The sequence below is a fragment of the Natator depressus genome, chromosome 1 (genome assembly GCF_965152275.1).
Source record: "Natator depressus isolate rNatDep1 chromosome 1, rNatDep2.hap1, whole genome shotgun sequence".
NCBI lineage: Eukaryota > Metazoa > Chordata > Testudines > Cheloniidae > Natator > Natator depressus.
In genome coordinates, this window is record NC_134234.1 from 38623354 (window position 1) to 38695120 (window position 71767).

General features: G+C 43.8%; 1 protein-coding gene and 2 long non-coding RNA genes across 8 annotated transcripts; 1 reads left to right on the forward strand and 2 right to left on the reverse strand.

The window, feature by feature from the left end:
* Positions 1–2186: 2186 nt before the first annotated feature.
* LOC141990519 (uncharacterized) lies at positions 2187–4046 on the reverse strand. Of its 4 annotated transcripts, none has more exons than XR_012640202.1 (3): positions 3555–4046; positions 3202–3272; positions 2187–3118 (listed from the first exon to the last, which is right to left on the reverse strand). It is a non-coding gene; the product is annotated as an uncharacterized LOC141990519 (long non-coding RNA). The 4 variants fall into 4 exon arrangements; XR_012640200.1 differs by having other exon boundaries at positions 2188–3118; positions 3757–4046; XR_012640201.1 differs by having other exon boundaries at positions 2188–3118; positions 3662–4046.
* FDX1 (ferredoxin 1) lies at positions 3118–48798 on the forward strand. Of its 3 annotated transcripts, XM_074957803.1 has the most exons (5): positions 3118–3427; positions 23872–23996; positions 35850–35979; positions 36323–36381; positions 46354–46487. In XM_074957803.1, exons 1-4 carry the CDS (start codon positions 3246–3248, stop codon positions 36330–36332), a joined length of 447 nt encoding a protein of 148 aa, XP_074813904.1. In that variant the 5' UTR covers positions 3118–3245; the 3' UTR covers positions 36333–36381; positions 46354–46487. The 3 variants fall into 3 exon arrangements, with proteins under 3 accessions (XP_074813904.1, XP_074813886.1, XP_074813894.1); XM_074957785.1 differs by lacking the exon at positions 36323–36381 and having other exon boundaries at positions 46354–48798; XM_074957793.1 differs by lacking the exons at positions 3118–3427; positions 36323–36381 and adding an exon at positions 3729–3973 and having other exon boundaries at positions 46354–48787.
* On the reverse strand, positions 31146–37709 carry LOC141990532 (uncharacterized). The gene is made up of 3 exons (XR_012640204.1): positions 37678–37709; positions 33975–34023; positions 31146–31211 (listed from the first exon to the last, which is right to left on the reverse strand). It is a non-coding gene; the product is annotated as an uncharacterized LOC141990532 (long non-coding RNA).
* Positions 48799–71767: the final 22969 nt, after the last annotated feature.

The window sequence follows — 71767 nt, forward strand, 5'->3', positions numbered from 1 at the left end:
CTCGCAAGCACAGAGTCTGAGTGTAGCAAAAGCCTTTTAATAAAGGAGCGAAACATTGCAGCATTATGTGGGGGAAACACCACAAACATGATTCATAACACCAACCATGAGCAAAAGACCCACCACAAGTAAGTTTGGCAGTGTCCTTTTCCCCTCAGGGTCTTAAGTCCAGCAACGCAACATTCATCCCCCCTCCCCCTCCAGTTTCTGTCCTTGATCAATTCAGCCCCCCCAGAGTTCAGAAGTTCATCTGCAGAGTTTACCTCCCAGCCTGGGTGGAAGTGGAAGGTGGTATGGGGGAAGCATCTTATATGCTCTGCTGCTTGACAGCCAAGTGCCATGCTTCTCCATGGGGTTCTGCTGCAGTCTTCACCACCAGCCACACCTCTCGATCAGCTGCCCTACTATCCACTCCACTCCGCTAGATGTCCTGCTGTCTGCTCACAAACTTGTCTTCAGGCCCCCCTGCCCTGCTTAACACAGCTCTCAGCAACTTCAGCTCTCAGTGATTTTTAGCTGGTAGTAGGAGGGAGCCTCAGTGCTGGTACACCACTAGCCCAAAGTAGGTCTAATGCTTAGACCTAGCTGTCACTGATTTCAGCTCTGCAGCAGGTAACAAGACTCCTAATGGAGCCAAAATTAGCTCTGTTATTACACCATGGAGAGAAGAGGGGTCAAAGTAGCATTTCAGGCCCTCAGAAGGGGCCCACATACACATAGATATCCCCAACCTCTCTTAATTCACTGGGTTTTGGAACCCATGTCCCTTGCCTAGCAAGTGCTACTTAGTTGAGGGCGAGTCCCTCCATCATAAAATGCCAAGTACAGTTCTACTGTCCTTGATTCACATAAGCAGGATAACAACCCTTTATTACTCCTGCCCCAACAACAGAGAGACTGGGGATCCCACAGCAGCCAAAGTGACTATTTGGACAAGCAGTCCACCAAGTTAGGCAGGCTGGGTGTGCCCATGCAAACAAGAGTGCCCATGGAAACGAGATCAGCCCCTGAAGTCCTTTTCCACAGCTTACCACCAGATGTCAGGGTAGAGCTCATTCTGACTCTGCTTACATCCACACAGGGTGGACTTTTAGAGGGGGAAAAAAAAACTACTTAAACTTACCCAAGTTGAAATTTAGAGCTCTCCTTAATGTCTAGGTAATTCAAATACTTTTTTAAATCACAGACTCAGGGTAAGCCAAAACTGGGAAGAAGATTCTCTTGATTTGTACAAAGCATGGAGATCTTTGGAAGGAAAGGAAAATAAGGAGGATCAACTTCAGAAGGGATAATAGGACACAGCCACCACTTCACTTACTCTTCTGAGTGCCAACTATTATGGGCACTGTGAAAGCTATGTTGACATAAACAATGACGAAGAGGTCCAAATGAAGTTTGACAGAGAAACTTTAGCACCAGATTCAGACTCTATTTGAGGTTATTGTCCCTATTTGAACTGTATAAAAGGATTCTGCCCAAAAGAAATGTAAGAAGGCTTACCCCCACTCTCCATTACTTCTAACTCCACATGTGAGAGCAGCAAAGGCACAGACCTGAATTCATAAGGCAGCCAGGGCCAAACGGTCACCAAATCAAACTTCTGGAAAATCCAAATTCAGGGATTCCTGACTGTTACCCATTCCTCTTCACTTTTGTTTAAATAAGGTATTTTGAAATAAATATTGCACTCTTTCCTCATTCACTGTCCAACCTGCATGCTGAAGGATGTAGGGAATCTGCAGATACAGTATTGTAGTGCATGATCATGTAACTAAAGACTGTGTACTAATGCATACGCACAAGGGGTCTGAGTTAAGATTGCATAGGCAATCTCAGCTTTGACTTTTTCTGACTTTTGAGTGCTTCATTGTGCACTTTCAACATTCTGTTATTATCATTGTTCATATGGCATGTATTGTTTCAGAGTAGCAGCCGTGTTAGTCTGTATTCGCAAAAAGAAAAGGAGTACTTGTGCCACCTTAGAGACTAACCAATTTATTTGAGCATAAGCTTTCGTGAGCTACAGTTCACTTCATCAGATGCATAAAAGTGGAAAATGCAGTGAGGATGCTTTTATACACACTGACCATGAAAAAATGGGTGTTTATCACTTCAAAAGGTTTTCTTCCCCCACCCCACTCTGCTGCTGATAATAGCTTAAGTCTAAAGTGATCACTCTCCTTACAATGTGTAAGATAATCAAGGTGGGCCATTTCCAGCACAAATCCAGGGTTTAACAAAAACGTCTGAGGAACAGGGGGGGCGGAAGGGGGTAGGAAAAAACAAGGGGAAATAGGTTACCTTGCATAATGACTTAGCCACTCCCAGTCTCTATTCAAGCCTAAGTTAATTGTATCCAATTTACAAATGAATTCCAATTCAGCAGTCTTTCGCTGGAGTCTGGTTTTGAAGTTTTTCTGTTGTAATAGCGCAACTTTCATGTCTGTAATCGCGTGACCAGAGAGATTGAAGTGTTCTCCAACTGGTTTATGAATGTTATAATTCTTGACATCTGATTGGTGTCCATTTATTCTTTTACATAGAGACTGTCCAGTTTGACCAATGTACATGGCAGAGGGACATTGCTTGCACATGATGGCATATATAACATTGGTAGATGTGCAGGTGAATGAGCATTTATTGTCATTCCTTTGCTGAGTGGAATCAGATATCGGGGGGTTTGCTGGTTCCCACCTGGGAGGAGAAAGAGTCTGAGAATATTCTTAGTGTAACTTGTTTTATTCACAAATATACGCCAATCCTGAAATAGAAGTGGTCACAAATGGCATACAGGCAATCCCCTCTTCCAGGTATTCAATTCCAACACCAAAGCCCATGGTGCAACTCTGCCTCAATAATTGACTCTAGCTGGAGATATTAAGGCAGACAGCAAGTTCCCTTGATGCTTGCCACAGATCTCCTATAGAAACTGCAAGAGATAAACAGCACCACAGCATTTTCTTCCAAGACTAAAAGTTTCCTCACAAGCAAAAATAAAGAACTATGTTTAACTGTGCTGATCCTTGCCATAATAAGATTACATGACAGTGTGAAAAGGTTTATCAGACTGGGTACAGGAGTCTGGCTTCCTGCCGCTGGGGCTTGCCTGGTGCCCTTCCTGTAAAAGACGGGGAACAGAGCTGAGGTCAGCTTGCTAGGATCCAGCCCCACTAGGGAAAGGGCGATAATGATCCTTCTTACCTGTTAGATCCAGGGGGAGGTAAGGGCCCTGCTGCATACTAGAAATGGGGCGATGGGTGAACCGGTCACCCCTGGAAGAATGGAGAGTAAAGAGGACTGTCAGTTTCCGCAAACCCTGTGACAGGGGAGCTGGGGCCAAGGGACTGAGAAGCCAGCTCCTGAGAGCTGGGGCTCATGGCGGCACTGTGCGGTGGCCAGAGACAAGCAGTGGGGGCTGCAACAGCAGGTAGGGGCATTGGAGGGGCTGCATGTGGGGGCACCCAGAGGGGTGACTGGAGGGCAGGGGGCTGGAGCATGAGACGGGGGAGAAGCCCCTCCACAGCTTCAAACAAGGAGCACGCTACGCAATTTACTTGTCCGCAGCTGTAGACTAGAGGACGGTTTCACGTACGTTGCGTATCTCCTGCACAGAAGGAGGAGCTTGCTCTGCGCCTTTTGCGTACCAACTATCACCACTCACTCGCAAGTGGAGCGAGGGCTACGCCCCGTAGAAGACGTAAGTGCCTTGGGGAATAGCCGTAGCTTGTGCCGGTTGTATAAGCGGGTGGACTTTACTCGCTGTGGACGGGTCCGGCTGTGCTCCTTTCCTGTTTACTCCTGCTATGGCTGCTCCGGGCACCGCCAGCCTCCTGCGGGCCGCCGCGGCCTCCTCCTGCCGCTGGCTCCTGGCCGCGTCCCGGGGAGCCGTGGGGAGGCCGGGCGGGGGCAGCGTCAGCGTCGCTGCCCGGACACCGGGCCGCTTCTTCGGCGTCTCTGCCCGGGCACGGCTCAGGTAAGGGGGAGGGGCGGTGGGAGACCCGGTGGATCCCAGCCCCCCGCCGCCCTCCCTGTGGGGCTTCCCTCCCGCGCTCCCTTCCTTGGTGCCCCGCCCCCCCCGGCGCGCTGCCCCCGCGCCCCGCCCCTTAGACCAGAGACATGTTCGATCTTGCCAAGGTGAAAGTGTGATAAATATTCGCAAAAAGAAAAGGAGTACTTGTGGCACCTTCGAGACTAACCAATTTATTTCAGCATAAGCTTTCGTGAGCTACAACTCACTTCATCGGATGCATCCGATGAAGTGAGCTGTAGCTCACGCTCAAATAAATTGGTTAGTCTCTAAGGTGCCACAAGTACTCCTTTTCTTTTTGCGAATACAGACTAACACGGCTGTTACTCCGAAACCTGTGATAAATATTGTTCACCTATTCGGTGTCCCAACCTGTATGAGCAAGTCAAGCAAAACCTGTTTTTATACTCCACTTTCTAGTTAAATTTTTATGGGTAAATAAAAATTGTAATCTCCTCTGTGTCTTCATTAAGGCAACCTGATGTTAGTTTTAGAAGTTCAACTCTTGAAGTCATGCAAACATGCTGGAGATTTGTCCTAAACAGGGCAGGCTTGATACCTAGCCAGCCAAGTAAAGCTCTAGTTAGGGGGCCGGCAACCTTTTAGAAGTGGTGTGCTGAATCTTCATTGATTCACTTTAATTTAAGGTTTTGCGTGCCAATAATACATTTTAAAGTTTTTTAGAAGGTCTCTCTCTATAAGCCTATATATTCTATAACTAAATTATTGTTGTATGTAAACAAGGTTTTCAAAATGTTTAAGAAGCTTCATTTAAAATTAAATTACACCGCTGGCCTGCTCAGCCTGCTGCCGGCCTGGGGTTCTGTTCACCTAGGCCAGCAGCAGGCTGAGCAGGGCCTGTGGCCGAGACCCCGGCTGGCAAGCGGCAGCAGCTAGAACCCCAGACCGGCAGTGGGCTGAGCAGGGCTGGCGGCAGGGACCCTACACCAGCAGTGGGCTGAGCAGCTCAGCCCGCTGCTGGTCTGAGGTTCCGTCCGCCAGCTCCTGTCAGGCAGGGTCCCAGCTGCCGGCCCCGCTCAGCCTGCTGCCAGTCTGGGGTCCTGACCCTGTCTACATACCTACCTTCTCCCTGGTTCTAGCCATTCTCTTCCTCTCTCTGCACTGAGATGAGGGTGGGAGTGCGCTGAGAACAGGACTGGGGGTGAAGGAGCAGGTTGGGGTGCAGGGTCTGGCCAGGAGCTAGAATGAGGAAGGGGGCTCAGGGTTGGGGCAGGAGGTTTGGGTGTGGAGCGCTTACCTGGGCAGCTCCCATTTGGTGCATGGGGTGCAGGTGGGAATGTGGGGAGTGTGTGTGTGTGCAGGAGCTCTGTCTGGTGCTCAGGATGGGGATGTGGGGGGTGCAAGAGTCTGGGTGTGGGGGATGCAGGGGTCAGGGCAGGGGGCTGGGGTTGTGGGCGGCTCACAGCCGGGGCCTGGAGGGTATATGCCAATTCCACCCCCTTCCCCAAGGTCCCCGGAGCAGAGAGCGTGCTGCTGCTCTGCTTTTCCACAGGGAGGGAGAGGAGGAGGGGCGGGAATCCAGCACACTGGGGGAAGAGGTGTGGGGAGGGGGAATCTTGCCTGCCCTGCAAGGAGAGAGCGGTGGGCTGGGCAGGATTTTTAATGGCACGCTGCTGTCTGCCAGGGTCCCAGACAGCAGCGTGCCATTAAAAATTGGCTCGCATGCCATCTGTGGCTCACGTGCCATAGGTTGCCAACCCCTGCTCTAGTTCTTGCCAAGTCTAGAAATAAAATAGCTGTACCATGGGGTGATCTTCTTGAGGTTTCATCTAGAAGTGCAAACAATGGCACTGAAATAAATACAATATTTGTTGCAATTTACCAAATGACAAGAAATTGTATTTCCACTGTTTAGATTAAAAAATCCTGTATTGACAGGACAAATATTCCTAATTGCTTTGCGTTTTAAAGTAGTACATTAAATCCACAACTTTCTTTGGAAGTAGATTTTGGAATCTTACTCTAATTAACCACAGGCCTCAACATAATACAGCCTCGTTGTCCAAAGAAACACTCTTTTGAAGCCTCCCAATGAATGGGAGAAATTGGCTTTCTCAACTTATTGTCTGTTTAGGCACAGTTCTGCAAACACTTATGCATGTCCTTAATGCCAAGCAATAGTCCCTTTGATTTAAAGGCATGTGTAAATGTTTGCAGGATTGGTGCCGAAGATTATAGTCTGATTAGAGTTTCCTGGCACTACCATTATACAGATCTCTCTTCTTTTTTCTGATTTAAAAACAAACAAAACTTTTAAGTAGAAGAGTAACAGCCGTGTTAGTCTGTATTCGCAAAAAGAAAAGGAGTACTTGTGGCACCTTAGAGACTAACCAATTTATTTGAGCATGAGCTTGCGTGAGCTACAGCTCACTGCATCCGATGAAGTGAGCTGTAGCTCACGAAAGCTCATGCTCAAATAAATTGGTTAGTCTTCTAAGGTGCCACAAGTACTCCCTTTCTTTTTAAGTAGAAGAGCATTTTGAACACTTGATTTCAGAAGACATGCTATTATAGCACCATCTACTATTTGGTCAGCTTTGTTACATCTAAATATTGTTAATTCCTAACTTCAAGTTGCAGAGTAGCAGCCGTGTTAGTCTGTATCCACAAAAAGAACAGGAGTACTTGTGGCACCTTAGAGACTAACAAATTTATTTGAGCATAAGCTTTCGTGGGCTAAAACCCACTTCATCGAATGCATGCAGTGGAAAATACAGTAGCAAGATAGATAGATATACGTACACACACAGAACATGAAACAATGGGTGTTATACACAGTATAATGAGAGTGATCAGTTAAGGTGAACTATTACCAGCAGGAGAGGAAAAAACCTTTTTTAGTGATAATCAAGATGGGCCATTTCCAGCAGTTGACAAGAACGTGTGAGGAACAGTAAGGGGGGAAAAATAAACATAGGGAAATAGTTTTATTTTGTGTAATGACACATCAACTCCTGAGTCTTTATTCAAGCCTAATTTAATGGTGTCCAGTTTGCAAATTAATTCCAATTCAGTAGTCTCTCGTTGGAGTCTTCTTGAAGTTTTTTTTGTTGTCATATTGCGACTTTTAGGTCTGTAATCGAGTGACGAGGGAGATGGAAGTGTTCTCTGGCTGATTTTTGAATGTTATAATTCTTGACATCTGATTTGTGTCCATTTAGTCTTTTACGTAGAGACCGTCCGGTTTGGCCAATGTACATGGCAGAGGGGAATTGCTGGCACATGATGGCATATATCCGATTGGTAGATGTGCAGATGAATGAGCCTCTGTTAGTGTGGCTGATGTGATTAGGTCCTATGATGGTGTCCCCTAAATGGATATGTGGACACAGTTGGCAACAGGCTTTGTTGCAAGGTTAGGTTCCTGGGTTAGTGTTTTTGTTGTGTGGCGTGTGGTTGCTGGTGAGTATTTGCTTCAGGTTAGGGGGCTGTCTGTAAGCAAAGACTGGCCTTCAGGTTGTTTGCCTTCCTTTGATTAGATCTGTGCTCAAGTTTAAAAGTTAGGTTATGGCATGATCCCAAAGTGCACTTATGCACTTAATTTATTTTATGCATATAAATAGTCCCATTGAACTTCAACATGTGGAAAGTTTGTGTATGTAAGTGTCTGCAGGATCAGACTTTAGGATAAAAATCTGCTTTAATTGTCAGTCACTGACATGCCCATTTACATTACAAATACATGTTTACATTTTAAAGTATTTGAAATTCAGTTTTGGCCTTACTTAACCAATGTACGTAATGGAATTCTTGACATTCTGATAAGAGAGCTTAGTTTTACTATCCGAGCTTTTGCCTTAGTATTCCAGGCTTCCTTTTCCCCATCGGGGGGAAGTCCTGAATTTTCTTCTAGGAAGTTTTATTAAAACTTAGAAAGCTTGTTATCTAGTAAAATTTACATAGGTATTGTGTGATTCTAACTCTTACGTAGTACTTAACATCAGTAGATTTCAAAGCACTTCATGATTTTTTTTTTTTTTTTTTTTTTTTTTTTAATGCATAGTTCAAATTTAGCCTTAATCCTGCAAATCCATGCAGGTTCTTTAAGTGCACAAGTATTTCTGTTGCCGATGGGACAATTTGCATAGTTAAAGTTTGCAAGATTTGGGGCCTAAGATAAACTTGTGCCCATTAAGAGGGTCTGTGGTCACCTCACCTAGATTTGTCTAGCTTTAGAGTTGGACAGCAATCACTTCTGTGGCATTCAAGAACAAGATTGTCTAGTTCAGAATTTCTCAACCAGGAGCAGAAGCAGATTAAGATTTCCTGGGGCCCTGGGCCAGAGCAAGTGGGGGGGGGGCCTCCCCCACCCTTCTGCTCCTTCCTCAGGGTCCACCCCAGTTCCACCCAGGGTCCCCTCCATTCTGTTCCCCCCCCACACACACTGCAGCCCGGCAACCCCTTTTGCTCCTTTCTGGAACCCCCCCCCCCCCGCCCAACTGCGGTCCCCAGACCGGAGAAGCTCTGTCCCCACAGCCCTGGTGCCACAGTGGGAAGTGAGCTCCTCCAGTCCCAGGGCTGCAGCCAGGGTCTGGCTGCTGGAGCTTCCCCTGCCCCCCCCCCTCCCCCCCCCCACACCCCTGTGCTTCTGCGGAGGACCAGGGTCGGGGCACTGGGGCTTCTCCTGGCCCAGCACTTCTGCTGGAGAGTGGGTTGGGAGTGGAGGCTTGTCCTGCTGCCCCACGGCTTCCGATGGGGTTGGGGGCTGCTAGTGGGAGAAGCTTCTCCTGTCCCGTGGCTGCTGACTGGGTCGGGGCGCTGCTGCTGTGGAGGTGGGGGCTTCTTCAGTCCCAGTGGCTGGGACTCTGGGCTTCTTCAGGACCCCTGGGCACTGGCCCCATAGACCCAGTGACTAATCCGCCACTGGCCAGGAGGGTCACAACCTGCATGTGTAATGAGGGTGGGTCTTGAAAGACAGTGAGGGAGGGATTGTCAAGGCATTAATTTTATTACAGCCTGAAGCAAAGAATCTTGTTTCCCTACTGGCTGCACTTCTTACTCTTCAAGGTCCAAAACGAAACATCCAAAACATTTTATAGGCATTTGATCAAGATATTTTGAAATGGGCTAATGCCAGGAGTGCTTAGACCCGTATTGGTTGGCTCCAACATGGACAGGCAGTTTTTAGCAATGAACCTCTGTAAGAGTTTACTTTTTATACCCTTTGAGAGTGGCTCTCAACCTTTCCAGACTACTGTACCTCTTTCAAGAGTCTGGTTTGTTTTGTGTACCCCAAGTTTCACCTCACTGAAAACTCTGCAAAATCAGACCTAAAAATACAAAGAAGTATCACAGCAGGCTGCTATTGAAAAATTGCTTACTTTCTCATTTTTACCATATAATTATAAATCAATTGGAATATAAATATTGTACTTACGTTTCAGTGCATAGTATACAGAGCAGTATAAACAAATCAGAGTACCTCCAGGAGAGCTTCATGGAGATGTCCCTGGAGGATTCCCGCTCCATCACCAGACATGTGAACAGACCTTTCCAGTAGCTATACTGGCCGTGAATGCATCCCAATTCTTCAGGACAAGTTAAACATTATTGCTTTTAAACCCTGTACCGTAGTTACAAATGTGCACTCACCAGAGTTGCCTTCTCCGGCTTCAGGGTTGGGGATTCTGCCTTCGGAGGGTATTGGGTCCAGGGTGAAGAAAAGGTTCTGGCTGCTGGGGAGAATGGATTCACCGCTTGCCTGCTGCGCATTCTCCTCCCCCTCCTCCTCCACAAAATCCTCCTCCCTTTTGCGTGAGACTCCCCCCCCCCCCCCTTTGCAGGTGTCCACGGACAGTGGTGGGGTAGTGGTAGGGTCCCCCCCGCCCCTAGAATGCCATGCAGCTGATCATAGAAGCGGCATGTATGAGGGTCTGACCCGGAGCGTTCGTTTGCCTCATTTGTCTTTTGATAGGCTTGCCTGAGCTCCTTAACTTTCACGTGGCACTGCTGAGTGTCCCTGTTGTAGCCTCAGTCCATCATGCCCTGTGAGATTTTGGCAAATATATTCGCATTTCTTCTTTTTGCTCGGAGTTCTGCATGCACAGATGCTTCTCCTCATACAGCAGTCGGATCCAGTATCTCCCTTTCGGTCCATGCTGGAGCTCATTTGCAATTCTGGGGGGGACTGCATAGTCACCTGTGCTGCTGAGCTCGCCACGCTGACCAAACAGGAAATGAAATTCAAAATTTCCTGGGGCTTTTCCTGTGTACCTGGCTAGTGCATCGGAGTTGAAAGTGCTGTCCAGAGCGGTCACATTGGAGCACTCTGGGATAGCTCCTGGAGGCCAATAATGTTGATTTGCGTCCGCACTACCCCAAATTTGACCCAGCAAGGTCGATTTTTATCGCTACTCCCCTTGCCGGGGAGGAGTACAGAAGTTGATTTTAAGTTGATGGAACGGGGTTGGTTGTGTGGATGCATCCATTTTAAAATCGACCGAATGCGGCTAAATTCAACCTCACCCTGTAGTGTAGACCAGGGCTCAGAGCTGGTTGGAACGTCAAGAGACCAACTCACAGAGGTCACGATGGCAGCAGACAATGATGGCATAGGGACATTGGCAACAAAGCGATGGAGTGAATGGTGGCACAATGAAGAACAGTGGCCAGAGGAAACAGTGAGTAGCTGGAGGAACGAGCAAGGTGCTTTCTTGCCCACCACCTGGGAGGTGAACTCATGTGAAAGCACCTCTGAACTCTGAGTCTCCACTGACCCAGGACAACACTGGGGAATGTTAATGAGGCTGTTAAGAATGCTGGAGACACAACACAGTTCATGCGAACAAACATGGCATCATACTTTCTATTTAAGCAAGAGATACCACACACTACAAACTGGAGGCCAATGTTAAGTGCATTGTCACTTGTTCATCCTGAAATTGAACACTGGTTCTGAACAAGACCAGCAAATGCTCACTAGCTTTCTGCAAGAAGCTCAACTGACTGGCTAGAAGCATGTGGTGCAACAGTGAAAGACTCAACGGTTGAAAAAGTGAAGAACTCTCTCATCACATTCAAAAAATTTGCATACAGGGCTGATGAATGTACTGATCATAGAATCATAGAATATCAGGGTTGGAAGGGACCTCAGGAGGTCATCTAGTCCAACCCCCTGCTCAAAGCAGGACCAATCCCCAATCAAATCATCCCAGCCAAGGCTTTGTCAAGCCTGACCTTAAAAACTTCCAAGGAAGGAGATTCTACCACCTCCCTAGGTAACGCATTCCAGTGTTTCACCACCCTCCTAGTGAAAAAGTTTTTCCTAATATCCAACCTAAACCTCCCCCACTGCAACTTGAGACCATTACTCCTTGTCCTGTCCTCTTCTACCACTGAGAATAGTCTAGAACCATCCTCTCTGGAACCACCTCTCAGGTAGTTGAAAGCAGCTATCAAATCCCCCCTCATTTTTCTCTTCTGCAGACTAAACAATCCCAGTTCCCTCAGCCTCTCCTCAGAAGTCATGTGTTCCAGACCCCAGTCATTTTTGTTGCCCTTCGCTGGACTCTCTCCAATTTATCCACATCCTTCTTGTAGTGTGGGGCCCAAAACTGGACACAGTATTCCAGATGAGGCCTCACCAATGTCGAATAGAGGGGAACGATCACGTCCCTCGATCTGCTGGCAATGCCCCCACTTTTACAGCCCAAAATGCCATTGGCCTTCTTGGCAACAAGGGCACACTGCTGACTCATATCCAGCTTCTCGTCCACTGTCACCCCTAGGTCCTTTTCCACAGAACTGCTGCCTAGCCATTCGGTCCCTAGTCTGTAGCTGTGCATTGGGTTCTTCCGTCCTAAGTGCAGGACCCTGCACTTATCCTTATTGAACCTCATCAGGTTTCTTTTGGCCCAGTCCTCCAATTTGTCTAGGTCCCTCTGTATCCTATCTCTGCCCTCCAGCGTATCTACCACTCCTCCCAGTTTAGTATCATCCGCAGATTTGCTGAGAGTGCAATCCACACCATCCTCCAGATCATTTATGAAGATATTGAACAAAACCGGCCCCAGGACCGACCCCTGGGGCACTCCACTTGACACCGGCTGCCAACTAGACATGGAGCCATTGATCACTACCCATTGAGCCCGACAATCTAGCCAACTTTCTACCCACCTTATAGTACATTCATCCAGCCCATACTTCTTTAACTTGCTGACAAGAATACTGTGGGAGACCGTGTCAAAAGCTTTGCTAAAGTCAAGAAACAATACATCCACTGCTTTCCCTTCATCCACAGAATCAGTAATCTCATCATAGAAGGCGATTAGATTAGTCAGGCATGACCTTCCCTTGGTGAATCCATGCTGACTGTTCCTGATCACTTTCCTCTCGTGTAAGTGCTTCAGGATTGATTCCTTGAGGACCTGCTCCATGCAAATGGGCATCAAGTATTAAGTCATTGTGTACATTATCTTGATGTCAGTGGTAGGCCAGTAGATGCATTTCTATATCTTCAAGTTTATAGAAGACGCATCGGCTGCATCTGTGACAACCCACATCTTAGAGTTAAATGCTTGTCAGTTGGACCCCAAACATATGGCTGCTTGTGCATTTGATGGAGCTGCACATGTCTCTAGAAGACATGGTGAAGTACAAGCTTTGCTCAGAGAAAAGTGTAACCCTAATCTCTCCTATACACATTGCAGAGGCCATCTACTCCAACTAGCACTAGTACAAGCTGCAGACTCTTCAAAATACATTTTTAAAAGCTATACATTTAATGTCTTCATTGTATTCTTCTTTCAGAAAAGTCCAAAAAGACTGAATATCTTGGAAAATATAGAAGATCAAACTAGTCCAACCTGGGAAAACCCTCTGGCTTTCTCATGAGCAATCCTTAGCTGTTGTCTTAAAATTACTCCAGCCATTATTACTGACTTTGGAAAGTGTCTACCAAGATGGGATGGTGTTGTACCAATAAATTAAAAACCAGCAGGATCTTATTAAAGGGAAAAAGGCAAAATACCACATTTATTGTGAATACAGAAAGAATCATAGTAAGCAGTTAGTTACAGCTGTAACATTCCATTCAATCTCATCTTTATTCACTCATTCATTCATATACACACACACAGGTTCTGCAAGGTTGTTATCATAGTAAGCAGTTAGTTATAGCTATAACATTCCATTCAATCTCATATTTATTCACACATTCACACATTCACACACACACACACACACACAGGTTCTGCAAGGTTGTCATCATAGTTACCAGCCTTAGAGTTGCTCATGCCAAGCCACTGGCCAGGTGGCCTGGACATGAGGAGGGAGCAGGGCCTTGTCAGATGCTCATCTGATGCTCCTGGAAGTTGGTTTGCAGAATCAGACCCCAAAGTTCTCACTTTTTAAGAGTCTATTTTTATAGGAATTTCTTCCTATGCCAGTCTATGGGAATTGCTTCATCATGCTGTTGCTGAATCAATCAGCAGATAGCACATTCCTGACGGCTCCAAGAAGTTATCTTGTTCTTTGGTTCTCCCATTCTTGAGGCTGTTGGGTGGATTCCAGTCTGCCCTCCGGGGGTCCTCTGGTTATTTCCACTTGACGCCTTCTTCAGCCGATGGACACTGGATTCTTAGGCTGGCACCTCCCTGATCATTCAGTTGTTATCCACACCAAGCATCCGTCCACATACATCCTCTATCTCTATTTTAATCACAATTGTTAATACAACAAAAGGGCGGGGAGTCTCTGGGTGCTGTTTCTGTTGTTAGAGTATTGCTTTGAGTCTCTGTGAATTGCTTTGAGAACAGATTCTGTCTTAGAATGTACTAACACAATTAGCAGCTTGCAAGTTTCACACATAGAGGGAGAGAAACAGTACCAAAACCCAAGAGACCTCTTAATTAGTAATACCCTGGAATTTAAACTATGGGGAATCAAACTCATTTGTGATTTTAATACAGAACTTCTTTAATATGATCCAACAATGGATCTAAGTAATGAGGCTGGTGAATTACTTTTGCTACTACATTCAGAGAAGACTATTGCCATTCTCTCTCTTGTAAGTCTACTGTTGAAACCACTTGGGTCATTAAACAATGTTATCCAGGCATCTGCTACAACAGTAGTAGATCTTTGTCTAGCAATAGAAGCTACATTTGGATGAATCGGAGAGCTATCCATTGAAAAAGTACTAGAAGCAGCAAAAACTCCAGTCCAGAAGCTGACTAATGAAGGCATTTATATTGAATCTTAAGTGAAGAAGACAAGAAGTGTTTGTTAAGACAACTGAAAGTACACAGACTTGATTCTTAAAAATCTACAACAGCGACTTCTAGATTCTACTCAACCTCTACGTAGCTTTTACAGATCCCTGTCCAATAAAACACTGACAGTCGAGTGGAGTGAGACACTGTCAGCAATGGGGCTTCCATGTGCTCAGGATAGAATAGAGAATTTGAACACAGTAGAATATCATACAACAAATGAATGAAGATTTGACTGCAACTTCTTTTTTATCATCACTAGTGGCTCGACCAAATCTTTATGCTATGTGACTGGGAGTAGCAAGAGATGAATTCCTACTTCTTTCATCCCAGGAAACAACAGTTACAGTTGAGTGTTCTTTTTCATCGTTGAATAGAATTTTGTGTTCTGAAAGAAGTTGCCTTCTGCCTGATCATGTGAATGAACTAATGAGCATATCAACTGAAGGAATGGAAGTACCGGACACATGAGAAGCCACCAAAGATGAATGCATTGCATTCAAGAAGTTCATTAACAGAGTTGTGCAAAATTTTATAACAAGAAACCAAGAAGGATGTAGATGTAGTGCTTCACAGAAGGCTTGAGTAGCCAACTTTAATTTGTGTGATTTTTAAAACGGTCATGAAACATTTTTCAGATTTTACTATGGTGCTATACAGGACACCACCCCCACACCCCCGTAAATTCACCACCACCCCCATTTCAATTCCCTGGGGAAAGCACTGTGTGTGACAGCCCTTCTCTGGAGTCCCTCTCTCTAGGGGGTTAGCCCTAGCATCCACTGCCTTCTGCAGCTGCACCTCTGAGCCTTCAACAGGCCTGTCTGTCTCCGTGAGCCCTCCTTGGAGAGTCCACTCGCTCTGGACCCCCTGAGAGGGCCTCCATACCCAGAGGGAGCATGGCAACCCTGATTTCTAGACTGGAATGACTCTGTCAGCTTAAACAAGAAGGGTTTATTGCACGTCTGGAACACAGCACAGAAAGTTCTCAGGGGCCTTGAGCATAGTCCAAAATAGGACTTTCCAGCATCCAGGTGGGCTCAGGCTGCTCCTTGTCCCAGTCCAGAAGTGACCACTTCTTCCAGTGGCCCACGCTGTACCACTTCCAGGGCCCCTGCTCGGTTTGTCGTCTTTTCTGGGCAAACAGATCACCTGGGATGTCTCCAGCCCTTAGTTCTCCTGCTGGTCAAAACTGGCTGGCTCCCAAGATGGAGTAGGCCTTCGGGCCATCAGTTGCTAAGTTACAAAGTGTGCAGGCTGTCTGGGTCCAGGCTACTATGTGGGACCACACTTGGTCCTCTGCAACAATAAACACCCTTTCCTACCACCTTGTTAAACCATGCACATAGAGGAAACTGCGGCGCACACACAGCATTCATACAAATAAATTCTCCACTTCGTGACACAGCTCTTTCTTTTATTTGTTACTTTTGAAACCATACATCCTTCCCACACTACAGTAATACTACTTGTTAGGGCTGTTGATTAATCGCAGTTAACTCTTTAACTAACTAATTTTGGATTTAATTGCACTGTTAAACAATAGAATACCAATTGAAATTTATTCAATATTTTGGATGTTTTTCTACATTTTCAAATATATTTATTTCAGTTACAACACAGAATACAAAGCGTACAGTACTCACTTTATATTTTTATTATAAATATGTGCACTGTGAAAATGATTTAAATTTTTTTTTATTTCACCTCATACAAGTACTGTAGTGCAATCTCTTTATTGTGAAAGTGCAACTTACAAAGGTAGGATTTTTTGTTGTTGTTGTTTGTTACATAACTTCACTCAAAAACAAAACAATGTAAAACTTTAGAACCTACAAGTCTACTCAGTCCTACTTCTTGTGCAGCCAATCGCTAAGAGAAACAAATTTGTTTACATTTACGGGAGATACTGCTGCCCGCGTCTTATTTACAATGTCACCTGACAGTGGGAACAGACGTTCACATGGCACTTTTGTAGCCGGCATTGTAAGGTATTTACATGCCAGGCATGCTAAACATTTGTATGCCCCTTCATGCTTTGGCCAGCATTCCAGAGGATATGCATCTGTGACGCGCTTTTTTTTTTTTTTTTTTTTTTTTTAAAGGTGTGTTAATTAAATTTGTGACTGAACTCCTTGGGGGAGAATTGTATGTCTCCTGCTGTGTTTTACCTGCACTTTGTCATATATTTCATGTTATAGCAGTCTTGGATGATGACCCAGCATGTTGTTCGTTTTAAGAACGCTTTTTCACTGCTGATTTAACAAAACACAAAGAAGGTACCAATGTGAGATTTCTAAAGATAGCTACAGCACTCGACCCAAGATTTAAGAATCTGAAGTGCCTTCCAAAATCTGATTGGGATGGGGTGTTGTGGAGCATGCGTTCAGAAGTCTTAAAAGAGCAACACTCTGATGCAGAAACTACAGAACCCAAGCCACCAAAAAAGAAAATCAAGCTTCTGCTGGTGGCATCTGACACGGATGATGAAAATGAACACTGCTTTGGATTGTTACCGAGCAGAACCCATCATCAGCATGGATGCATGTCCTTTGGAATAGTGGTTGAAGCACAAAGGGGCATATGAATCTTTAGCACATCTTGCAACACCGGCTACAACAGTGCCATGCAAGTGCCTTTTCTCAATTTCAGGTGACACTGTAAACAAGAAGTGGGCAGCATTATCTCCTGCAAATATAAACAAACTTGTTTGTCTGGGTGATTGGCGGAACAAGAAGTAGGACTGAGTGGACTTGTAGGCTCTAAAGTTTTACATTTTTGTTTTTGAATGCAGGTTGTTGGGGGTTTTTTTTGTTTTGTTTTTGTTTGGGGGGGTTGTTTTTACATAATTCTTTATCATGAAAGTTGAACTTACAAATTGCACTACAGTACTTGTATTAAGTGAATTAAAAATACTCTTTACAGTGCAAATATTTATAATATAAACTGAGCACTGTACGCTTTATATTCTGTTGTAATTGAAATCAATATATTTGAAAATGTGGAAAACATCCAAACATTTGTATCAATTGATTTTTTTTTTTTAAATTGCTTGACAGCCCTACTACTTATTATTCTCACTGCCTTATTTTACTTGCAGATTGGTGCCTTCATTTCTGTCTCTTTCTTTCTATAAATATTTGTCCTTAAGCTAACTTTAATTCTTTAATTTTATACTCTTCATAGAAGGTGCTCATCAAAAAGCCTAAAGAAAATGCATCAAGTCCCAAAACTGGGTGCTCCCATTACATGGATCTTCACTAAGTCTGTTTAAATCTCCCATGTAGTCTTTACTCAGACCTCTATCATGGTACAAGTTGTACAGAGAGTTTTTTGTCTGGGAAAGGAGTGCAGGGTCTGGCTCTAAAGCAATATCCAAGATACATGCATAAGATTATACAGAATTTATTTATTCTAGAGGTATTCACCCTTTGACTAAAAAGGATTACAAGTACGCTAACTCTTACATCATGATATTAAGATTTCCAGTAAGACTTCTATGTTATGCATTATTCACTATTCTAGGCCTATGTTTGACCTGTAAGTAAGAAATCACTGCTAATGACAGTGTTTCTCCTACTGTACGTAATTTAATCCGAAAACTAAACAACTAGAACTCTTAAATTCAAACTGTGATATGTACCTTTTGTAGTAAAATATTTTGTATACATCTGAATAAAAGCACACCAGAAAATTAAATATTAGATAGATAATAAAGACTGCACTAGCAATACTCAACTTTAATTCTAGTTCTTTAGTGTTTTCCTTTATCAAAATACTTATCTCGATTAGCATTCTGGATTTTTTTTCCCCATGTACACTGGACACCAATGAAATCTCAAAATATATAGGATTTCCCACCGTGGGTAGATTTTAATTTTGCTGGACATATGATAAAGGCTTCTGTTCCTTTAGTCAAATTTGTTGTTTATTATTTTATTGTAGCAAGGTCTCTTCTCCTAGTCTTAGTGTTAAAGCAGAGATCTGGAAAGAAAAGCAGTTTTACAACTTTAATCTCTGTCATTAAAATAATGCTGCTCACACTACTAAAACTTTCTGCCGGAAAGATAAAATAGTGTTCCATAGATCTGAGTCATCTTTATTACTTTCTTCATAGGGATGTTGGTAGGTCTTTTCATGAGTAGCATCATGCAGTGGGGGAATTTGGACCAGACGAGTGGTCCCTAAGCCTCTTCATAGGCCCTTTTTGTCACAACCCCTGATGTACTGCTTCCCTATGTTGATAGAAGGTCCTTGGACTTTCCTGCTCTGAGCCATGAGCCACTATATACCCATTCCTTCCCAGTCTGCTTTGCTGTAGCCTACATTTCCCAGAGTTCTTCTGGGAACCATATCTCCCAAAATTTGCTTGCTTTAAAGGGCCAAGATAATGGGCAGGCTTGAAGCTCCTTTCCTTAAAAGGCACACTCCTGTTACACAGCCCGTATTCACTGTTACGCCATCTACATTCAAACCAACCAGTTTTTATCTTATTCTGCCATGATCCCTAAATTTCCTAAAACTGTTCTTTTTTTCCTTTGCAATACCATCAGCTGCACCAGTTTCCAACTCTACAATGTCAGCAAACAAATTTTTAAAATTTATTGAAGCTAATGTTAATACACAGTCTGAAAAAAGTGTCTGTACATCTGGGTATAGTGCTTAGATTATCCACAAATACAAAGTTTTGTTTTTAAAGTGATAAGATACATATAGTGCATAATCAGCAGTAACCCAAATTTAGGTGAGTAAACTTAAGAATACAGTTTAGATATTAGCATCCAAGTATTCAGGTTCATCACTCATGAAAAGTTAGACAGAGTGTTGGTTGTGGAAAGCACATATATCAATGAGTGAAGATTGTCTCTCAGTAATTGAGAATTTAGGGTAGATTATCCATTTAGAAAATACAAACCATGAGGATATAAAATTACTATCCTGACCCAGTCTGATGTATGCGCTCAGTTGCAGCTCTGTCAGTGGATCAAACAGCAAGCACAGTGACAGATCTATCTATCAGCCTTCTTGAGTGTTTCCTTAGTGGTTTTGCAGTTGCCTTTCTGCAGTCTTTTATTCTGTCTATTAATATAGATTGATCAAACAAACATTCAAACCACTTTTGACTTGAAAACTACAGAACAGTTCATTTCTAAAATTCAAATAATGTTTAGCAGCTGTGTAAGCTGTTAAACAAAATGGCATTTTATTTCTTTCCTTATGCTGTATTTTATGGATCAAAGTGACACATTTCTATTTCTGTGTGTTTCACACGAGCAGCTTGCCTATGTATGTGTGGTGAATAAGAAGTCTAATACTTATAGGAGGACTGCACTTTATCAGAAAGCTTCTCCTGCTTTTTGCAAACCCACAGGTACTTATCCTTCTATGAATTCTGGAATTGTTTATATATTTAATACCCCTTATTGTTTTCTGAGCCACCTACTTCATTTGTCCCAGGGCCTTTCCTCTACTGATTTAGGACGAGGGTTTTTCACCCAAAAGGTTCCCAGACATTTTTCAAATTCTTTTAAATCCACCAAAACTATATGTAATTGTTTTAAAGATGTGTTTTTAAATGTTGGGCTGCAGTCCTGTGACGATTTACACATGTGCTTCACTTGAACATGTGAGTAGTCCCATAGACTTCAAAGTTAAGCATATACATACATCTTTTTAGGATTGAGGATTTTTTTACATATACATAATATACATTCTTTTTTTTTTTTAGGATTTTAGGTCTTAGTGTGTAAGTCTGACTAATTTGGAAATGAAATGGCCTGGCTCTGATCATAGTCATAGTTAAAATTGAGATTGTAATAGTCTCTAATACTTACCTTCCTACTAAAATCAAGTGAAACTGTTTTACTGCTGCAGCAAGTAATAGAATCATAATTTTTATACAGTGTCCTCCAGTTTGTTGGCAAATTGAGCTCGTGTGCATTGTTGACAAAAATGATTAACTTCATATCTGTAGCTAAAAATCCCAGATGCAGCCTCTCCCTGCCTCATTTACGACTAACAGGTGACACATTCAAACTGAGATGGCTTCAGACGTGTTCAGTTCAGCAGAGGGCTTTTTCCTTAGCCTCACCCCCTTCTCACAAGACATTACTTATGTGGCTGACATCAGCTGAGCTCACCACCTTCCCTGCTGACTAGTGACATACCTACAGTTGTCTTTAAAGCCTTCTCTTTTTTTTTTTTTTTTTTTTGTCCTCTCCCCTCCAGGGTGGCAAGCAGGGGCATGGGGTTCCTTCAGCCCTGGGGCTGTGCGGGGAGATCGGACAGTGTTTCTGGCCCTGGTGCCACACAGGGGCACAGAATGTGCCCCCACAAGAGCCATCAAATTTTTATTCCTGCACACGCCCCTGTTCCCCTCTAATTGGTTGCCCAATTTTCTTTGCTCCGCTCCCATTCAGCCCTTCTGGCAATTCTACTTGCTGACTGGAAGCTTAATGCTGTATGCAGCCCACTCCCAAGTTCCCTATTGTCCTAGTCTAGTAGACAGGAAGACTGACACTTACCTAGGTATCCCTTCTGGGTAGCAGAAATGCTAAGCCAAGCAGGAATTTTACCAGCCTGACATCATCAGGAAGAATGCTCTTCAGAGGCTTAATGCCTTATAGCCGTGCGGCCTGAATGGAAGAACGTCTCCCAGATGCAGGGCCAGACCCGTAGGAGCCAGAAACTGCTCTGAGCACTGCTGGAGCTGCTGAAAAACTGGTGTAGGCATCCAAAGGCCTTTTTGTCCTTCCTTTTGATGTTGGGGGCATGGAACAGAAGATGGTTGGATAGTGACCATGGAAGGTTGAATGAGAATTTTGTTTAAGGGAGCACTTTTCCTTGAAAGACTTTTTGCATACTTTGGAGAAAGAAGCCTACATAACTAAGTAAGCCTAAATTTTTATTTTTTTAACCTCTGTCCCGCCAACCTATGACTTGCCCAACTATTGTTTCTCTCCCACACTTGTTGCATCATGTCTGCTACTGGATTTTGAGCACGTCAGGGCACAGAACATATCCATTCTAGATGGCCTGGCATGCAGTGGGCACTCTGAATAAATAATATTTTACATTTTAGCACACTTACAAAGTAATTCCATAAAAGCAGTCAGATCTGTATCTCCTTCACCTGCTGGGATAAAAAAGTATTCCAAATAGACTGAAACATGCTTTGTCTGTCAGAATGTATGCACTTCTGTGTTCTTAACGCTAAACAACTTTATGTCCAGAAATTCAGAAACCCCACTAAAGTTAATGTAGTAAATGCTTCACTTGAATTTTGCAGATTAACAAGGTCAGTCTTTCATCACTGATCATATTTTTTGGATTAATTGTTGAAAGTAGCTTGTAGCTATCTTCTGGAAAATGGACTGAGGGAATATTTGAGAAGAATTGAACATGGCATCTTAATGAATCATGCCACATATTGCTGCCAAAGTTTTTTGCAGTTATGGCAAATATAACAACTCTTTTTCTCAAACATACAATTTTATTTAAAAAAAAATAAGTATAAGGATACTTCTAAATATATCATTGTATGACCTGTTTGAAAATCTTTGATTTAATGTAGTCGTTATTAAGGCACTTAAGGTTTTAGTCTAATTGTATAGTAAATAATATGTTTTGTGAAGAATATCAAAATACATTTTGGGGGGAAAATGTAAATTTCAGTATGAAAACTTTCATAATTTTGTTTAGCATTGGCTGTGCAGCTCAGACTTCTTATGGATTGGCTTCATTTACAGGATTGGTAATTATTATACATAGCAGGTCATCCAGAGCCTGTATGCATTAGAGGTAATACTTGGATTTAATTTCTTGAAGCTAGATGTAATTTTAAAGCAAACATTGTATTGGTCTGCCTTTTTGCTAGTGGGAGCAGTCCTGTTGCCAGTCCAAGGATAATTCTATTTACTAGTTGACACACGTGCGCATGCTCTCATGTATACAAAATAAAATAGCAGGACCTCCAGTGAAGAATCTGATCCTCTTGGTTTGATTGATAATCCTTAAAGTATGGTTCTGCTCTTTAGAAGTGACTGACTTTAAAATGGTATTCTTGTTTTCCTAGTTGTTGTCTTTATTTTTTTTATTGAAAGTACTAATCTCACAAATAAGGATTTTTTTCCCCTCTCAACCGTGCAAACCCAAAGTTAAATGGTGTTCTTTCATGCACATCATTAGTGGCTTAAAAAAAATGTTATTGCAGACACCTGTGCAGCCATATTGCGGTCACTGGTGTTGCCAGCACCCAGTGCCGAGAGGCAAAACAACAGCAGGGGTTGCTTCGCTACCCGGTGTGCTTCACCGAATAATCACAACGGGGTGGAGAAGCAGAAAAGTTTATTTGAAGCTTCAAAAAGGTACAGGGAGAATAGAATCTCAAATCCTGAACACAGAGCAGGAAGTTACACAGGCTTTTATACATCCTTTCTTCAGCATACTTATCCAATAGCAAGCTGCCCTAAGTATCCATATAGCCAGCCAATCCAGTTACCAGCTAGTTCCCTTGTTTTTTGTATCATTTGTTAAACTATACATAAAGCTGCTTTATTCAGCATTCTTCTTCCATATCTGCCCTGTTTGGCCTTGTTTAGTTTCAGGCAGTCTGACTCTGCAACATATTGTTGCAGATCCTCAGCATACCTGCTGTGAGTGCCTCCAGGCGGGGGGGCAAGGACACTTGGGCCTAGTACGCAGAGCTGCTGCGAGTGCCCCCAGGTGGGAGGTGGGGGCCAAGGACACCTGGGCCTAGTGCGAGGGGGCTTCATCGACACTCGTGGTCTTCCATCCCCTCGAGTTATCTAGTGGCCATGCCCCAGTGTCCTCAACACTGGGGTTGCACAGATATAACTGGAATTGAGTAAACAATTCAGTTGATGCGGCAAAGAGTCCTGTGGCACCTTATAGACTAACAGACGTATTGGAGCGTAAGCTTTCGTGGATGAATACCCACTTCATCGGATGCATGTAGTGGATGCATCCGACGAAGTGAGTATTCACCCACAAAAGCTTACACTCCAATACGTCTATTAGTCTATAAGGTGCCACAGGACTCTTTGGCGCTTTTACAGATCCAGACTAACATGGCTACCCCTCTAATTCAGTTGATGTACTTCTGAAGCCTTTCCAGACCATCAGATGTCATGTAGGCAGTGAATGAGGTTCCACCGTTCCTGTCTGTCCTGGGCCACTCTTTGCATATCCTCTGTTGGAAGTGGCGTTCAACGAAGGGATTTTGTCAGTTAGCCTGTGTCTGAAATAAAATAGCTCTAACTTTTATGGAAAAAAGGGAAATTCAGGATCTAATACTCTTCCCTCTCTCTATCATTCATGATGACAAAACACAAAACTTAGCTGTTATTCCTTATTTCTTATGTTGGTGCGGTCAGCACTGTACAAGATGTAGCAGGAAGTACTTTCTTTGTCATGAAGAGTGACAAACTTAATTATTTCCTGGGATTTTTGTGCTAAAAACTTTTGGTAATGTTTAGTGTTTTATTGGTGCTTCTTTAAAATTGGTAGACTACCATAAAGCTCTAAAATTCTTCTGCCAATCACATTATATGCTTTAGTAATAGTTAACAAGGATGTGCTTTTATTTTTCAGCTCAGAAGATAAAGTAACTGTCCACTTCATAAACCGTGATGGTGACAAACTAACAGCTGAAGGGAAAGTTGGGGACTCGCTGCTAGATGTTGTTGTTGATAAGAATCTAGACATAGATGGATTTGGTAAGTAAAATCACTTGAATACTGTACTTAATTTTTTAAAGTATAAATGACCAATTTTCTCATTTGCATGGGATGTGTCTAAAACATAATTATCTTCTTTGGAACTTCAGAATTTGTCTAACTTTTCTTTTTCTGTCTGGGGCTGCATAGAATATTTAGCATTTATTTAATATACAACATAACTTTTTGGAAAACGGAAACATTTGCTTTGAAGTTTTTAAAAATTTACACGAGATCTCTGCAGACAGATCTCAAAATGGAATTTTAAACAACATTAGCTATAGAGCTTTCTCTGAAGGGGATGCACTCAATCTGACTGCTCTCTTCTAATAACAAGTAGTTTTTGCCATGAAAATTTTCACTCCTATGTCTTTCAAGCAATCTGCCTGGAGCCCGAGTCTTCCTCTGTTTTGCCCACTGTAGAGATGCTACACAGATAGTTGATCTCCTAATGGCAGTAGCTATTCCTACAGGTGCAAAATCTGTAGAACTGGCATATTCCCATCAATGGCAAGTTCCTTCTGCCTCTACTGTCACTATAACTCCTCTTCATCTGTTGTAGGACTATCTGTAACACCCATCACTGTTGAATGTAAGTGCTGAAAGGAGGAACCAGCTAAGGCCATCTGCAGATATGGGCACACAGTTTAGCTTCTGTGCACAGGGGTAGAGGGAAACCCTTTTACTTCATCCTATTAAACTCTGCCTTCAAGGAAACCGTATCTATTTTTAGAGGGGTTGGGGCGGAGGGGATAAAAAACCTCCTTTCCCTTCCTCCCAAGAGAAGTGTGGTCAGGAGTATTTCCCCTTTTCCACAAAGTTTCATTAAGGGAACCAGAGTCCCTATTCCCCTCTGTCTCTCCCAGTCTGTTTCACAAATGCTCTGAGTAGTCTTCTAGGTACCTGTTTTTGCGGGGAGAGAACTCTCACACTTTTCTTCTGTTGGCTTCTCCCTCTCCGTGCCTTTCCCAGTTTGTTTGTTCAGGACATGGAATAAGCAGTCTCCACCTGTTAGACTGGGGTGCCAATTGATTCCTCCAGATGAGTGCTTCCACAGAATGAAACTTATCTCCTCTGCCCCCTTCCCCCCGCCCCATTGGAAAAAGCCAGATTGCTCACCATGTAGGATTTAGAAGTTGCCTCTTCCATTTGTTGTTTGTTTGGGGCAGAGTCTAAGGATCAGATAATCCCTTGAAAGGGGCTGTTGAAATTTAGGGAGAATTTTTCACGAGACCAAGAAGATCAGTGATATGGAGTTGGGGCGGGGGGCAACACACAATGTCAGATATTTGCTACTGAAAAAGTGTCAGTGAATCTTGAGCCATTCTGGCATGACTTAGCACAGAGGTGACTTCAGTAGAAAAAATTTATTCCGCTCTTGGAAAAGGTGTGTATCCCAAAAGAATCTTGCAACAGACTCTAAAGCAGAGATTCTCAAATTGTGTTCTGTGGACCACCAGTGGTCCACAGGCTCCATTCAGGTGGTCTGCAGATAGTTCCCTCTAAGATGAGTGTCTGAGCGGCTGCACAGAAGAGAATGAAGGGCCACGCACCTAATTAGTGGAGCCATGCCTGCGCGGCTCCACTGATTAGGTGCCTGGACCCTGGAGAAGACGCACACGTAAAGTGAGGTAGTGGCCTTGGAGGGAACAGGGGGTAGGTGGGAGAGGGGGAAGTGGGGGTGAGAAAAGTGGGTGGGAGGAATTTGGGATGTGCAGGGCTGCGGTGGCCAGAGAAAGAGGCAACTTTCCCCAGCTCCAGGGCTGCAGCTGCCAGGAAGAGACAGTCCTTCTTCCCAGCCTCAGCTCTGTGGCTGCTGTGGCTGGGGAGAGAGGGCACATCCATCACATTAGAAAGGTAAGATTATTGATATTGAAATATGAGTTGTGTGCTTTTATTTGTAGAACCAAAAAAGTTTATTAAGGTTTTTTTTATATAGTGCTTTTATCTAAAGCGCTTTACAATAGTTAGCTAACAGTACAAACAACATTTGGAAAAATCATTAAGTGGCTCTGTGAGACCCGCGGCAATTTTCAAGTGGTCCGTGGAAAAAAAGTTTGAGAACCACTGCTCTAAAGTCACAAGGGGCCATCGTGGTCATCTGTTCTGACCTCTGGCACATTGTAGGCCACAAATTCACCCACCTGCTCCTGTTATAGACCCATAAACTTTGGAAGAATTACTGAAATCCTCAAATCTTGATTTAAAGATTTCAAGTTATGGAGAATCCACCATTTACTCTAGTTCAAACCAGCCAGTGATGCATGCCCCTTGCTGCAGAGGAAGGGGCAAAAAAAATACCTCTGGATCTCTGCCAATCTGACCTGGGGAGAATTTCTTCCCAATCCCAAATATGGTGATCAGTTGGACCTAGACCATGTGGATAAGACCCACCAGCCAGACACTTGGGAAAGAATTCTCTGTAGAAACTCAGAGCTCACCCCATTTAGCGTCCCATCTCTGGCTGTTGGAGATATTTGCTAATAGCAGTTGCAGATGGGCCATATGCCATTGTAGGCAACTTCATCATACAGTCCTTTCCATAAAGTTATTGATCTCAGTCTTGAAACAAGTTAGGGTTTTTTTGCCCCAATGCTCTTCTTGGACGGTTGTTCCAGAACTTCACAGAAACCTTAATCTAATTTAAAGCCTAAACTTGTTGATGGACAGTTTAAATCAATTTGTTCTTGTGCCAACATTGTCCCTTAAATAACTCCCCTCCCTCCATAGCGTTTGCTCCTCTGATGTATTTATATACAGCAATCTTATCTTCCACCTTTCTTCATTTGGTTAGGCTAAACAACCAAAGCTCCTTAAGCTTCCTTTTGTAAGGCAGGTTCTCCATTCCTCTGATCATTCTATTAGTCCTTCTCTGCACCTGTTTCAGTTTGAATTCATCTTCCTTATACATTGGAGACCAGAATTGTGCTCAATATTCCAGATAAGGTCTCATCAATGCCTTGTACAATGGTAATAACACTTCCCCAACTCCTGGAGGAGTTGGAGTATTTCAGAATTCAGGATTTGATTTGACTTTCATAATTTTGGCCTCTGCTTGATCCAGAGGCAGTCTTGGAATTGTTCTTTATGAATAGTAAAGCACCAAGCTCCTTTATGATGCTGTGGAAGTATTACTAATCCGTTACATTAGCCACCAGCCAGTATTGCTTTTTGAGTCACAGAAGTAGGAATAAGTAGTCAACAATAACGGAGGCAGTGTCAATAAATCTGCTCTGTTAATGTACTAAAGTAGCAGTTTAGGTTTCATTTCAGAGATGCAGTACTTAACTATGGTGGGGGTGAGTTTGATGGCAGATGTAAGGGGAAACTAAGTTGTCACATTTTTTCCTTCTCCCTCAGCCAATTGTACTGGAGAATTTCACCTGTGTGTCTCTTGTACAAAAAATAAAATGTGATTGTAGACTAAAGTATCCAAGCCGTTGAAGTAACATGTCTTAGCTTTTCCATATTTTTCAGGAAATGCTATATATTTTCATTTCATTTACTGAATTAAAACTTTTCTCTTTCATAAAATATCCATTTTACAATATTCAGAATGTAATATTCTGTAATTCCTAGATAAGAATCTTATCTATTGTTTTCCTGTTGTCTGATCATCTTGCAAAGTTTAGGTACATATTGCTTAGTCTGCATATGCAATAGTACATCAAGTCACTGGCCAAAAGCGAGTAATTTAGGACCTCATCTAGTGTTCACTGAAGTCTGAGGGAAGATTCTCCTTGATTTCAGTGGAACTGGATTGGGTCTTTGGCAAATAAATCGTAATTTTACTAAGTATCATGTGCAGATCCAAATTAATGGTTTCCAATTTTTATAATAGCATCCAAAAGCCTGTATCAGATTGGGGCCTTGTTATACTGGGCACTGTATAAACTAAATAAGAGCTGGTCCTTGCACTGAAGGCCTCACAATCTGACCCCAAACTGCAAGGTTGTCTATGTACGCAAACCACTGAACTCCACTGAAGGCAATAGAGCTCTGCATGGCCAGGGATCTGCCCAGACAAATCAACTTTCCAGACTGGGGCTTGAGACTAGAGCTAGAATAAACAAAAGGAGGGAGTGGGAGAAGATGGACATGAGTGACTGAGATAGGAATACAGTAATTAGAGAGGAACAAAATAGAGTTAAATAGACTAGTGAGGTGCACACTTTGCAGGATTCAGTCTTGTTTAAAAAGCGTGTAAATAAACATATTGGTGATGTCAGTAATCCGAAAACTCCTTGGTACACTTGTAGAACCTCTGTTCAATAGAAACTGCATACATATTGGAGAAGAATAGACTCCTAACATGATCATTTAAAACTAAAATGATTGGCTTAGTTAAATTTGTAACACATTCCAAAATATTATAGTTATTCTATTAAGAATTATAAATACCATCTAATACCTTAAATTCCACAGCATATAGGTCTGTGGCTACTCTGCTTGTATTCTATATAAAAATATCCCTTGTTAATCTTGAAGCAAAAAGTGGTGGTCTGTAGGTTAAGAAGCCAAAATAAATATGTGAGCAAATTAAACTGGGGTGGGGTGTGGGGCGGGGGGGAGAATCACAATCTGGCTGTGTGAGGCTACCCTACATAGTGTTTAAAGAAATTCTGTTTTATTAAAACAATCCTATGTATTGAAGTACTTGGTCTTGTAAAACCTTTGCTAGGAGTGCAGTTTTGTCACTAGGGGGCAATCCAGATGCAGCAATCGTGCTATAGGGATACTTAACTATAACCACCTCACTTAATACTACTTGTTTAACAAAATTAATTATTTAAATGGAATGGTCAGTGTAATGAGATTACATAATCTCAACTGAAAATTTATTTCCTCTATTCGTGTGGCTAATTTAAATAACTTGTTTGGCTGGCCAGCCAAACAATTTTTAGTATTATTTCCTAACTGTGAAGTCAAATAGTATCTAGAGGCATAATGCTACTTTTTACAGAATGTAAAATCTGTTCTATTTAATGATCATTCTTCCCAACAGCATTTTAGTTTTGATGGGTAATTGCTCTGTGGTGCCTTCTAGACCCTAGGTGATTCTTCAAGTATGTGTCAGTGTGGATCCCGCTCTGAATGCACCTCATGTGCGCCACAGCTAGATTGGAATATTTCGTACTGCAGTGTCCACTGCAGTCATATGTGGCTTGTGCCATCTATGCTCCAATGCGAGGACAAAGGTAAGAGCAGCCACTATCCTCTTAGTTTCCTCTTACTGCCAATAGCAGCAAGATGGAATGTAGCAAGTGTCTGACCAGGTATTCTTTTGAGAGCTTCAAAACTTGCATTTTTCACAAATTTGAGAAGAACTTTGTTTTCTACCCTTCTTTTAATTGGACATTGTCCCCTGTACCAGTTGAGACACCTGGTATCAACCGCACCATGTCATGACAGACTCTAAGCTGTTGGGTTCAAACCCTGCTCATCCCCCTTACTAACAAATGTAGCGGATGCTTGTTCTGCTTGGGAGAAAGCCACATCCCAAATAGGTGTTCTCTCTGCTTGTCTTTCTCTGCAAGGACTTGCTAGTCCAGAAACTCTTGGCTCAAGCTACATCTTTTAGAGCAGATTGTGTGAGTCACTTCTGACCCAGAGGAAATGTTAACCACCAGATAGAGCCAAACATCTAATCAGCCAGCACTCCTTTAAGTGGACACCATACTCCCGGATCTAGAGAGAAAAAGGTATCAGAGAAAGTGCTAGCAGCCTTTGAGCCAACAGTGGCAGTTCTGGCACCTGTGCCCCTGACACCAGAGGGCAACTTTGAGAGATGAGGCCAGATGGAGTATAAGCTTGGTTCCAGGTACCATGCAGGACAGTCCTGCAAGGAGGACTCTAAGCATTACTCATCCAGAGACACATCCTCCCTGGCTTGCAGTCTGAACATGCACCGTGCAGGGAAGAAGACCGTGTGCCAACCCGGGTACTGATATTGGTGACTGTACCCATAAAGGGCCTGAGATGCATCTGTTACAGGTCTGGGCAAGTGCCTCAGTTTGGCCCCTCATCAGAGTACTGTGAGGGGATCCAACAACTGAATCCTTGGGTATTTTAAGCCTTTGGAATCTGAACAGGAACCAAGCATTGTCCCCATCTTGAGGTGTCTAGGCATGCTTTCAGGGTGCAGATTGTTTGGCACTTTTCCCTCCTGCGAGTTGCAACCACTTGCTACAGCTTCCCAGCCCCTAGAGCTGGGGTGGGCAAACTTTTGGCCCAAGGGCCTCATCAGGGCGCAAACCTATATGGAGGGTCGGGTAGAGAAGGCTGTGCCTCCCCAAACAGGCTGGCCCCTGCCCCCGTGACTGCCCCCTCCCAGGACCCCCCCTACCCCTAATGGGACCTCACTCCCTGTCTCCTGCCCGCCCCCAGAACCTCTGCCCTGTCCGACCGCCCTCTGTTCCCCGTCCCCTGACCGCCCCTCCGCCCCATCCAACTGCCCCCTGCCCCTTATCCCAACCACCCGGTCGCCTTACCATGCCACTCTGAGCGGCATGTCTGGCAGCCACGCCGCCCAGCCAGAGCTAGACACGCTACCGCTCTGCCCGGCAGGAGCACGCAGCCCAGAGCACTGCCCACATGGCTGCGGGAGAGGGGGAACAGCAGGGGAGGAGCCGGGGACTAGCCTCCCCGGCCAGGAGCTCAGGGGCCAGGCAGGACAGTCACGCGGGTCGGATGTGGCCCACCTCTGCCCTAGAGTCCGTGCTGATTCCCAGACTCTTCCCATAGCTTAAACACATCCTTCCACAGAACTCCAGCATATGGTGGTAGAAGTCCACAGTTTACTACCTGAAGGGGCATATGAATAGTGTAACACATGAAACATGCTAACACTTTGCACAGGATTCTACAACACTCTTCTTTCTTTAATAGCATGAGAAATAAAGAGATCTGTACAAAAATAATAAATCCAATACACATTTCCCTGGACCCTACCTCAGTATTGTCATAGCTTCAGAGTATTTTTTGGGCGGGGTCAGAGTCATCTGGGGCTGTCCAGTGTCCTACACGGGCAGTGCCTGACATGGGTTCTGAAACACAGAGCCTCTCTCCGACATATTCTTTTCTTTCCTTGGCTGGTCTGTTCCCTTGTGGGTCCCAGTCTTCCCTCCTGAGTCTGTTTGTTTATAACCTCCTGCTTTGTCACCCCCATCTCTTTGTCCTTCTTGGGGAATTTCCATTCTTTCCGCTATCTCCTCCCTGCAGATAAGTTGGAGAGAACTGTTTGCCCCAGATACTGATAGGTCCTTAACAATTGGCTATTATCCCAGGCCTGGGAGTTGTGCTAAAATATTTTTCTGCAGTGGTGGATACACAAAGACAGAGGTCATATATGACACAGCAGTTTTCATGGTAACAACTGCATAATTTCATCTGATCAAACACAATTCATAAGATGTAGATCGGTTTATCAAATCATAACGTTGCTGTAAAGGAACCAGATGCATCATCTACACCAGAATCTGCAGCTGGCACTGAGGCTGTATCGCCCTCCAACCCCCCTGTTTGAGGAAGGATACGTCTCACCAATTTTACCACATTGGATAGGGATCCCTTTTCTCTACCTTTTGGAGAGCAGCCCCAGGGAGGGTTCCAGGGACCCCCATTTCAGGCCCCACCTCAAATGAGACTTGAGCAGCACTGGATAAGCCATCTGCAACCTGACCCAGTATCCTTACAGCACACCTTCTTGGCCATTTTGGCCTGATTGCAAACTATCATCATGTAAGTTCTGGAGCAGATCTTGCTTTCCAGCAGCATAGTTAGCCAGCCCATCCACACCAAAGCTTGACGTCAGCCTCCAGGAGCAGGCAACAGAGGGACAGCAGAAACCTCCATCAACATTGTCACTAGATGAAATGGAGGCAGTGCTATTGGCTCCAGTACCAACAGCTGATCACTTCCAGGCATACCAGGATCTCCAGTTCTAAATCCGAGGCCCTTGGCCACCTCCTTCCTTTGGTAATGTTTGCCCCAATGTTGGCCGTCCCACTATGTCCATCTTCTCCATCTCCCACAACTGTCCCTGCCACCATCTCCTCTCCCTCATGCCACTGTTCCTAACCCCACATCTCTCTCCCCTCCCTCACCATCCATGCCGCTGTCTCTGGAACACCGATTTCATCTCTTTTAAACCAGCCATCCATGGCTTCTTCATGTCTCATACTAATAATAATAATAATAAACACTGAAACAATGGTGATACAAGTTAAGTCCCACAAGCTATTTGGCATACTGAGTTCTATGAACCCTGGCATGATTGCCCTGCTGATCAACAAGGGATCCTGTCACCTGCCTTTGTCCCTGTGTACTGCATACTTGAGCCAGCGAAGGGACTGCGTCAGGCCCCGGCCACTCTGTTTGGCACATGTAAACAAATGGAAAAAGTTACCAGCTCCTTCCAGAGGGTTTTAAACACTTCTGTGCTGGCTTAAATCCAGAGTCTCTGGTGTTGGCAGTACAAGGTGCTCCACGAAGGGCACCCTGAAATAAAAAAAGATTAAAAAACTGGATATCTTCAGGTGCAAGGCACATTCCTCTACTTTGTTGCAGATCTGCATTGCAACCTATCAGGCCCTGTTTGCAACATACAACTACTTCATCTAGGAAGGAGTCACTCCCTTTCAGTTCCTCCCTATTCTCCTGTGGAATTGTGGATAGAAAGATTACAAAGAAGGGTCAGATGGTGGCCAGAGCAGTGTTACAAACAGCCAAGGATGCATATGATGCTGCCTCATGGGCCATGGTCACAGCCATCAAAATTAGAAGATCCTCATTGCTGCTAGCATCAGGCATCTCAAAAGAGGTCAAGCCACCATAGAGGACTTGCCCTTTGAAAGGATGGAGCTCTTTAGAAGCAGAACAGACGAAGTGCTCCATTCACTAAAAGCCTCTCAGTCCATTCTACATTCCTTGGGAATCTACACAAATGTAAAAACCAAATAAAACCCAATTTCAGCAGAGGACACGGTCCTACTCCCAGTGTTTACAGCCCATGTACCTGAGAGGAAAAGGCCCCAGTATTCCAGGAGACCCCATTTCTTTTGTGCTCCTTTGGTCACAAAGGAGTTGACAGGTTTGGTAGGAATGTTGAGAGCCATTTTAGCACTTACCACCACCTTTCCCCCTTCCACCAGACTTGGACTACTATCACAGCTGACAAGCAGCTGGTGGATATCCTCATCCAGGGCTACCCCATTCATTTCCATCCTCTTCTCACAAGCTCATCACAAAAAGAAGTGGCCTCCTCATTGCTTCCTCTCGGTGCCACAGAGGAAGTACCTCAGGAATATAGGGGAAGAGGCTGCTACTCCTGGTATTTCCTTATCCCAAAGAAGAAAGTGTCTTTGTCCTATATCTAAGACATGGGTAGGACTGAACAAATACATATGCTACCTCTGATTCAGGAGGGTAATTATCTCTTCAGGCTCAAGACTGATTCATTCCTGTTGACTTACAGGATGCATATTTTCACATATCTCTCCACCAGAGAGAGGTACACAAGGAGGTACCTCATATTTACAGTGCGGCCAAATCATATCTGTACAATGTAGACTCTCCATGGCTCTGAGTCTTCACAGAATTCTTAGCAGTAGTGGTGGCCCACATGAGCAGTAGGGGCATTCTTATGTATCCTTTTCTGGATGGTTGGGTGATCAGAGGCAGATCCCAGCAGGAGACAGGGGCAAGTCTAGAATATGCGCTCGTGCACACACGCTCTGTTAGCCCAACTAGCCCTGCTGGTGAACTATCAAAATATCTTCTCATATTCCATCACAGACGATAGCGCTCATAGGAGCTATGATTGAGTCTTCAGGTCTGAAAGCGTGTATCTGCCTGAGGACAGATTCCTGCTAGTGCAATTACTATTACTTGAGATAAAATCAAACCAGACCATGATGGTACAGACTTCCTTAGGGTGTTAGGCTATACGTCGGCATTTATGTATGTAACGTCACTTACCAGACTCCACCTCCTGCTCCTTCAACTCTGGCTCAGGTCAGTCTACTCCCTGGAGAAAGATGAATAAGAAGGTCTTAGTGCCACCTCATGTGATTGAAGAGCTGAGATGGTAGCTAGAACCCAAAAATATACGAGGAGGTGTACCGTTCTCTGCCCCTTCCTTTATAAGGACATTAATTGTGGATGTATCACACAGGCTGGGGAGCCCACCTGATTCGATGCAAGGGACCTGGTCCCCCAGAAGACATTGGACTTCACAAAAATGTCCTGGAACTCAAAGCATCAGGGTAGTGTGTATGGCATTCCCAAGTGTCCTTTGAAATTCCCTGTTGTAGATCCTGACAGACAACACATCTGTGATGCACTACATAAAAAAGCAAGGAGGAGCCTGCTCATCATCCCTCTGACTGGAAATCATCAAGCTGTGAAACATGGTGCCACTGATATGGGATTACCCCAAGGGTCGTCTCTTGGAAGTCAACAACAATTTGGTGGACTTCTTGAGCAGAAAATCTGTTACCAATCATAAAGGGTCACTTGTGAACCATCACAGAGCTGATTAATTCCATTGTTGGGGGGAAGGAGGGAATTCCTGTGAAAGACCAGTTTAGCACTGAAGAGAATATCAAGAATCTGAACCTTTCTTCCAGAGAGGGTAGGAGGAGCCTAGAAGATTATCATTGGGAAAACCTTCCTTCTGTAATGGAGTCAAGACCTCCTATATGCCTGTCCAACAATCTTCCCAGGGCACTATTCATAGTTAAACCACACAGAGCCACAGTCCTCCTCATAGCTCCCCTACTCATTCCCAGCAGTTTTGGCTGACAGACCTGCTCCGATATTCATTCAGCTCCTAGACTGCCTGGACTTGATTTCACAGCACCATAGTCAGATAATCCATCCAGACCTGAAATTGTAGCATCTGGCCTCATGGATTTTTGTCTGGAGTACCATGGATGGGGACTCTTCTTGGCAAGTCCAGGAGATACTGATACAATGTGGAAAGACATTACCAGAGGGACTTAATTATCAAAATGGGTTTTGCTTTGAGGGCCACGACAATATTGGTGTTGGAAGTATTCTGGTTACTAGGCTTATTTTTTGGGCTGGTGGGCACTGAGTGAATTTTTCAAGCCCTTTATATATTTGAAATAAGATATAAATATCACACATTTTTAAGTCGTTTAAGTAACATTCACATTCCTGTGATAGGGTACTTCTTATTCTTTAGCCCTGCCTTATAGTTCAGTTTCTTCTTTTCACACTGGATGCATAAATTCAACAAAACTACAGTAAATATATTTGTACATATGGCTTGTGATGTCTGAGGAAAAAGTGGGTGGATCAAGTAATGCTCTCTATGCTGCCTAATAAGACTTCTGATTTAACACAAGAATTTGTTGGAAATAAATAGCATGTCATATCTTGGCACTTTAACGTTTCTTATTACTCAGTGGTTGACTTTTATTAACAAGTAGTTCATTGTTTAGTAAGGGATTCTACTGAAATTGTGCTATAATGCAGTGGCAGATGTAGTCTCCCAATTCAGTGGGTGAATGAAAGCAAGAGAGGCCCCGCTCTGCATCCAGACATGGCTGCTCAGAGGAGGGAGAGGCAGTGAGCGCAGTTGAACCCATGAACCTCTGCTAGAATATAAAACTCAGGTTTCAGAGTAGCAGCCGTGTTAGTCTGTATTCGGAAAAAGAAAAGGAGTACTTGTGGCACCTTAGAGACTAACAAATTTATTTGAGCATGAGCTGTAGCTCAAGAAAGCTTATGCTCAAATAAATTTGTTAGTCTCTAAGGTGGCACAAGTACTCATTTTCTTTTTACATAAAACTCAGTATTTCTAGTAAACTTTTGTCTGTCTTGCAGGTGCGTGTGAAGGAACATTGGCCTGCTCCACTTGCCACTTAATCTTTGAAGATCACGTATTTGAGAAATTAGATGCAATTACTGATGAGGAGATGGACATGCTGGACCTAGCCTATGGACTGACAGAAAAGTAAGGCACAGACTTCAAGTATGCCAGCGGGCTGAAAGAAAGGGATGGAGAAAGGGGCAGGAAAGAATTAAATGTTGCTAGAATAACTTAATCAAATGAGAATAAATAGTTGGGATCTATTACATAGCAAGGAATAGTAGGTTAGATTTTCTTTGTTAGCTGAAGTTTACTACATAGGTGGCACCTGTGCCAAACTAAAGACTGTTTGCCAGTCCTCAGTAGTATCCTTTCAGTGTACAGATGATCTTGCACAGAGCTGTCATGTAGCTCAGTATAAACAAAGCATCCTACTAGTAGTTCTGCTACTGCTCTCCTGTTTATATTCTTTCTTCTGCTTTTCTAGACCATATTAACTTTGTCTGTAGAGGTTCTGAACAACACCATGTTGCCATTTTGGAACAGGTAATTAGCAGCCATCTATAAAAGCAAAAGCAAAAAATATTTGATTGTTGTTTAGTTTTAAGCAAGTTTCTTTGTCTGCCGAAAACCTTTTCCTGTTAACCTTTTCTAGCGTTAGTCTGTTATAGCATTCAGGTGAACACAGACAAGCACTCTTTAATACAGTGCTTCAAAAAGCCCAAGGAAGCTTTAAAAAAAAGTCTTGTGCTCAACATATGGGGTTCAGTCACTCACCCACACCGAGGAATTGTGTACTACCCATTGAGGGAGACAACTACCCCTTAAAGAGCTATTCTAGAGAAGCTGCAAATCAACTCCTCTCCCCCTACCTCCATATATGTGGAGCCCAGCACGCATACAAATTTAAATCCGCGGATATGAATCGGTATCGGCGGAGCCGCAGGGCTCTCCCAGGATCCGCAACAGTGAAAGGAGCAGAACATGGGGCCACGACCAGTGCCCCATGCCAGCAGCTGTAGCACCCCAGTCCCGCCCACTGGGACGGGCACCAGGCTCGCTGGCAGCTGTCCCTGATCGCACTGTTGTGTTCAAGTGGCACTCGTGCCCCCAGACAGGAGACGCAGACAACTGCGTGGAAGGGACAGGGTCAGGGCTGCAGGCAGGGGTGTGCTGGCTCCTGAGAGCAGTGGCCCCACATTCTCCTTTCACCACTGCAGTTCTCAAGAGAGCCCTCCGATTCTTGCGGATATAAATTTATATCTGCACAGGGCTCTACACATATGAATACATTTTCCCAACTGTCAAAGGCTGTTATATGATCAGCTTTTCCTTGTGAAGACTCAAAGACAGGAGAACAAGGTAGACAAGCACTTCATTTAATGGTTTTAAAGGCCTAATTCTATCTGAGGTGGGCCTCACAAAAGGCCTGATCCAGAGCCCATTGATGTCTTTGGGAATCTTTCCACTGATTTTTTGTTTTGTTTTTGTTTTCTCCTCCCGCTCCCTCCCAGTGGGCTTTGGATGTATCCCAAAACAGATTTTTTGACTCTGCAAAGAGGTGGGTCTAATTCAAGCGTCCTTCCTCCCTGCAATCAGTGGGACTTCTGAATTAGTCGGAGACATTTCCTCACCCTCTGCCTGGCTTTTGGTCAGCCAAATATTTTTTTTAATTGCTATTTGTTTCTAGGATTTGTCTCCTAACTAAGACATTAAGCTATGAGAGAGTTGTTTTTGCTTCCTTTCCTTCATCCTCCTCCCCATCCCCTTCCCTAAACAGAAAATTAAAAAGAAAGGATGAAGAAAATGTAAGACTGTTAAACATAGTTACTTCACCCTTACCATCTCTGTTTACTTCCTCCATTGAGAAAGAGGTACTTTAGACTCTGGGCCAGAGCTATTTGGGGAACAGACTCCGGAAAGAATGTTCCAAGAACATATGTTTTTGATTTAACCACCTTTTATTTAAGGCTTTAGAGCAATGTTCTTTTAATGACTAAGGAGCAGAATGCCAAACAGATAGCTCAGGCAGTTTAAATAAAAAAAAAATCTGAATGAGAGGAAGCAAGATGGTGAAGTTTCAGAGTTTCTAAAGCAAGCTATACTTCATCAGTTTACCTGTCATAGCTATTGCTTCTCTGGCCAAGGATGCTATGGTCTACTCAAGAGGGTGGCTTTTTATGGCTGACCAGACCAACAATAGGAGAGAACTTTTATGTCTTCTATTGCATTTGCTATAAGTTGTCTGACCTGTTAAGGCGATATAATTGTTAGGTAGAGAGAGAAGCCTGCTAACTTTGCTAGGATAATATTATGCATGGGTTTTCCTCGCAGGTGAATCTCTAGACTGGGAAAGTTTCAGCAAGGGAAATATATTTGGTTAAAGATAATTATTTGAACCATTCACAAAGACTCTAAAAGTATTGATAGAGGAACTTAATGAGAAATCTGTTAAATATTTTCATTACAGTGTACCCATCAGATTGGGGCTCTGTTATGTTGTGCACCGTACAGACAAACAGTCCCTGTCCCAAAGAACTTGCAACCAACTTGAGATCAATTTATATCTTAAAATTATATCCCTTTTTAAAGCAGACACCTATGATGTTCTCAGAGTTAAAGAAAAGGAGTACTTGTGGCACCTTAGAGACTAACAAATTTATTTGAGCATAAGCTTTCGTGAGCTACAGCTCACTTCATCCGATGCATTTTTGCGGATACAGACTAACACGGCTGCTACTCTGAAACCTGTCAGAGTTAAAGGTGATTCTCTAGGCCAGGAGCCACATGAGACCACTACAATTCTTCATCTAAAGCATTAGACCAGTAATCAGAGCTTCATCTGGTTTCTTCTTGGCTTCTCTGACCCCCTACCCCAGGGGTGGGCAAACTTTTTGGCCTGAGGGCTGCATCGGGTTTCAGAAATTGTATGGAGGGCTGGTTAGGGAAGGCGCTGCCTCCCCAAACACCTAGGTGTGACCCAGCCCCTGCCCCCTATCCAACCCCCCCTGCTTTTCGCCCCCTGACGGCCCCCCTGGGACTCCTGCCCCATCCAACCCCCACCCTTCCTGACTGCCCCTGGCACTCCTTCCCCCCCTGCCCCCCCTCCAGAACTCCTGCCCCCATTCAACCCCCCTGTTCCCCGCCCTCTGACCACCCTGACCCCTATCCACACCCCCGGCCCCTGACCTCTATCCAACCCCCCCCCCGCCCCCTTACTACGCTGCCTGGAGCACCAGTGGCTGGTGGCATGGCTGCACCGGTGGCTGGCGGCACGCACCGCGCAGCACAGAGCACCGGGTGAGGCCAGGCTCTGCAGCTGTGCTGCCCCAGGAGCTCGCAGCCCCACTGCCCAGAGCATTGTGCCAGCGGCGCAGTGAGCTGAGGCTTCGGGGGAGAGGGGACAGCAGGGGAGGGGTTGTGGGCTAGCCTCCCGGGCCAGGAGCTCAGGGGCCGGGCAGAACGATTCCGCAGGCCGCAGTACGCCCACCTCTGCCCTACCCCCATAACTGTGTATCTGTGTGTTTTTTTCACTGCTAGCTACTGCCCTCTAGTGAAGATTGGCAAATAAGTAACATTAGACTGAGAAGGACATTTAGCCTGGTTGTTTTTATTTACTATAAAGAACATTGCTGATTTAACCCACCATGTGGATTTTTGAGGATGAATCTTCCTAAAGCTGTTAGTCTCTCAAATTCAAAATAAAGTTACTAGTTGGTGTTAATCTTTAACCTTGAGTATTATAATATATTCATCTAGTTGGAAGTGAAGAACAAGTGTCTTCGTATTGCCACCCTTGTTTGCTCTAGCTACCTCAGTAAAGCATGGGAAAGGATGCCACCCTCTTCTGATTGTCATTATGAGCCCATTTCTCTGCAGTGCAGTTCACCTCCAGGGATATACTGATATTCCATTAATATGAGGGTTAAATTTCACCTGTGTTGTCTTTCAAAATTTAAATTAATAGAACTCATTAATTTACCTGTTCTGTCTCTTCACGAAACCAGTCCATAAAATCATCCTCAAATGGGAGTCTTTCCTAAACAAAAGTTTTTTTCATTTAAAAAAAAAAAAATCTTTCTTTTGTTCCAGCAAACCAAAAGGGAGAGAATAATTTGCAGGATATTTTTATTAAGATAGCAGAATGATTTGTTGTGCTAATGAATGTCTGGCTCCTTGGAATATCTTTGCTGGTTCTGAATCGTTGCTCTAGTAATTGGAGCTGGATTTCCCATGTAATGAGTAAATGAACTGAGTTAGTGAGTCTTAGCATCAGAATTACTGTAATTGGTGGCAGGGACTGTTTTGGTGGAGTTAGTTACTTTTGGTCCAGTGAAACTAGACTAAAGTCAGAGACTGTCTATAGCTTGGCGCTGCAAAAATCAGTATATCTGAAATAGATGCAGTGTGAATAAAGTTAATGTTGGTCCTACGTGGAAGGTTGCACATGTAAAATTGATGTTTTTATTGGTCTAAAATGATGCTGGAGGTAACTTTTTTGACATGTCAGGTGTCACTTAGTCTCTTGAAAAAAAAAAAGTGGTGTCTTAATAAATGCCTTTATTTGTGAATGAACTTGAATATTATCTTGGTAATGGTATTGCTAAATTACAGGAAGAACATTATGAAATGCTTAAATAAGAATGTTAAATGCTATTTTTATAGGTGTTTGTTTCCCCTCAGTCCTTAAGTGCAACTGATATGACTTCTGTTGCAGTACAGTAACTCCTCACTTAAAGTCGTCCTGGTTAACGTTGTTTCATTGTTACATTGCTGATCAATTAGAGAACATGCTCGTTTAAAGTTGGGCATATAACGTTGTTTGGCAGCCGCCTGCTTTGTCCACTGCTTGCAGAAAGAGCAGCCCATTGGAGCTAGTTGGTGGGGGCTTGGAACCAGGATGGACCGGCAGCCCCCCATTAGCTACCCTAAGTTCCCTGTGTGGCAGCCGCCCAGCAGGCTATGAATTGCCGGGCAGTTCAGCTGTCCCTCCCCCCACTGCCCTGTGCTGTCCTGCCCTCTGCCTTGGAACTGCTCCTGGGAGCCTCCTGCTTGCTGTGCAGAGTGGGGGGGAAGAGGGGTGCTGATGTCAGGATGTCCCCCTTCCCTCCCCCCACTTCTGTACCTTATCCCCACAGAGCAGGGGATGGACATGACAAGTCTCAGGATGGAGGGAGCTTGCTGGCAGCAGCTGCTGTCTCAACTTGCTGATCTGCTTAAAAAGGCAGTGTACTTAGAGTGGGGTCAGCGTACTGAAAGGGGCAATGCGCGTGTCTCTCTCACACACACACACACACACTCACACACACACACACAGCCTGTGTCACTGTCTCCCCTCCTTCCATTCGTGCTGCCTTGTAGAGTGTGAGGCTACCTTAACTACAATGTGTTAACCCTTGAGGGCTCAGCTGAGAGCTAGTTCATCATCTAGCAGTAAGGCATTCCCTGGGAAATATCCCACCCTCTTCCACCCTCTGACTTCACCACCTCAACCAAGCTTCACAATCATTTGCTGTGTACAGTATTAAATTGTTTGTTTAAAACTTATACTTTGTGTGTGTGTGTGTGTGTGTGTATAGATATAGTCTTTTGTCTGGAAAAAAAAATTTCCCTGGAACCTACCCCCCCCCCCCCCATTTACATTAATTCTTATGGGGAAATTTGATTCGCTTAAAGTAGCATTTTTCAGGAACATAACTACAACGTTAAGTGAGGAGTTACGGCATTGCCCACAAACCCCAATCAGGAAATCAGGATCACTGTGCTTGGTACTGTGCAAACACATAGGGTGATATGGCCCATGCCATGAAAAGCTTATAGTCTGAGGCCTTGAGCTTGCAATGTGCAATGCATGGGCATTGCTGTGCCTGTGTATTGTACACTGATTGATTGAGAGAGAATAGAAGGGCAACAGTCAAGCAAAATGTTTTGAGGTAATGTTAGATGCACGTCTTAATTTTTTTTTCTTTTTAATCCCTTGCCTATTTACTCTTCAGTTTCTTAAATCATGTTGGTTTTTTTTTTTAAATTTCCTTGCCTGTCTACTGTTTTTGTCTTAATCCTTCCCTATATTTTTAATGTCATTATTAACCCTACATAATTGTATCAATTATTTTCCAGATCAAATTCACTCCATCACCTTTCCTTTCCTTTTCCAACCTTAGGATCTGAGCTATTCAACCCACTGCCTTCCTTCATTGTCACATATAACCCAGAATTCCTTGCTTTATATGCTTTCTTTCTCCGTTATACTGCTGAGGTATAAAGAGAAAATATGTATTAATAGCACAACTGACCCTGGAAATCATTACAAGTAATCACAGATGGATGGGAGAGGTTTGCATCATCAAACTCCTTTGTATGCAGAGGAAAACTGCTCCATAGCTCTACCAAACACCACTGAATACATAACTTCATGTCCTCTTTATCTGAAGTTCTGCTTCTATGCATATATTTTTAAATTATTTTCAATTATTTATAACCATTGTTACTTAAAGAAATGCACCTTTTTGCTCTTGCAATTTTGGCACTAGAACTTCTAGCTATAATTACAAGCCAAACTCTTACATTTGGGGTACCTTGCTAATTATCGGGGGGGGGGGGTGTTACTTTTGAAAAGTTTTAGGAATTTTCTTGATGCTCTGCTTCTCCCCCCAGCCCAGGTTTCAAAATTAAAACTACTAGCCAGCTAGGCTTTCAGTAGTGCTTAGCAGCAGCTGAAATGGTGTTTTACTTTCATATTTTATTATTACAGATGAACTACCTGTTTTGTTTTCCAAACTTAGCTTTTTAAGTAAAGAGTAAAAGCCAACCTAATTGAGTAAAAGCACAACTGAAAGCCTCAAACATCGTCTTCAGTATTTAGACTATCTGTAGTTCTTCAGATGATTGTTTATATGTATTCTTCCCCAGTTGCATACATACTCCATGCACTTCAGATTGCAATCTTTTGGCTAGCAGTGTCCGTGGGGGTCATGTGTGTGCCCTGAGTATCCTTGCACCTTCCCTGCATAAAGGGCAGGGGAGGGCCAAACTTCCCTCAATACCTTGCTACGGGTCATGGCTGCGAGATGGAACTGTGAGCAGTTTTTCTATTTGTTGCCTACTTGGCTACCTTCAGTTATCCCTTAGTTACATTATATTTAGATCAGTGTGTAGGTAGTTAGCATAGGGTTTTTGTTTTTCTTACATCCAATACTGGTCTTCAGCCCTTATGGGTAAGCTCAAATATCCCAGTCTTAAATATTGCCCCTCTTATGAGGCAGCTATGCACCTTAGTGATAGATATCAGATGTCTCTGTTTTGTCTGGGAAAGGGCATATCCCTGAAAAATATCCAATCTGCAGATTGTTTTCTAAATGAATACAGAGGCAAGAGAAGCTCTCCTAAACAGCTCTTCTCATGGGCTTGTCTAGTAAGACCTTTTTTTGATCTGGATAAACAAGACTCTTGTGGAAGAGAGCAGGTTTCCTCTGAACGTGTTTTGGTAAGCTCTTGTTCCATTGATAGCACCCAGGCTCCTGCTCCTGAAAAGACTATCCAGTGTTCCTGCCTTCAGGTCTTTGTTGTCGGCTACTGAGGAGGGTATGAGAAAGCACTGCTCTGGGAAAGCATAGAAAGAGGTCACCTTCTAAGGGAGCTGCTAAGAAAGAGGCTCAAATCACCTTATTCTACTGCCTTTAAGGGTACGTCTGCACAGCAGTTAAACCCCCGCAGCTGGCCCGGGTCAGGTGACTCCAGCTGTGGAGCTGTAAAATTGCTATATAGATGTTTAGCTTTGGGCTGGAGCCTGAGCTCTGGGCCCCTGCGAGGGAGGAGGGTCCCAGAGCTTGCGCTCCAGCCTAAACCTGAATATCTACAGAGCAGTTTTTAGCCCTGCAGCCTGAGCCCTACAAGCCCAAGTCAGCTGACCTGGGCTAAACACAGCTGTGCCGCTAGTCTTTTATTTCACCCCAAGAATACCATGTGTCCCAAAATATGTCTGTCTGGTATCCTCAGACTCCAGTGACTGAGTTGTGGTACTGTCTAAGGAACAGTTTCAGCCTGTCTGTACTGAAATTGTGATACCATAATTGGTGCTCTCAGTACTGGAACCAGTCTTTTCAGTATCCGCATCTTCAGCGTCTGCCACCCTGGTGCCATTAATATCTAGTGTCCTATTCGGGATACCAACCTTTTTGCCTCTGAGTTCACGGTATTGAGTGATCTCATGGTACGATGCTTCCTGAGTCAGTACTGTTATGCGAGGACATGCTCTTTCGTACTGGCCACTACCTCAACTCAGGCACCGAGTATTTCCGCAGTACAGTTGAGGGAGTTCCCTATGCCTCACCCTGGGACTCTGGTAAAATCAGCACCTCCACTCGAGGAGTCCAGTTGTCCACCCTTTGCCAAGAAGTGATTCAGCTGTCAAATTGGTGCAGTGGGCATCAAATCGCTTCAGTAGCTCTGAACCTTCTGGGATTACAAAACACCCTAGCAGATTACCTGAGCAGGCTATTGTCCATATGCAATCACATGGCAATCAAGGACTCAAGTCATTCACGTTTTCTGCAAATAGGGTCATGGATTTATTTGCAACAGAAATAAACATTGTCCAAATTTCTGTTCAGGGGAGAGGGTGTCTATGCATGCTCGTGTGAGCCCTGGCTCTCACTTAGATGCTTTCCTCACCAATCCCTCATATTGAAAAGCTCAGGCAAGATAGTTAATGATCCTAATAGCACTCGACGTCCCTAAGCAATCTTGGTATCCAGATCTTCTGAGCTATATATCTGACCATCAGTAACGTTACCTCAGATCCTGCACACGATTTCCCAGAACAATGGACAGATCTTTCATCCCAAACCAGCTTCACTGCATCTCTCAGCATGCATGCTGGCTGGTTGACTGTAGTGAAAAGGAGCTGTTTTGCTAGTATCAACATTTGATCCAAAGCAGAAAAGGCACCACAAATTTGATACGTGAAGCTAAATAGAAAAGATTGTCCATTTGGGCAGAACAGAATCGCATTTCTCCCTTGGAAACTCGGGTTCCTTTTTATTCTGGATTATTTACTATTACTGTAGAGCTCTGGACTGTTCATTAGTTCTGTTTAGAGTACATCTGATAACAGCTTCAACATGTCATCCCCCCCATCCAAAGGCACATGGTGGACCTTTCACTTTTTCTGCCTGCTCACTAATCCTTTCTTTGCTTGCTGCCACGTGACCATAGAAAAGAGGCACTGTGTCACAGTCAGTAGGATTCAATATGGCATGTGGTGATCCAGCACTCCGACAAAGAGATTGAGGAGAAGAGTCTTGGGAAATAGTCATTAGTGAGGGCACTTCTTCTAATGAGGTGGAGAGCAGAAACTAGGCTGGCGGGATGAGGAGAGTGGATGTTAAAGCACTGGGAAAATACAGTATTCCTTGGTTAATCTTGAGCAGGCTAAATGAAGTTTTATTTAGGATATATGCAGAGGGGAAAAGAGGCAGGGGAAATGAGGAGGCTGAGACAGGGGAAAAAAAAGAAAGGGGCATTGAGAGAGAGCTTCCGAGTATGACAAAGGATCAAAAGGACAAAAGCAAAGCCTAATAACCCATGGAAAATATTTACTCCATTCAGTCTACTTGGGTGCCAGATCTATTCACTCCACTATTTCTATTGTTTTTTTTTTTTAAATAAAGTTTCTGAATTGACAACAATGAAGAGTGAGGTCCTAGCTAAAGAATAGGTAGAAGTACAAATCGAGGCTGATTTTTCTCCCTCCACGCCCCCATGCATAGTTCTGTGACTATTCACTAGTTGTGATCTGCCTGAATCATCAGAAAATGTAGCCCTTTTTTATACCAGTTGCTATATAATGTGATTTAGACTTTCCACTAGAAACTGGACTTGAGAATACCAACTTGTGTCACATAAACCACTTGAGAAAATCTCAAATTACTAGTGATTTAAAACCAGTTACATAAGCTTAGAAGAGGTTCTGTGGTGCAGATTCTGAGATGGTGTAAATTGTCATAGCTCATTGAAGACTTCATTGGAACTATGACAATTTAAGCTAGCTGAGAATCTGCTCCATAGGTTTTAACTACCCCACGCTGCTGATTTTCAAACTTAGACCCGTCTCCTTAAAGCTATCATGTGCATACACCCAGACAGAACCGCATTGATTTCAGTGAACATAATGGTTTACTCATATGGAGCAGCTTGCAGGATCACAATCTTACATATAAATTAAAAACCTATTTCCCTCCCTCTAAGGTAACACAATCTACCAGTTCACATTAAGGACTACATTAAATGTGTTTTAGCTGTATTATTTTGCATCTTTATGCTACAGTATTTACAGCCTGCCAGCTTTTTACAAATGCACTTTTTGGAGGGGGAGAGAAGGGTAAACGGTACTAAGTCTCATGTGAATAGGTTCTGAAAGATCAGATTTTAAACCCCATGCTTTGTGACTGCAGTGTTATAACACCATCAGCATAAGTATATGGCTAGAACTAAACATAGTGTTGTTCTTTGTTACAGATCACGTTTGGGCTGCCAGATCTGCTTGAAGAAATTTATGAACAATATGACTGTTCGAGTACCTGAAGCTGTTGCTGATGCTAGACAATCCATAGATATGAGCAAGAATTCCTAAAATAAAACTTATTCGGAGCTTTTCATGAAATTTTTAACTATTTTTATAACTTATTTCTAAATGTTTAAATGTGAACTCACATAATCATGGGAGTTATTTTTTGACTATCAATGTTAATTCTGTTCTAATTTTCTTTATGAAACCACTTATTTTGATTCTTAAAAAGAGGTAATACTTTTTAACAAGTTAAAGCTGAACTGTAAAATGTTGGCCAAATTATACTCGGAGAAGTCATTAATGGATTTATTTATGTAAAGAAGTCTTTTCTTTTTCAGCTGTATTTGAAAACCAGACTTTTTCACTAAAATAGTATGGGGTTTTTTTGTTTTTTTTTTTTATAGATTCAAAACAATTTGTTTTTTAGGGTTTCAGGCCTAGAAACATTAGGGTGCTGGACAGATGACAAATGTAGCACAGACTGTGTTTCTGTTTAATTCCTTGTGTACTTCATGTGGTGGAGTGGAAACAAGTGTATCCAAAGAGAGCTAATGTGCTGGTTGATGGTATGGTGCCTTAACAACAACTGGAAGTGTAATTAGGAAGACGGTTGGAGCTGGCCTATCCTAAATCTGGAAATCTTGATAAAATATGATAAATACTGTTGAGATGATGATGTTTCCGTCCAGTCCAGTCCTGCTGATGATAGTGTTTAATACCTGATGATAAAAGCAATTTTCTTATCTTCCCATTGCCCATTATGGGAATCCTACAGTTACTGTGTGCATAGGATTAAGTCCTCACTAAATATTGGACCCTTTCTAGATTTTTTTTTTTTTCCAGTATGGTTTAAAAAAAACCCGAACTCCATGCTTTTACCATCATTGTTTACCTTTTCAGTTTTCATTGCATACGTTATTAGGTGAGTCAACTACCATGAAATACAATGGTCATACCATTAGCTTATAAAGTCATTTTAAGATTTGGATGAAATCTTTATTTTGTATATAGCCTAACATTGATTTACATTTGAGTACTTTAAGTATAGTCATCAGGTGCAGTATCTAAGCTGTCAACACTGACCCCTAGATTTTTTTTTTTTATGTAAAAGGTTCTTTCATGTTTCATTTATATGTGAAAAAGAATTACTTTTCTTACTATGCAGTACCTGTAACCCATAAACTTAATTTGCCATGTCTATTACCCAGGATTGACTAAATCCTTCTACAGCTTCTTACAGTGAATCAACATCTTTTTACATAACCAAGGAATTCCTTCTCTTCTAAATATTTCAAAAACACTCATTCTACTTCTGATTTCAGGGGTCCTCCTCTACACTAACCTTTTTTTATTATAGGGATTCTTATTACCTAATCCATTTTTAATCTATGTAGGACTTTATCCCTTACCCTATATGTTCTGATGAGAGAGCTCATTTACTTGGATTTTCAAAAGAATACTTGGTTGAGTAGTCTGACAAAAAACAGCAGGAGTATATTCATTCTGAAGCCTCATTGGGACATAAGCAGAACAAAAAGAAGAGGTAAATTAGGGAAATATATTTAAGATAAAATATAAATAGATATTGAGCTCTGTTTTTTCCTCTGTTACTGCTCTGTGAATAACATTGTAGGATGGTGGGAGTGTAGTATCAAAGGGAGTCACACTGTCCTCCTCCTCCCTCAATTCTTTTATGTACTGCAGTACTATCACTTAAAATACTTTTTTATTGAATAGCAGCTCTTTCCATTTGACTAAGAACACACACTTGCAATTCAGGTCACAAGAATGGATGTCGTTTGTTATACTGTCTACGTGTGCTGTAGAAAACTGAACTTTTTAGTAGGTTTTATTTAGGGTACAAGGCACTTTTCATTGTGGTGACCTCAAAGCACTTAAACACTGTGAGCTAGATTCACAAAGGGATTTAGGTGCCTGACACTTTATGTGCCTAACTCTGAAATGTAGGTTCCACAGGTAGTCATAAAATTCTGCTCACCTGACACTCAACTCTGTAGGTGCCTAAACTCACTTGACACCTACATTTCTGCAGAAAAGCTCACTAGATGTCTGTCTGTGCATATACACTGCAGCTTTCCTGTAGGCATCAAGACACCTCTCTCCCAACCAAGCTCCAGTGTGATGTGCAAACCAGGGGAAGATCGTCATTCCTCTGCCGAATTGGCATGTAGTGCCTGATCCAGTAGTTTTACTGGATCATGCCTTGCAGGTGAGCTCACTTCGTTCCACACAAAAGAGGTGGCAGAGAAGGAGGGCTTCCCTCAACTTTTAGCCCAGTGGTGAGGGTACTTACTTGGGAGGCAGGTGAAAGGTGTGAACATAAGCCCATCACTGTCCAACATTAAACAATGTTAAACAAGGTCTATGGTTTGGTATACAGAGACCTCAGCCTGCTTAGTACCATGGCAAACACACCATTAAACATTCTTTGTATCTTAAGGAAAAACTGTTAAAGCATTTGAAATATAAAGTATTAAGTAAGGCTTTCATTTTAACATTTCTTGTTCCTTTTCCCTGAAGAACATTTCAGACCTTAAAAAGGAATGGTGCTAGTACTGATCTCTGTGGGAAGCCATTGTGCAGACTCTACTTTTTGCTAACGTGAATTGTGAGATTATGGAACGGTCTGTCCAAAAGCATTGACCTAATGAGTAGAAATGCCTGGTCACACTGAATTAGGTTGGATAGCGTCAGCAGTGAGTCCTTGTGCAAGAGTGTCAGGCTGATGACAAGTTGATAAAAGCTGTGTGCCTTTTAAGCTTCTGCTGGAAGCAAGCCTCAATATGTGTAGTCAGTGCAAGCACTGGCTCTGAGCAGCTTTGTCCTGCCCAGCAGCGTTTCCTTTCAGGGGGTCTTACAGGCTCTAGGGGTGGGGTCATCCTTACCAGTATCGTCCACTACAGTAATTGGTATTACATGCTGCAAGATCATTTATGCCAATGACCTGGTGCCACTGACACAGGCTACAACATTCAAGGACGTGAAAGACGTCCTTTTTGCTGATCTGAAGAGGATGAAAAATTTACATTTCAGTACTGGCGGATCAAACCCAATCCATCAAAAATGGTGTCATCTTTCCATCTCAGCAGTTCTGAAGCTAAGAAGATGCTGAATGTAAACTTCTGTGGCAAAGTAATTGCCCATGATCCTACCCCCACTACCTCAGAGTCCTTCTCAGTCACAGCCTTACCTATCAACAACATTTGAAATAGGTAAGCCATAAAATGAGGAGTTGCACCAATATCATGCAAAAGCTAGGAGGTTCTAGCGGGGTTCATAGATTCATAGATACTAAGGTCAGAAGGGACTATTATGATCATCTAGTCTGACCTCCTGCACAATGCAGGACACAGAATCTCACCCACCCACTCCTGCGAAAAACCTCACTTATGCCTGAGGTATTGAAGTCCTCAAATCGTTGTTTAAAGACTTCAAGGAGCAGAGAATCTTCCAGCAAGTGACCCGTGCCCCATGCTACAGAGGAAGGCGAAAAACCTCCAGGGCCTCTTCCAATCTGCCCTGGAGGAAAATTCCTTCCCAACCCCAAATATGGCGATCAGCTAAACCCTGAGCACATGGGCAAGATTCACCAGCCAGATACTACAGAAAATTCTTTCCTGGGTAACTCGGATCCCACCCCATCTAACATCCCATCACAGGCCATTAGGCCTATTTACCATGAATATTTAAAGATCAATTAATTACCAAAATCATGTTATCCCTCATACCATCTCCTCCATAAACTTAATTGAGTTTAATCTTAAAGCCAGATAGATCTTTTGCCCCCACTGCTTCCCTTGGAAGGCTATTCCAAAACTTCACTCCTCTGATGGTTAGAAACCTTTGTCTAATTTCAAGTCTAAACTTCCCGGTGGCCAGTATATATCCATTTGTTCTTGTGTCCACATTGGTACTGAGCTTAAATAATTCCTCTCCCTCTCCAATATTTATGCCTCTAATATATTTATAGAGAGCAACCACCTCAACCTTCTTTTAGTTAGGCTAAACAAGCCAAGCTCCTTGAGTCTCCTTTCATAAGACAAGTTTTCCATTCCTTGGATCACCTTGGAGCCCTTCTCTGTACCTGTTCCAGTTTGAATTCATCCTTCTTAAACATGGGAGACCAGAACTGCACACAGTATTCCAGATGAGGTCTCAGCAGTGCCTTATATAACCGTACTAAAACCTCCTTATCCCTACTGGAAATACCTCTCCTGATGCATCCCAAGACCGCATTAGCTTTTTTCACAGCCATATCACATTGGCGGCTCATAGTCATCCTATGATCAACCAATACTCCAAGGTCCTTCTCCTCCTCCGTTACTTCTAATTGATGCGTCCCCAGCTTATAACTAAAATTCTTGTTATTAATCCCTAAATACATAACCTTACACTTCTCACTATTAAATTTCATCCTATTACTATTACTCCAGTTTACAAGGTCATCTAGATTCTCCTGTATGATATCCTGGTCCTTCTCTAAATTGGCAATACCTCCCAGCTTTGTATCATCCGCAAACTTTATTAGCACACTCCCACTTTTTGTGCCAAGGTCAGTAATAAAAAGATTAATTAAGATTGGTCCCAAAACTGATCCTTGAGGAACTCCACTGGTAACCTCCCTCCAGCCTGACAGTTCACCTTTCAGTGGGACCCGTTGTAGTCTCCCCTTTAACCAATTCTTTATCCACCTTTCAATGTTCATATTGATCCCCATCTTTTCCAATTTAACTATTAATTCCGAACACCTTACTGAAATCTAGGTAAATTAGATCCACTGCGTTTCCTTTGTCTAAAAAATCTGTTACTTTCTCAAAGAAGGAGATCAGGTTGGTTTGGCACGATCTACCTTTTGTAAAACCATGTTGTATTTTGTCCCATTTACCATTGACCTCAATGTCCTTTACTTTCTCCTTCAAAATTTTTTCCAAGACTTGCATACTACAGATGTCAAACTAACAGGCCTGTAGTTACCCAGACCACTTTTTTTCCCTTGCTAACATAGTTCCTATTTTTAAGAAATTCTCCAATCATACAGTACAACTCCTGAGTTTACAGATTCATTAAAAATTCTTGCTAATGGGCTTGCAATTTCGGATGCCAATTCCTTTAATATTCTTGGATGAAGATTATCTGGGCCCCCCTGATTTAGTCCCGATTAAGCTGTTTGAGTTTCGCTTCTACCTCAGATATGGTAATATCTACCTCCATATCCTCATTCCCATTGGTCATGCTACCATTATCCCTAAGATCCTCTTTAGCCTTATTAAAGACTGAGGCAAAGTATTTGTTTAGATATTGGGCCATGCCTAGATTACCCTTAACCTCCACTCCATCCTCAGTGTTTAGCGGTCCCACTTCTTCTTTCTTTTTCTTCTTATTTATATGGCTATAGAACCTTTTACTATTTAATTCCCTTTGCAAGGTCGAACTCTACTTGACTTTTAGCCTGTCTCGCTTTATCCCTACGTGTTCTGACCTCAATAAGGTAGCTTTCCTTGCTGATCCCTCCCATCTTCCACTCCCTGTATGCTTCCTGCTTTTTCTTAATCACCTCTCTGAGACGCTTGGTCTCCAACTCCTGCCTATGAATTTTTCCCCTTTCTTGGGATGCAGGCTTCCGATAGCTTCTGCAGCTTTGATTTAAAGTAATCCCAGGCCTCCTCTACCTTTAGATCCACAAGTTCTTCAGTCCAGTCCACTTCCCTAACTAATTTCCTTAATTTTTGAAAGTCAGCCCTTTTGAAATCAAAAACCCTAGTTGCAGATTTATTTTTGTTAATCCTTCCGTTCAGTTTGAACTGAATTAGCTCATGATCACTTGAACCAAGATTATCCCCTACAACCATTTCTTCTATGAGGTCCTCACTACTCACCAAAACCAAATCTAAAATGGCATCCCCTCTAGTCAGTTCAGCAACTACTTGATGAAGGAATCCATCAGCTATCATATCTAGGAAAATCTGAACCCTATTATTATTACTAGCACTCGTCCTCCAGTCTATACCTGGGAAGTTAAAGTCTCCCATGATCACGCAGTTTCCATTAGTATTTACTTCATTAAAAAGGGCTCTATCCATATCCAAATTAGATCCCGGCGGTCTATAGCACACCCCAAGCACTATCCCAGGGGAGGCTCTAATAGTTTTCTTCCCCAATGTAATTTTTGCCCAGACGGACTCTGTCTTATCCATTCCATCGCTTCTAATTTCTTTACATTCTACCTCATCATTGATATACAATGCTACTCCACCATCTTTACCTTTATTTCGGTCTTTCCTAAACAGCACATACCCTTCAATACCTGTAGTCCAGTCATGACTACTATTCCACCATGTTTCTGTTATCCCTACAGTATCTGGTTTCACTTCCTGCACCAGTAGCTCTAGTTCCTCCATTTTATTACCAAGGCTCCTCGCATTGGTGTACAAACATCTTAATTTTTGCTGTTTGGCCTCTCTCACATTCTGTACCTGATTAGGCACGGTCATTCTACAGCCAGTATAACCTATTAGACTGGTATCCACACTGCCCTTTCTCCTACCCACAGCTGTATCCTTTCTTACTTTGTTTTCTTCCCTCCCAATGCTAAAATCTGGCATGGAGATTACCTGGACATCTCCCAACCATCTTCCCCCAAATTTCTAGTTTAAAGCTCTCTTAATCAGTTGTGCCAGCCTCCATCCTAGAAGTCTATTTCCTTTCCTACTCAGATGAAGTCCATCCCGAGAGAACTGTCCTCTGTCCATGAATGCCTCCCAATGGTCAGACATCCCAAAGCCCTCCTTATAGCACCACTGCCTAAGCCACCTGTTGATAGTCATAATCTTGTCACACCTTTGTTGCCCTTCTCTAGGAACAGGCAGAATCCCACTAAAGGTTACCTGAGCCTCTATTTCCTTAAGCATCTTCCCCAGCCTAGCATAGTCTCCCTTAATACTTTCCAGCGAGAATCTAGCCATATCATTTGTTCCCACATGAAGGATAATTAGGGGATTCTTTCCTGCTCCCTTTAGGATCCTTTTCAACCTCAGGTCTACATCCTGTACCTTAGCACCTGGAAGACAGCACACCCTTCTATTCTCTGGATCAGCTCTGGTTACAGGCCTGTCTGTTCTTCTCAGTAAAGAGTCCCCGATCACATAGACCTGCCTTTTGCTGGTGACAGTGCTATTCTCCAGTCTATCCCCTGTTCCCTCTGGCTGCAAGTTCTTTCCATTCCTATTCTCCCTTGTAATCCTCTTCAACCCATCCTGTATCCTCCTGGGGCTCATATTTGGTGTAGTCTCCATTGACTCTTCCCCTTTTCCTATAGGACTAGCAGCTCTTCTCTTCTTCCTTGCCCTTCCACCTTCAGCGACTATCTGCGGAGCCCCTTCATTTTCCAACTCTGCAAACCTGTTCTTGAGCTCTATTTCTCCTTCACTAGCCCGTCTTTTTTCCTCTGCCTGGTTCTTTTAGTCACATGCTTCCACTGACCACTTTCCTCACCCAGTCTCTCCTCAGAATTCCCCAGCCCTGCTTCCATCTGCAAGTCTGAGCTTTTCCCTTCAGATACCTCATGTCTTTGCTCCATAATCTGCTCAAACCCCTTCCTAAACTCAGCCAGACTTTCCATCTGCATCTCCAACCCTGGGATCTTTTCCTCCATCAGCTCTATCAGACGGCATTTCATGCAGCCAAAACTCTTATCAGGTACCCCCTCCAGGATCATGTACATACCGCAGTTTCCACATCCAGTCACCCTCATTGCGTCTTCCACTACATGGGTCACTCCCACTGCTGCCTCTGTATCCTTCATAGCCTTCCCACCTAAATCCTGTTAATCTGGGAAACACAAACCACACCAAAACACCACCACTCACAGCAAAACCAAATCCCAAACGAGTACCACAATACAAACTCCCCTCACAAACTCCCCTGTTTACAGCTCTGTTTGCTGGCTCCTGTGCCGCTGCAGCTGTCTGAGTTCGTGGTGCTTGAATGCTATGAACAGCAACACTGTTTATTCCATGTCCAAGTATTGCACACCTATTTGGGGAGGACATTCGGATACAGACCTTGATATCAAGCTAAATGGGGCTGGCACCCTGAAGTCCATTCTGCTGCCTTGGTTTCAGTCCTCACAGACATCTTCGAACCGTCTGGTGACAGCTGGCTATGTTGCATGAGTACAAGAAAGCTCTCACTAACCAAAAGCTGCTGCTCCATGACAACCTTGTTCACTTGCCTTATACTTGATTTAATGCCACCAACCATTCAGGGCAACTGAAGAAGCTCTTTTTTTCATCCAGCTTCAACTCAGAAGACACCTGGTGCCTGCAACGGGCAGGGAGTGATGTAAACAACAAGCACCTCGTAGATGATTCCGCTGTTAACTGCCGGGTTTTGTGTTCCACCAAAGACCGTGAACAACCATCAATTGTATTAGGATGTTCCATGGAAGATGTGTGCATCCTATGCACAAATGGAGAATCGAGGATTTGCCACAGTGTGAATGTGGAGACCTCCAAACCATCAAACAGCTGCTTCATCTTTTCATTTCCAATAGCTATAGAAAAGATGTACTCTGCATCTCCTGAAGCCCTTGAATTGGTTGCTGGCCTTTCTGTGAACTTGTAAATGTTTCTATGAAAGAAGTTTTGAAAGGAACCCCCCCGCCCCCTGTTTGACAGTCAGTCAGTGTCCAAGATGGTAACTGTCTTTTTGTGTAAAAGAGAAGAAGTTAATGAGCTGGAGCTGATAGTCTGCTTCTATTTTACTCCGTGTTGTTTGGGATTCAGTTGGAGGTGGTGGTGGTGGTGATATTCTCTCAGTCCCTCTCTCTGGCCTGACCTAGTAAAGACATTCCTCAGGATTAGGATGCAGAAGGTCTGGGGTCCCAAAAGACAGTGTGGGGGGTGGCATCCAGCTCCAGGAGACTCTGCTCTTCTATATTCCCCCCTCATCCCACCCTCTGAAGTCTTTCTTTACGGACCCAAAACGGGAGTGATGGGAGCAATAGCCCATCCCGTCATTATTTTGTCTACCAGTGAGGTCTTAATATCTGACACACCAATTTTGGTTAGTCAATTGCCAGTTCCACATCTTATCTTTTTACCAAGCATGATTTCAGCTGACTCCTTTAATCATATCAACCTGCCCCTTATTTGATTGAATTAATTTAGTCTCTCTGCTTCTCTTCCACTTGTTTATAACATTCATTACTGAAAGCAACTTAACCTGTTTTCCATCATCATTTGTTGTTATAGGTTTCATCTTGTTAACCCACAATTTGGACCTTAGGCACTCCCGTAGTGATTTGCCTACAATTATGCAATTTATTCCATCCAAATAGGTAATAAGGTGTTGGCCCGCCCTAGAGATATTACCAGGGGTTTGCCTCTAGCCCTCAGAGGCAAGGCATGGAGCAGGCTAATCCTGCTAATCCCTTGGAAGGACACTGATACAGCCCTCCGCTCAAAGGATTGACATGCAAACAATAAGTCTTTGAAAACAAAGTATCATTTATTTAAAGGAAATAAGCAATTATAATATATTTAATAAAGCAAGAAAAGATACACTCTATGGGATATTCTGGTGTGGGGCTCCCTCACTCTCTCCTGTTGAAGCTGTTCTGCTTTGGATAAATAGTCATGGGAGATGGGGAACTGGTTTCTAGGTCTCCCACATCCTGGGTGAATGCTCTATGCAGCCTATAAAGTCATTCTCATGCTCACATATGTCCACTTGCGCGCTCTGGCCCAGTGATTCTAATTATTTATCCAAAGTGGAACAGCTTTAACAGCAGTGACTGGGGTAGCCCTGGATCAGAATATCCTGTAACCCAGTGATAGGATACTTACCTAAGAAGTGGCAGGTACTTCTCTGCATTGTGGGTGGGGTCCTTCCATAGCTAAGATGAATATTCTAACCACAGCTAAAAGTTATGAGAGCTTTTCTACCCCGCCTCCCTCCCCAACAAGAGAGTGTGCACATCTGATAATCCCAGCAGCCGTAGGTGCTGCTGTCCAGCCTGAATTTAGGTGTTGAATTCCCCTTAGGCCACACTCCCCTCACATTGGCTAGTTTAGGCAGGGAGCTGCTTAGTGTCCTGGCTTCTGTGAATCCCATTCTTAGGTGCCTATGTCCCTCCCTTCACTGCACAGGAAATCTGTGTGCATAACTCAGGCACTGTAAATCCCAGTGATTTTCTAGGCATCTAAAATATAGGCACAATGATGTTCAATCTTGCAATGTCTGAGTCCCTTTGTGAATCTAGCTCTGTGTCACCACACAAATGTGAAACCACCAATGTGCAACTGTCTTTGGTATAGCTAGAGCAGAGCTGTTCTCATGTGTTAGCACTTCACAAGAAGGCCTCCTGCAACGCGGGGGGTTTTTTCTTTTGGATTTTGTAGAATATGATTATTGGAGGAATTCATTCAGCAGAGAGAGGCAAACAGAGACCGCAAAGTCCATTTTGGCTTCTGTGCATGTCCTATGTTGTATAGGAATGTGGATCTGAGGAAGGGTGAAGGAATTGCCATGTACTTGAGAAAATACATTCAGCTCCCAGCTGTACTTGTTTTCAGTTGTCAAAAATGATGTGCAAATAAATCTTATTTTATACCAGTTTCACAGACTCTGTTTGTCTTTCACAATTTTCTTCCATTTTTGCCTTTTGCCATAGCATGTGTTCCTAGATTTAATGCGGGCTATATATTGCAGGGTAAATAGTGCAAGAAATGCATACACTTAAATATAATGTGGTGATTGCACAAAGAAATATACCATTGTAAATAACTCAGTGTATGGTAGGATATTTGATCTACTGTAACCTTGTTGACTTCAGTAGGAGTACAGTTAGGACAACTTTGGCTCATGGTATTTTCTAATTTCCCTATTAAATGACTTCATTATTGTGGATGACTACTTAAATAGCAAAATATATTACTGATCTAACTGTATCGTGGAAATAAAGACTAAGGAAAGGATGATTTACAATTGCATTTATCTTCTGACAGAAATTTAAGGGGTGAGAGGGGTCACAGCTTAATCCTTAGGTAACTAAGGCAGAGTACACTACACTCATCCTTAGTTTTCCTATGTAAGGGAAGGAGCTGACTTAACCTGATTCTCTCTACTTTCATCCTTTCTTCATTATGATAAGGACTGCAGCTCCATTACAGTGTGCATGTCAGGTAGGGGGCAGAACCATACCTGGCAGCAGTGGAATGCCTCACCTCTAATCTAACTCAGGATTGCATTTGCCTTTTGGGGAGTTTGTCCCCTCACCTCTGCTTTCTGAAGGGTTTGGTGCTATAGGTGCCCTTGCAGACTTCAGGGAGAGAGCTAAGCTAAGAAATTCCAAAGGCAAAAGGAGAGGATTTTGTCTCCTGTTTCACTTCTTTGAGTGTCTAGTCAGGGAGCTCAGCCAGCTCTCAGGTCATGTGATGATCAACCATCCAGCCCACTCTCAACTGAGTTGCCTCAGCCTCCTTGCCAGGGAAGGAAAGGAGCCATCCAGGACTGCAATAATTGGATTCAGGAACATGAAATTCCTCCATCTCCATGCAGCAAGCAATCCTAGAAGGACCGTGTGCCAGGTGGGAAATGACTACAGCATCCCTAGAGCCCCCACCAGCAGCCATGGTTCTGACTGGAAGTTTGCTGCTCCTCCTGTTCCACCTCCCTGCAGATTGTGGATGGAAGCCACTGGATACAGCCTGGACCCTACTAATGTTTCAAAGTCTAAGGGACCTTCAGGCCAGTCCTGCCCCCAGTCAGCCACCTCTATACGAGGATTGCTAGCCTAGGTCCCAGGGGAAATGCAGAACAATCTATATATACTTCATACAACAGAAAGGGGTAGAGCTGCTTACCAGTCCATTTGTAATTCACAGTACCATCCCTAAGAACACAGGCCACAGAGGTGGAGGGGATAACTGGGCCATGGCCTGACCAATTTTTGGCCTGCCACAGTCTAGCTCAGAGCAAGTGATCCAGCAGTACTCTGGCCAGGAAGAGGGCAGAGTGTAGTGTTGCAGGGAGCGAGCCTTACCTGCATGCTGTGGCAAGAGCCAATGGGCAAGCATGGGGAGCTGGTACCAGCCTGGAAGGACAGGAGCTGCTGTGGGATGAGTGGTGAGGATGGGCTCACTCTCCAACCCCACCCAGGGCAGGACCCAAATATGCATTCCACCACATCACAACCCCTGGGGGTGGGATGCAACAGCCCCCCCCCCCATGCCCCATCTGGCCTCCCCCGCTTTAAATGGTGTTTCTACCTGATGGAACAGATCACTAAATACTGTGAAACAATACTTAGGAGGGCTAGAGCTGCTCTAAACAAGCTGTAACTGTCCCTCCTCAAGTGCTGTGGAACGATATAATAAAGGACTGGGGATTTCCTGCCACTCCTAAAACACTAGGAAATGGGCTGTCATCCTCTTTGGGTTACCACACCCTAAAGATTGGGCTACTGTCCCCTGGTTGCAGTGCTGGGCAACCAGGCCAGATTACCTGCTGCTGCATGCTGCCAAGCTTCACCTCTAACTCTGCCTTGAAACAGTTCTCCATAGAGTGATGAGGAGAGTAGCCCAGATGTGGAAGAACAAGCAGGCACTGAGGAGTCTCTTGGCTCACCATTTCCTTGTTTCTAATGGTGCCTGGCCTCCATTTTATAAGGTCATACATTTTTGGGGGGTGCACTAGTCCAAATTCAACATGGTGTCGCTTCCAAAGGTAATTGTGATTATCTTCTCTGGTGACCAGGGACTCAGCATTTTTAACTGGGGGAGACTCTTGTACCTGAAATAGTGGCCTCTTTACTATGGAGGCCCTTTATAGGCAGCCAAGTCTGGGCAGGTATCACTTTAGCTCCCTCCCCTGGGCATGAAAGGTCTGTAGGCCACTGCCTACCAACAGAAATAAATGCGCAAAATGACATTCAACAGCCTCTACATGCTTGCACAAGCAATGCTTACATGGGTGGTCAGTGTTGCCGTATCAGCTCTCTGATCCCAAAATAACTCATAATCTAAGGGCTGCACCTTGAAAAGAAACGGTGGGGCACAAAGCTGTTTCATGCTGGTTTGAGGGGGCCTTTGCCATTGAGATCAGCTGCTCAGGCAAAACAGTTTCCAGTTCTTCATGTTGCAGTGGGGATCGTTACAGGGAGCTGTAGCTGTTCATAGGCATCAGAAAAGTAATTTTACAATCCTAGCTCCTGTCAGAGACTACAGAGCACGTGGCAAGCTGACGAAGTTGCGGCAGTATGACAGAGAATACCACTTTGGTGAGGGAAGGTCAGAGCATAACTTCTGACCAGCCCTACCAGGAGTTAGACCTGAAATTAGTTCCAGGTTCTTTCAGTTTGTTAGAAAATTATCTACAGCTTTGGTCAAAATGAGGTCCCTGGGTATCCAGAGGGAGCACTCTATGGTACTGTGCAAGAATTAGAAGCACAGTTTTTTCCGATTCCCAATTTCACGCACCCCCCTGGAAATGCCAAGACATCCATCAGCTACTTTGATCAGAGTGCTATAGCAAGCACCCTGTGGATTTCTCAAATGCAAAATAACACAAAACAAAAGGAAGTAAAAAATGACAAAGTGAAAAACCTCACCTTGCAGCAGTGGCTCCTGTCACGCAGGCCTGGGGTGGGCTCCTCACGCCGGGAGTTGTGACCTAGGGTACACAGTAATAAGTGGGGGACAGCCAGGCCAAATTTGAGAGAGTGGCATTGTGACCTGGCACATGTGGGTCACAGCACCACTCACTCAAATTTGGCCTGGCTGCCTCGCCAACATCATGAGAAAGGGATGGTCAGGCCAAACATGACCAGTGCTGCGCCAGGTCACAAAGCTTGGCATTGGGCCAGCTCCACAGACAGGAACCACTACTGCAGGGTGGGTTTGCTCTGCAACCCTCCTTTCCCCCTCCCTCCCCGCCCCCCCCCCCAGCCAAGGACCTCCACCGCCCTGGAGGCAGGACCTGACACCCTCTTCTCCTGGGGGAGCAGGGCTAGAGGGGTGGGGTTAGGGGTTCAGTGAGGCAGAGGGAATATATAAAGGGGTATAGAGGAGGGGATCCCTGGAACTCAATGCGGGATGGGAAATATTAAAAGGGGGGAGGGGTTAATGGGGTGGGTAAGGTTCAATGGCAGAGAGGGAATATAGAAGGGAAGATGAGGATGCCCAGGGAGCGGTCCCTGACTAAATAGAGTGGGAGCTGGTGGGAGGGGGGTGCTGGAGAAGGAAGCAGTAGGGTTTGGGAGGATCTGCAGTGTCCCATGGGGTTTGTGGCACCAAGTGGGGAATGCAGTATTGGGTAAATTTCGAGGAGGAAAACCCTAAAGAGATGTCCAGGGTATTTTGGGGTGGTTAACTATGGTGTGTGGGAGGGAGGGGTGGTTGGTGAATGTCTCAAGGCATGGAATAATGATTAATGCTTAATAAAATGATGTAGTATAAATAACTGGCATTTTTACACTGTTTTTGTCTATACACGGTCATTTGAGGTACAGTATTTTATTAATGCAAATGTAATAAAAAGAAAAAAAACATTTTTGACAGCTAAAACAAGACATGATTTCTGGAAACATAAAATGGAAAAGTACAAAAACTAAAAAGAATTTAATGGGGCTCTAGAAATAACCCATTCCCTATCGAGGGCTGGTCCTTATTCTACTTCTAGCTGCAGGGACTCAGGAATAAATGGAGCAGGACTCAGTCTGAAACATCTGAATAAGTTCCTAAAAGAGGCCTGTTTTCAAATTTCCATTTTTCCATCCCACAGACAGTTCTCCCACTTTGCATATGGCTGATGGGAATAATTACCATTTGATCTGACAAGTAGGCCCAGGGTCTCTTCTCAGCGGAATGTTAAAAGATGAAGATGAAGCCATGATGAAGATGGCTATAAACAAAAACAAGTGGTGTCACAGAAATGAAAATCCAATTCTTAGTGAAACCTATTGGGAATGCTAACCTCATGCACAGACCTGCTTCAGGGAACCAGGGTTCACATGAGGCCTACCCAGTAAATCCTGTTAGCTCCTCCACTTCGTACCCTATCACATCCATTGGCAGAGGTCAAGATCCAATTATCTATTCTTGGCTCCCTCAATCCATGAATGCAGAACTTCAGATTTTTTGAAAGGATCCACACATTAGTAAACCAGACAGAGAAATCCTTATGTCAAATGCTAGCTGGGGCTAATGGGAAGGGCTCTTTCTGTCTGGTACCCATGAGCTCTATTTCATTTTCTCAGCCAACCATTCAGGGCTCTAATGCAGGTATATGAAAGTGTTCAGGCTAAAGCTAGAACTTGCTGTCAGTACTGATGGCCTCAGTAGTTCCTAAAATTATCCTTTAAACTGGTTAAAAAAAAATCAACCCTTCTCAAACCCTTTCCAAACAATGGTTTTGCTATGTGGGGGACCCTATTGCTTTGTCTAGTTATAATTTCAGGAAGACTTGCCATTTCAAGGGAAGGCTAGTTCATTAACACTGGTAGCCAGCTGACGAATTGAAAGTAGAGCTGGGTGTAGAAAAGTAATGCTGATTTGTAGAGGACTTCGATATTATGACATTTGGTTTCATTTTGGTTTGGAACAAAATCCAAACATTTAAAAATTCTTTGTGAAAAGGAATGGAATCCAGGCTCGATGGCAGTCCACCTGGGGGACTGCCATGGACTCAAGAAGCCCTGGGGTGCTGAACTCTGGGACAGAGTGCCTGGCAGACTGCCCCAGAACAGGAGATTGGAAGCCCTGGGCTGCCAAAGATCTGCGTATCAGTCCACCAGGTGGGCTGATGACGAACATGGAGCCTGAACTACCCAGGAGCTGGATAGGCGAGTTGGCAGGAAACTCATCGGGTTTTTAATGGAACCTTGCCTGAGTTCTTTTGGAACTTCATTGGAATCAAACTATTTCCATAAAATGTTTGGATTTTGAAGAAACAAAATCCAAAGAAAAAATGTTTTGTTGGAATTTTTTGTACCAGCCGTAAATGAAAATCTATGTCAGTGTCACTAGCTTTCTTTCCTCTAGTGACTAAACCATGATCACAGTATGAATGAGCATACAGATACAGCTAGGAGACACCCATGGTCTTTGAGCCTATGCTTTTTTCATTTTAAAGAAACCTCAGTTGGTTTTTAAACTTTCACTTTAAATAGATTCTTTTGCTTATGTAGATTAAAGAAAAAGTTATTTCTCACAATATTGTCTTTAAAACAGTAGTGCTATATATGATCGTTTTAATTTCTCTGTTTGACCTGGGGATTTCAGATATTCAGTTTCATGTGTGGGTAAGGGGATTCGCTGGAAAGAGTGAGATAGTGCATGTCTCTTGTATGGGTTACAACAATCAACAGCTAGGAACATTATTCATATTTATACCTCATGCAGGAATTTCTGAAAACTGAAGTTATGAGATAAAAAATAAGCCATAACTGAAAGCTATTTATGATTCTTAAGATATTAAACCATTGTTGCTAATTGACATTTGCTGCTTGTTCGGTGTTGTATTACTCAACAGGAAAATTTACCTGTGCTTACCCAAATCATAGCCTTGAGTTCCTCCAGGAGGGCACTATTGCTGGTATATGAAAGTGTTCAAGCAAAAGGTCTAGGTTTTGAATGATAATTTTCTCAGTATGGTCAAGAAAAATATGCTTTGTACAAACACTGTTGTTAAATACTTCCTTAGGACATCTACTCTGATTCCAGACACACATGGTTATAGACCACAACCTTGGAATCTCATTCTGGTCCTGACCCCACTACACCAATTGAACCCTTGTGGGAGATGTCATTATCCTTCTTATCCATTAATGTAGCCCTACTGATAACTACTATCTCCAATCAGATAAGTTTATGAAGTTGGGAGCTTTCTCGGATGAGACCAAGTAGTGTACTTTTAATTCAGACAAATAGTGCTTACAGCTGTCATAGCATTAATTCCCAAAGCAAATTCAAGAAATATTCTTCCGTCAGTCATAAAGTCCAATCTGAAAGAGCAGTGACACATCTCAGGATAGAGAAGTAATTTCTCCTGTAATGAGATTTGCTAGGCTGCCATATGACATCAGTACATACATTCACACTATTCTGCATATTTATCCAATATTTAAACAATACCATTTTTCAGTAGCAGTCTTCTCCAAACCTAAGTGAGGTTGAAAGATGGAGGATATATAATTTACCTTATTATAATCCTGCTTTCCCACATAGTTGTGAAAAACCTCATTGTGATAGCTCTGTGTACTTAAGCATGATGAAGAGTAGGAAAATTTATCTTTGCTTACCTGAAAATTTCTTTTCTCTGAGTAATAAGATTGACAGATCTAGTACAACCTGGAGAACAGAAATGAAAATTGACATTCAAAGATTCAGGTTTATGTTAGGATATAGATATTCAGGCCTATCTGTAAAGGCCTATTCTCTAAGAATTTAGGTGTATTCTTATCACTTGGCTAGTTCTAGAGGTATAAAAGAGAGAATCAAAATCACTGTCTGCCGGTGTAAGGGCCTTTTCTTACTGTGACAGTCTGAGGCCCTGTGCTTAGGCTAAGGCCTTTGGCTAAGCAGCAGAGGCAGCATAAGCTAGGAAGCGACCGGTCACATCCTCACATTCCAAACTAGTCACATTGAAAGAAGGTGCTATTGGACTGTTAGGAATACAATCCTGTCCTGATAATGCCTATCACCTCCAGAGAAAGGGAAGTGCCTAGAAAATGTAAAAGGAAACTTAGTTTGATAGCATCCTGTCTGGCAAGAACTCACTTATCAATACTGGGATGTGAAATCCTCACTTCTGTATTGTCTTGTCATTATAGTTCCCACTTTGCTATTGTTTGTCTGTATAATCTCTGTCTGGTTCTGTGATTGTTTCTGTCTGCTGTATAATTAATTTTGCTGGGTGTAAACTAATTAAGGTGGTGGGATATAATTGGTTACGTAATCATGTTATAATATGTTAGGATTGGTTAGTTAAATTTCAGGAAAATGATTGGTTAAGGTATAGCTAAGCAGAACTCAAGTTTTACTATATAATCTGTAGTCAATGAGGAAGTGAGGGAGGGTGGGCATGCGTGTGGGGGAGATGGGAACAGGGAAAGGGGGTAAGGAAATTGGAATCATGTTTTGCTAAATGGGGAGATGGGAACAGGGAATGGGAGTGGGGAAACTGGAATCCTGTTTGGCTAAAGGGAGAAATGGGAACAGGGACACAGGTGTAAGGCTCTGTGGTGTCAGAGCTGGGAAGGAGGATACTAAGGAAGGAAACTGGAATCATGCTTGCTGGAAGTTCACCCCAATAAACATCGAATTGTTTGCACCTTTGGACTTCGGGTATTGTTGCTCTCTGTTCATGCGAGAAGGACCAGGGAAGTAAGTGGGTGAAGGAATAAGCCCCCTAACAGTTTATTTCATTAGGGGAAATTATCGCCAGGGTCTTCTGCAGTAGGAGATGTTTTTGTGTTTTTTCTTCAAACTGTACTTAACAAAATTGGTACTTTAGGAAAGTTGAATGGAATTATCCTGGTTATGGAAGTTATCAGCTACAGGAAACTTAATGGGCTGGGGCATTCCCCTGTTGCCAGTGACTGACTTGTCTGGTTCTGCCCCCTAAGTACAAGCAGGCTGAAGTACCCATTTTAATGGATCTGTGGACCTTTTATTTGAAGAAAGGGCCTTTAAAATACTAACACCTTTAATTTCTTTTGCAGGCTTGCTTTGTCTAGTAGGCTGCTGAGCTTTCCTGCAACAGGAAATTACTGTATCTGCTTGAAATATGGGACCTGATTCTCTACTGCCTTGCCCCTTGTTTACAGGGTGGATTTATTTAAATTAAAGCAATTTAAATCACTGATTTTAATCATGATTAAAGTAGGAAACCTTGATTTAAATAATCAATTTTAATTGTGTTTTGCATATGTACTGTTTAGTTATTTTTCTCAAGAAAGGTTGATTCTCATTTGCTGGTAACCATGAAAACATGTTGTTTAGCAATAATTGCCAGGCAGGTGACACTGGCAGTAGAATCACTGTACCCAATTGGGTGAGGAATGTGGGCAAAGCCAAGCAGCAACAAGTAAGATGTTTGTACACCAATTCAAGAGCCTGGATAACAAAATGGAGGAACTAGAACTACTGGGAAGTGAAACCAGATATTATAGGGATAACAGAAACATGTGGAATAATAGTACAGGTATTGAAGGCTATGTGCTGTTCATGAAAGACAGAAATAAAGGCAAAGGTGGTGGAGTAGCAGTGTATATTAATGATGAGGTAGGCTGTAAAGAAACTAGAAGTGATGGAATGGATAAGACAGAGTCTGTTTGGGCCAAAATTACTTTGGTGAAGAAAACGACTGAGGTTCCCCTGACCTAAGTGCTGGGGTGTGCTACAGACCTCCAGGATCTGATTTGGATATGGATGAAATAAATACTACTGGGAATTGTGTGATTATGGGTGACCTTAACTTCCCCGATATCGATTGGAGGACAAGTAATAGTAGGGTCCTAATAATAGTAGGGCCCAGCTATTCCTGGATGTGATAGCTGACAGATTTCTTCACCAAATAGCTGCTGAACCAACAAGAGGTGATGACATTTTAGATTTGATATTGATGAGTAGTGAGGACCTCATGGAAAAACTGGTTGTAGAGGACAACCTTGGTGTGACGGGTTGGGTCACAGAGACCCCCTTGGGACTGTCACCTGATGTGCTGAGACTGCCTCTGAGCCCGTTTTCTTTGCCAGCTTGGGACTTTAGAACCCTGCCTTGTTGAGCCAGACACGCTAGCCGGCTTGAACACAGATCCAGGGTCTGAAACACGCCCCCAAAGCTGCAGACTAAACTGAAAACAGCTCAGCAAGTGCTCCTGTCTCCAGCACCCGGACACCCAGCTCCCAATGGGATCCAAACCCAAAATAAATCAGTTTTACTCTGTATAAAGTTTATACAGGGTAAATTCATAAATTGTCCACCCTCTATAACACTGATAAAGAGATATGCACAGCTCTTTGCTCCCCCAGGTATTAATCACTTACTCTGGGTCAATTAATAAAAGTGATTTTATTAAGTATAAAAAGTAGGATTTAAGTGGTTCCAAGTAATAACAGACAGAACAAAGTAAGTTACCAAGCAAAATAAAATAAAACACGCAAGTCTAAGTCTAATACATCAAGGGTATGGCTACACTATGAAATTAGGTCAAATTTATAGAAGGCGATTTTTTAGAAAGCAATTTTATACAGTTGATTGGGTCTGTCCCCGCACTAATGCACTAAGCGCATTAAGTCGGCGGAGTGCATCTACAGTACCAAGGCTAGCGTCGACTTTCGGAGCATTGCACTGTGGGTAGCTATCTCACAGTTCCCACAGTCTCCACCGCCCATTGGAATTTGGGGTTAAGCTCCCAATGCCTGATGGAGCAAAAACATTGTCGCGGATGGTTTTGGGTACATGTTGTCAGTCACCTCTCCCTCCGTGAAAGCAACAGCAGACAATCATTTTGCACCTTTTTTCCATGCGGGCACCATACTGCTTTCAGCAGATGGTGCAGTAGGACTACTAACCATAGTCGTCATCCACCATTTCCACTGCCACTCTGCTCTCCTGATGCTATGAAGCCACCTTGCAGGTCCTCTGTATGACCGTCGTCATCCACTGCTTCCGCTGGCACTCTGCTCTCCTGGTGGTCTCGCAGGGCTGCTTCCTCTGCAACTCTGCTTGGCTGCTCTTGTCTCGCCATACCACGGCAAGTGTGCAGCCCGCTCAACTGTTGTGTCCTGGCAGCAGATGGTGCAGTAGGTCTGCAACACTGGTCATCCAATCACCGCTTCCCCTGCAACTCTGCTCTCCAGCAGATGCCATACCACAGCAAGCATGGAGCCCGCTCAGATCACCGCGGCAATTATTAGCATTGTAAACACATCACGCATTATCATGCAGTATATGCAGAACCAGAACCTGCAAAAGCAAGTGAGGAGGCAATGGCAGCATGGTGATGAGAGTGAGCAGTACATGGACACAGACTTCTCCCAAAGCATGGGCCCCGGCAATTTGGCTATCCTGGTGGCAATGGGGCAGGATCATGCCGTGGAATGCTGATTCTGGGCCCGGGAAACAAGCAGAGGCTGCTGGGACCGCATAGTGTTGCAGGTCTGGGATGATTCCCAGTGGCTGTGAAACTTTTGCATGCATAAGGGCACTTTCATAGAACTTTGTGACTTGCTTTCTGTTGCCCTGAAGTGCAAGAATACCAAGATGAGAGCAGCCCTCACAGTTCACAAGTGAGTGGCAATAGCCCTCTGGAAGCTTGCAATGCCAGACAGCTACCGGTCAGTCAGGAATCAATTTGGAGTGGGCAAATCTGCGGTGGGGGCTGCTGTGATGCAAGTAGCCAATGCAATCACTGAGCTGCTGCTATCAAGGGTAGTGACTCTGGGAAAAGTGCAGGTCATAGTGGATGGCTTTGCTGCAACGGGATTCCCTAACTGTGGTGGGGCGATAGACGGAATACATATCCCTATCTTGGGACCGGACCACCAAGGCAGCCAGTATATAAACCGAAAGGGGTACTTTTCAATGGTGCTGCAAGCACTGGTGGATCACAAGGGATGTTTCACCAACGTCAATGTGGGATGGCCAGGAGAGGTACATGACCTTTCGCATCTTCAGGAACTCTGGTCTGTATAAACAGCTGCAGCAAGGGACTTACTTTCAGACCAGAAAATAACCGTTGGGGATGTTGAAATGCCTATAGTTATCCTTGGGGACCCAGCCTACCCCTTAATCCCATGGCTTATGAAGCCATACACAGGCACCCTGGACAGTAGTCAGGAGCTGTTCAACTATAGGCTGAGCAAGTGCAGAATGGTGGTAGAATGTGCATTTGGATGTTTAAAAGTGCGCTGGTGCAGTTTACCGACTCGGTTAGACCTCAGTGAAACCAATATTCCCATTGTTATTACTGCTTGCTGTGTGCTCCACAATATCTGTGAGAGTAAGGGAGAGATGTTTATGGTGGGGTGGGAAGTTGAGGCAAATCGCCTGGCCACTGATTATGTGCAGCCAGACACCAGGGCAGTTAGAAGAGCACAGCAGGGCATGCTGCACATCAGAGAGGCTTTGAAAACCAGTTTCATGGCTGACCAGGCTACGGTGTGACTGTTCTCTTTGTTTCTCCTTGATGAAGACCCACCCCCTTGGTTCACTCTACTTCCCTGAAAGCCAACCGCGCTCCCCTCCCCCCTTCAATCACCGGTTGCAGAGGCAATAAAGTCATTGTTGTTTCAACTTCATGCATTCTTTATTAATTTGTCACACAAATAGGGGGATAACTGCCAAGGTAGCCAGGGAGGGGTGAGGGAGGAGGGAAGCACTGGGTAGGGTGGTGGATGAGGGGAGGAGGGAAGGACAAGGCCACACTGCACTTCAAAACTTATTGAATGCCAGCCTTCTGTTGCTTGGGCAGTCCTCTGGGGTGGAGTGGTTGGGTGCCCGGAGGGCTTCCCCCCACCACGTTCTTGGGCATCTGGGTGGAACTTGGGGAGGAGGGAGGTTGGTTACACAGGGGCTGCAGTGGCAGTCTGTGCCTTTCCTGCACCTCAACCATACGCCGGAGCATATCAGTTTGATCCTCCAGTAGCCTCAGCATTGCATCCTGACACCTTTCCTCTTGATCCCGCCACCTCTCCTGTTGCTCCAACCATCTATCCTCTTGCGCGTCGCTCCTGTCCTTAGGTTCATTTTGTGCTTTCCTGTACTCTGCCATTGTCTGTCTTCACGCGTTCTGCTGGGCTTTTTCAGTTTGGGAGGACTGCATGAGCTCAGAGAACATTTCATCACGAGTGTGTTTTTTTTCACCTTCTTATCTGCACTAGCCTCTGGCATGGAGATGCTAGTCGCAGTGTTGAAACATTTGCAGCTGCAGGTGGAAAAAAAGGGAGATTAAAATTGAAAAAGACACACTGGCCATTTAAAAGGAGAGGCTGATGTTTTCGGGTTAACGTGCAGCACAAACTCAACTAACCCTCCTCCCACACCCAATTCTCTGGGATGATCACTTCACCCCTCCCCCCACCACGTGGCTAACAGCGGGGATGATTTCTTTTCAGTCACAGGCAAAAAGCCCAGCAGGAACAGCCACCTCTGATGTCCCCTTAATAAATTCCCCTATTTCAACCAGGTGACCATGAATGATATCACTCTCCTGAGGATAACACAGAGAGATAAAGAATGGATGTTGCTTGAATGCCAGCAAACACCGGGACCACACGCTGCCATGCTTTCTTATGCAATGATTCCAGACTACGTGCTACTGGCCTGCCGTGGTAAAGTGTCCTACCATGGAGGACGCAATCGGGCTGCCCTCCCCAGAAACCTTTTGCAAAGACTTTGGGAGTACCTCCAGGACAGATTCATTGAGATGTCCCTGGAGGATTTCCGCCCCATCCCCAGACACATTAGCAGACTTTTCCAGTAGCTGTATTGGCCGTGAATGCATCCCAAGCCTTCAGGGCAAATTAATCATTAAACACACTTGCTTTTAAACGGGGTATTATATTTACAAAGGTACACTCACCAGAGGTGCCTTCTTGCCTTCAAGGTCTGGGAGCCTGGGTTGGGAGGGTTGGGAGGGTATTGGCTTCAGGGTGATAAACAGTTCCTGGCTGTTGGGGAGAACAGTTTCTCCACTTGCCTGGTGTGTGCTATCTTCAACCTCCCCCTTCTCATCATCTTCCTCATCCCCAAAATTCTCATTCATGTTGCGTGAGAGTCCCTTGCAGGAGTCCACATACAGGTGTGGGATAGTTGTAGGGGCACCCCCTAGAATTGCATGCAGATCATCATAGAAGCGGCATGTCTGGGGCTCTGACCCCGATTGGGCGTTTGCCTCTTGGGTTTTTTGGTAGGCTTGCCTGAGCTCCTTAAGTTTCACGCAGCACTGCTGCGGGTCCCTGTGATAGCCTCTGTCCTTCATGCCCTTGGAGATTTTTTCAAATATTTTGGCATTTTGTCTTTTGGAACGGAGTTCTGATAGCATGGATTCATCTCCTCATACAGTGATAAGGTCCAGTACCTCCCGTTCAGTCCATGCTGGAGCTCTTTTGTGATTCTGGAACTCCATGGTCATCTCTGCTGATGAGCTCTGCGTGGTCACACCATGGTGGCCAAACAGGAAATGAAATTCAAAAGTTTGCAGGGCTTTTCCTGTGTACCTGGCCAATGCATCTGAGTTGAGAGTGCTGTCCAGAGTGGTCACAATGGAGCACTGTGGGATTGATCCCAGAGGCCAATACCGTCAAATTGCGTCCACACTAACCCAAATTCGACCTGGTGATGTCAATTTCAGCGCTAATCCCCTCATCGGGGAGGAGTACAGAAATCGATTTTAAGAGCCCATTAAGTCAACAAAAATGGCTTCGTAGTGTGGATGGGTGCAGGGTTAAATCGATTTAACGCTGATAAATTTGACCTAAACTTGTAGTGTAGACCAGGGCTAAGAAACTGAATACAGGTAAATCTCACCCTCAGAGATGTTCCAATAAACTTCTTTCACGGACTAGACTCCTCCCTAATCTGGGCCCAATCCTTTCCCCTGGTACAGCCCTTGTTAGTTCCAGCTCAGGTGGTAATTCAGGGATTTCTCATGACTGGCAGCCCCCTTTGTTCTGTTCCACCCCCTTTTATATCTTTGGCACAAGACAGGAATCCTTTGTCTCTCTCTGGGTTCCCATCCCTCCTTCTGAATGCAAAAGTATCAGGTTAAGGATGGATTCAAATTCAGGTGATATGATCACATGTCACTGTAAGACCCCCTTCTTCATTACCTAGCAGCTGGAAGACACTACATAGGAAGGCTTGCTGGTAAACAAACCCATTCACAGTTCATTGATTCTGGAGCACCCTTAATGGCTTCCACTTAACATGCAAATAAATAGGATGAATACACTCAGTAGATCATAAGCCTTGTGATGATACCTTACAAGAGACCTTTTGCATGAAGCATAGTCATTCCAGTTACATCATATTCACACTTATAAACATATTTCCATAAAACATATGGAGTGCAACGTCACACTTGGTTTGAGTGATCATGAGCTAATTCAGTTTAAATTAAATGGAAGGTTTAAAAAAATAGATTTGAAACTAGGGTCCTTTATTTCAAAAGAGCTAACTTGAAAAAATTAAGGGAATTTATTAGGAAAGTGAACTGGACCAAAGAACTCAAGGATCTGAATGTGGAGTTGGCTTGGAATTACTTTAAGTCAAAGTTGCAGAAACTATCTGAAGCCTGCATCCCAAACAAGGGGGGAAATTCAGGGAAGGGTTGCAG

Excerpts from the sequence above, each read along its gene's own strand:
- FDX1 (XM_074957785.1), top strand. The coding sequence starts at position 3,246 with ATGGGGCGATGGGTGAACCGGTCACCCCTGGAAGAATGGAGAGTAAAG. Across the intron at positions 23,997-35,849 it reads TCTAGACATAGATGGATTTG|GTGCGTGTGAAGGAACATTG; the intron begins GTAAGTAAAATC and ends TCTGTCTTGCAG. Across the intron at positions 35,980-46,353 it reads GCCTATGGACTGACAGAAAA|ATCACGTTTGGGCTGCCAGA; the intron begins GTAAGGCACAGA and ends TCTTTGTTACAG.